The sequence below is a fragment of the Podarcis tiliguerta genome (assembly GCF_965153285.1).
Source record: "Podarcis tiliguerta genome assembly, chromosome: 1".
NCBI classification, from domain to species: Eukaryota; Metazoa; Chordata; class Lepidosauria; order Squamata; family Lacertidae; genus Podarcis; species Podarcis tiliguerta.
Genome location: NC_139534.1, coordinates 10,789,468 through 10,860,120, shown reverse-complemented (window position 1 = coordinate 10,860,120; position 70,653 = coordinate 10,789,468). Strand labels below are relative to the sequence as shown.

Sequence of the window (70,653 nt, the reverse complement as noted above, 5' to 3'; positions counted from 1 at the left end):
GTTGGGACTAACAAGAGTAAGATAAACCTGGATTGTGTAGAAATTCAATTGAGGGGATGTGGGGTTCAGGCCTAGCATTACCAGCCAGCTATACCTTTGGGGACCTGCTGGCTGCAGTTGTGACATTTGCCTTAGTTTCCCCAAAATGCAGTGCTCTGTAAGTGCCACTTGGACGTAAGAAAAGCCCTGCTGAGTCAGATCAAAGGCCCATGTAGTCCGGCATCCTGTTCGCACGTTGGCCAATTAGATGCACACGGGAAACTGCAAGCAGGACTTGAGAGGTACAGCTACCTTCCTGCTTGTGTTCCCCAGTATTTTGAGGCATATAGTCTTCAGTACTGAAGCTGGTACACAGCCATGACTGGTAATCATTTATTGCCATCCATGAATTTGTCTAAACCCCTTTTGAACCATCCACGATAGATGTGCCTGGCACTTGTCCTTTTATATATATGCGGGATTTGATAGCACTGTGATCACTGTTTTGAGAGAGATCAACAACTTAACAACAATAATAATAATACTTTATTATTGATACCCTACCCATCTGGCTGGGTTTCCCCAGCCACTCTGGGCTGCTCCCAACAGAATACAGTCGTACCTTGAAAGTTGAACAGAATCTGTTCCGGAAGTCAGTTCGACTTCCAAAACGTTTGAAAACCAAAGCGCGGCTTCTGATTGGCTGCAGGAAGCTCCTGCAGCCAATCAGAAGCCCTGCCAAATCTTCAGCTTCCAAAAGAATGTTTAAAAACCGGAACAGTCACTTCCAGGTTTACATCTTTCGGGAGCCAAAACGTTCGAGAACTAGGCTGTTCAACTTCCAAGGTACGACTGTATTAAAACACGATAAAACATCAAACATTGAAAACTTCCCTAAGCAGGGCTGTCTTCAGATGTCTTCTAAAAGTCAGATACTGTAGTTGTTTATTTCCTTGACATCTGATGGGAGGGCATTCCACAGGGCGGGCGCCACTACCAAGAAGGCCCTCTGCCTGGTTAGGTCCAGTCGTGACCAACTCTGGGTTTGCGGCGCTCATCTTGCTTTACTGGCCGAGGAAGCCAGCGTACAGCTTCCGGGTTGTATGGCCAGCATGACTAAGCTGCTTCTGGCGAAACCAGAGCAGCGCACGGAAACGCCGTTTACCTTCCCGCGGGAGCGGTACCTATTTATCTACTTGCACTTTGACGTGCTTTTGAACTGCTAGGTTGGCAGGAGCAGGGACCGAGCAACGAGCGCTCACCAGGTCATGGGGATTTAAACCGCCGACCTTCTGATCGGCAAGGCCTGGACTCTATGGTTTAACCCACAGCGCCACCCGCGTCCCTTTTATCCAGTATATATGATGGTAATTGAAATCACCCATTACTACAACAATTACTCCTATTGGATGCCTCATTGAGTTCCTTCTCCATCTCAAGATCAGCTTGGACATTTTTGTCAGCTGGGAGATGGTGGTTTCCTAGTAGTAAATTACTCTTGGGGCTCAGCATTGCCAACCACAGAGAATCTGTGGAGGGGTCTCTCAATTTTGGCATTTCTAGTTTGTTGTACAGTGTTACCTCGGGTTACAAACGCTTCAAGTTACATACGCTTCAGGTTACAGCCTCCGCTAACCCAGAAATAGTACCTCGGGTTAAGAACTTTGCTTCAGGGTGAGAACAGAAATTGTGCATCGGCAGCGCGGCGGCAGCAGGATGCCCCATTAGCTAAAGTGGTGCTTCAGGTTAAGAACTGTTTCAGGTTAACAACAGACCTCCAGAGCGAATTAAGTTCTTAACCTGAGGTCTGATAATAATAATAATAATAATAATAATAATAATAATAATAATAATAATAATAATTTGTTATTTATACCCTGCCCAACTGGGTGGGTTTCCTCAGCCACTCTGGGCGGCTTCCAACAAAAGATTAAAAATACATTAAAACATCAGTCATTATAAACTTCCCTAAACAGGGCTGCCTTCAGATGTCTTCTAAACATCAGATAGTTGTTTATCTCTTTGACATCTGGTGGGAGGGCGTTCCACAGGGCGGGCACCACTACCAAGAAGGCCCTCTGTTCTTAACTCGAGGTACCACTGTATATGTATAGACTTAACAGCGATAGTGAACAAGCTCGTTTCACTGAATGAAATATTTCAATAACCATATCCTCCCAATATTTATTTTTCCTGTCTAGACGCCTGTTACAACCCTCTCTGGTCATACAGAATCAGTCTCTTCTGTACTTTGGTCAGATACAGATGAAATATGCAGTGCTTCATGGGACCACACAATTAAGGTGTGGGATGTTGAAACGGGGGGCCTCAAATCCACTTTGGTGAGTTCTCTTGCAAACCAAATTCGCCATTTCTCAGATTGCTTAACTGCCTTCAACAAAGAGTTTTGTACAAAGTCTAAAGAGCAATTCATTAATTACTTCTTCTCAGGGTGGATAAAAATCAATGATTTTTTTTAAAAAAATCTGATTTTTAAAATTTAAATTAGATTTTTTTTTTTATTTAAATCAGATTTTTAAAATAAAATGCTTTTGGAGGAAAAATATTTCTAAAGATAGCTTTCTATTTAAGTTACGTTATAGTCCAAAGGCTATTCATCAGGAAATAAGGATTTGTTTTAAGTTTTTCATGTGTGCTAAAACTCAGTTTAAGTTTTTTTTTTTTAAAAAAAAAAAGGTTAACCACATCAGTTAACAAACATGGGTATATATGCTATAATGTTATTGTTTTAGTTAAATAAATTGTTTAAATTGTTATTAAGGAAATGATTGTTTTTCTCCTTCCGATAAAGTACAGCAGAAAAGTTGTCCAAATATAAAGTTAACTCATTAAACCTCACAATAATTTCATAAATATTGGTCTATGTATTTCTAATAGTATAAGCAAATCAGAAATTTTTGATATAGCTGTAAAATGTATTATTTCAAAAATGAAACTTTCATCTGGTTGTAAATATTCAGATTGTACCAGCAAGAATGAGTCTTTCTGTAATTTTTTTTTTATTTAAATCAAGTCTTACTGACTGGCGATTTAAATCCATCCTGCTTCTTTCTACTCTTATTTTTACATAGACGGGAAACAAAGTGTTCAACTCTATATCCTACTCGCCATTGTGTCGGCGTTTAGCCTCTGGAAGCACTGACAGACACATTAGGTTATGGGACCCTCGTACCAAAGGTGGGTGGAACAGAATTTGCAAATACAAATACAGTAGCTAATATCAATGTATTTTTCTGCTAATAATAACTTGTAATTGACATAATTGATGTACAGTGGTACCTCGGGTGACATACACTTCAGGTTACAGACTCCGCTAACCCAGAAATAGTGCTTCAGGTTAAGAACTTTGCTTCAGGATGAGAACAGAAATCGTGCTCCAGCGGCGCAGCAGCAGCAGGAGGCCCCATAAGCTAAAGTGGTGCTTCAGGTTAAGAACAGTTTCAGGTTAAGTACGGACCTCCGGAACGAATTAAGTACTTAACCCGAGGTACCACTGTATTCCTGAGAGAATTTTTGCAAATAGTGTGTGCACGTACACACACACACGAGTTACGTTTTTAAAATCATTATTATTTCATGCATTTATTGAGCTATACATACCTGCTTTCAAATAAACTTTCTGGTGAGGCTTCCCAACCCTGATTGACTGGTGGCATACCCAGAGTCAGGAAGACCTGCTATAATCTTCCACTTCTATGCAGTGGTTATGGCAGCATCTGTAAAGCTCTCTACATGCAGGGATTATAGCTCAGTGGTAGAGGACAAGTTTCACCATACACAGTGTCTCTGGTCTGGTCCTTGGCACCTCTAGTTAGGAAGGAACAGGTCGTAAGTTATATGAAAGGCATCAGGCTTGTTTACACATTTTTGTCTGCTTGAAGAAACCATGGTCCGATCTGAAAAATACAAATATTTAGGTTACAAAACTGTAGAAATAAAGAAAAATTAAGTTTGCAAGACAATAATTACCATGTGGTTAGGGTAGATCAACGTGTCAGTGTCCACTTGTCCCCAGTGTAAATAAGACATATCGGCAAAAGTCGGAAATTGAAAGATAACTATAGCATGTACACGAAAATTGATTTCAGATTTGAAATCAGCATTGAAAGAACATGTGAGAACAGTTGAAAAATCTCATGCAAAAGAAAATGGGGGGGGGGATTGTTCCCCAGTATACTGTGTATCCCAAGGGAATACATTTTTTTCATACCTCCAACTGTACATAGATATACATGTCATGTTCAATGCTATATAAGACGAAATTAATCCATTCCGCGAGTCTCTTCGTCTTGCGGTTTTTTCGTCTTGCGAAGCACGGCTATTAACGGCTTAGCGGCTATTAACGGCTTAGCGGCTTTAAGAAAAAGGAAACAAACTCGCAAGGCGTTTCGTCTTGCGAAGCAAGCCCATAGGGAAATTCGTCTTGCGGAACGACTCAAAAAACGGAAAACTCTTTCGTCTAGCGAGACCTTCGTCTTGCGGGGCACCACTGTACATTTATACTCATATTGTACTACTTTGGCTATGTGTTTAATCAAATATTGAATTCTTGCATTGTGAAAAACAGAGATTATGGTGAAAAGTGAAAAACATGAATTGCAAAAAAAAACTAGATTTTACAGAACAAAACCAACTTCAGATATGAAATCAGCACATCGAACTTAGGCTAGAACAACTGCAGGTGTCAATGTAACAAAAATTTTGTTCCCCAGTGTTAGTACAGTGGTGCCCCGCAAGACGAATGCCTCGCAAGACGGAAAACCCGCAAGACGAAAGGGTTTTCCGTTTGCAGAGGCGCTTCGCAAGACGAATTTCCCTATGGGCTTGCTTCGCAAGACGAAAAATGACGAAAAATTTTGATTTTTTTTTTTCCGCTCCAAAACCCCTTTTCCTGAAGCGCTAAGCTGCTAAAAGCATTTTAGCAGCAAAACCGCTAATCCCCCAAGCCTTAAAAAGCCGTTTTTAGCCCTTAAATTGTCAATAGCGCTAATAGCGCTTATCCGCCAATGGGCTTGCTTCGCAAGACGAAAAAACCGCAAGACGAAAAGACCCACGGAACGGATTCTTTTCGTCTTGCGAGGCACCACTGTATTCTCTTGCCTGAGACATTGGAGAGCAGCTGCCAGTCTGGTTACACAAATTTGGGCTAGACAGATAAAAAAATCTGACCTGGTATATGGCAACTTCCTAATTCCTTCATCTGGCTTTCAGATGTCCTGTTTTTACTGATTATATCACTAATGTGCTACTTTTAATAAACATTAGTTTTGGTCTTTGTAAAGAAACATTTCATCTCAGTAGTGGGCTAGGGAGTGGTCGTTGTCTCCTACTTTGTTTGATTTCAGCACATTTACTAAAAATGCTGGCTATTACTATTTTTGTATCCATTGCATACTCAGTTTCACCCTGCTGTATGCGTGTAAAAATTTTAAGTGTCTTGTGTGACTGATCAGTTGTGGCTAGTGAGACTTGTCTGCCTCTTTTCAGATGGTTCTTTAGTACTGCTTTCTCTTACCTCCCATACTGGCTGGGTGACATCTGTGAAGTGGTCACCGACACATGAGCAACAGCTCATCTCTGGTTCTTTAGACAACGTTGTCAAACTCTGGGACACAAGAAGGTAAACTTTAAACCCTGGGTTTTTGTTTGACTTTTGCCATATGGATTTGTGTTACTGGATGACACACAAACTGAAGAAATGTCACTATAGGTTCTTTGAATATTTAGGGCAATTGATCTTGATTTGAAGGGTTCCGACTAGATCTTAAGTCTGATTTTAGCAATATTCTCCTCGAGGTTAGTTCTGCACCTGCAAATGTCTCCCTAAGCATTGTGTTTGATGCAATTCTGTTTTTCTAAGGATTATGGCACAGCAGGACAGTGGGTTTTTTAATCTATTGCATTTACCAGTTGCTTTATACAACATGAAGTCTCAAAGTGACTTGGCAAGGTAGAATGCAATACATAAAAGCAGTTCAGAACAATAAAAAGAATTTAAAAAGTGAACAATGCAAAATACATTAAAATGCTCATCAAGAAACACATTATTAATAAGGACAAGTCTTACCCACCCCACTGAAAGATGAGGATCACTGTGAGGAACAAGATCAAGTAGCCAAAGGCCTGCGTAAACAAAAAGGTCTTCACCTGGCACCTAGAGACTGACAAGGATAGTGCCAGGCACATCTCCCTCTGAAAACATTCATTGGATGGGAGGCCACCAATGAAAAGGCTTGTTCATATGTGGTCACCCTCATCTTCCTTGAGTGGGGCACATAGAGAAGGGCCTTGGATGAAGACCATATCTGGTCTGGTTCATATTGGGAAGAGATGGTCCTTGAGGTATTGGAGTCCTAAGCAGTATAGAGCTTTATAGGTCAAAATCAGCACTTGCTTATGATTAAATACCTTGTGTAGGCAGTGTGCATAATTTCAAAAGTGAAATAGTAGTTTGGACCCAGACTTTGCTCCTGTTGACAGAAGCATCCCAGGAATGGAATTTTTTTCGCACTGATGGAAGTGAGGAGGATATTTTTGTTGATTCATCCTGCAGTGTTCATCACCACCTCCCATGTTCTTCCCCAAATTTTCTGGTCCCAATTTCTAGGGGGCTGCAGGAGGAATGGGAAATCTGCAAAAATCGCCACACCTCCCTCCACCCCCCAACCTTGTACCAGCAGAAGTTCTTGATTGAATGACAATAAGAGTCTTCTGCAATTGGATCTTACCGAAAGGTTGACAGAAGAATGAGAGTAGGAGGGGAAGTTTATGTAGAAGGAATTTGCTGGCTGATTTCAGCAATTAGCCATCAGAATGCTTTTATTTCCATGTAATATGACTAGTATGGCTGTCTTATTTTCTGTTTCCTATAGTTGCAAGGCACCTCTCTATGACTTGGCTGCTCATGAAGACAAGGTTTTGTGTGTGGAATGGACAGAAGCAGGGGTAAGAACTTCATCAGGAATGGGGTGGAAACCGATGTATCTTTGCAGCAGATGTTGTTTATGTAGTTGGATATGTGTAGTGATTTATAAATATTCATTACTTATGCAGTGCAGAACATCAAAGGTTCAACTTGTGAAAGTGATTTATCTTAAAATTACTTGAACGAATGTATGTGATTTTGCAGAAACTTTGGGTTACGCCCAACAAAGTCTTGTTACTACAAAGACCTGCCTGTGCAATGGGATGTCCCCTCCCCCTGTGTGCCCTGAAACCTGTTCTGGGTTTTCCCCCAAGCCTGCAGAATGGATAGGGACGCTGGTGTTAGATATCGTGCAACATGACCAGTTGTTTTTTGTTTATAGCATTTTGTGCTGCTTCTCTTTATAGGGTGGATTTAAGACATTGTGAAGTTTCTGTTCCTAACGTTAAGGCAGGCAAAAGTTCCAAGGCACGATTGGCTGTATTAATCATATGTCTGCTTAATAAGCCAGAATATGAATTAGCCTTTTCCTATATACTCCTTCCTTTGCATTAAGCATTTGGAAATCTGTGATACCATGCCTTGTGTTTCTTATGCAAGTCTTGATGAAAAATTGTTTTTCCTGGTACAGTGGTACTTTGGTTCTCGAACCTAATCCGTTCGACTCCTGAAACTGTTCGAAAACCAAGGCGCAGCTTCCGATTGGCTGCAGGAGCTTCCTACTCTTAATCGGAAGCCGCGTCGGACGTTTGGCTTCCAAAAAACATTCGCAAACCGGAACACTTATTTCCAGGTTTGCTGTGTTTGGGAGCCAATTTATTCGACAACTAAACCGTTCGGGAATCAAGGGACCACTGTTTTTACTTGGTCTGGATTGGGGTGGGGGGTGGGGAATGAATGTTTCTGAATATTGTCTCATTATAACTAGATTTTTCTTCCTTTCTCTATAGTTGCTGTTGAGTGGTGGTGCAGACAACAAGCTCTATTGCTACAGATACCGAGCAGCCACCTCTGATGATGGAGCATGAAAACAAATGAAAAGATCATGAGAATGAACTCTTCTGCTTGATGTGCTTTCAACCTATCATACACAGCTGTATAAAATGTGTGATTTATGGTATTATAAATCTTGCATATTATACCTTGGGGCAACATTAGTTTCCTGTTCTTTGTTTTGAAGCGAGGTGGCAGGTTAAGGCATTTTTATTTTTATTTTTATTTAAAACATTTCCCCACCCTACGCAAGCCATACGAACTCGAGTTGGTCAGTTTGAACAGTTTAAGCCTTATTAACATAATATGTGTTTATTAAAACCTTTTTATTTTGTGCAAGTATATTTAAGTTTTTTAGTTAATCATGATGCTGAGCTTTCCACCTTCTATTAGTTTCAGTGGGAACCTCAGGTGTCTCCCATGAAAAATCAATTGAAGCTGTTGCCAGATGGAGAATGCTGAAGATTTCAATGAAATAAAATTGCGGTGTTCCTTAACGTGGTTGTAATGCCATCTGCCATACTTTTTTAAAAATTCAGGATTTCTTTTTAGGACCTGAAAGACTGTACAACTAGTTCCTCAGATACAAGGGCTCATTAGATTGCCTCCATAGCTGGAGGCAATACGCTTGAATTGCAGGTATGGAAAGTGCTTCTGTCGTGCTTGTTATGTTTGGGTTCTGCTTGTGGACATTTGATGATTGATTGATTGATTGATTGATTTTTCCCTGCAAGTATAGAAATGTGGGCAATCTTCTAAGGAAACAAGGTAATGCAGAGCAATGCGCAATTAATGGCGGTATTCCTTCCCAACAGTGTCCAGCCAAATGCTCAGGGGAGAAGCCGGTAAGCGGCAGCGACAACCATTTTGGCGGGAAAGAGGGAGTGAGGGGAAGGAGGGAGAAGCGCCTCGTGTCGCCGTTAAATCCCCTCCCCCCTCAGGCCTTTGCTGCGGCGGTTGGCCACGCCCCCCCACCCCGACCGTTGGCTTCTTCGCTCTCCGAAGCAGTGAGCCCGCCTCCCTACTTGCCCCGCCCCCCCCATTTTTGAACTCCTGTCGTCAACGTTATTTTCCTGTCAGAGACCTTAACGTGTGGGGTGCAACGGGCCCACCTAGAAATAAAAATGCCTGTTGTCTGCGCCATCCCAACACCCGTAATTCCCACCGCCCCAGTTCGTCGGGATGGGGGAGGGCGGCCATGGGAGGGGCGGAGGGAGGGTTTTCCGCTGGCACAACTGCCTGTGGCACACCTGCAGCACACTGCCTGCGGCACACCTGCAGCACACCGCCTGTGGCACACCTGTAGCACACTGCCTGTGGCACACCACCTACGGCAAACTTGCAGCACACCGCCTGTAGCACACCTGTGACACACCTAACTGTGGCACACCTGCAGCACACCGCCTGCGGCACACTTGTGGCACACCGCCTGTGGCAAACTTGCAGCACACCACCTGTAGCACACCTGTGACACACCTAACTGTGGCACACCTGCAGCACACCGCCTGCGGCACACTTGTGGCACACCGCCTGTGGCACACCTGCAGCACACTGCCTGCGGCACACCTGCAGCACACCGCCTGCGGCACATCTGTAGCACACTGCCTGTGGCACACCACCTACGGCAAACTTGCAGCACACCGCCTGCAGCACACCTGTGACACACCTAACTGTGGCACACCTGCAGCACACCGCCTGTGGCACACTTGTGGCACACCGCCTGTGGCACACCTGCAACACACCGCTTGTGGCACACTGCCTGTAGCACACCTGTGGCACACCTGCAGCACACCGCCTGTGGCACACTGCCTGAAGCACACCTGTGGTACACCGCCTGCAGGACATCGCCTGTTGCACACCTGCAGCACACCGCCTGTGGTACACTGCCCATAGCACATCTGTGGCACACCTGCAGCACACTGCCTGTGGCACACCTGTGGTACACTGCCCGTAGAACATCTGTGGCACACCGCCTGCGGCAAACTTGCAGCACACCGCCTGTAGCACACCTGTGACACACCTAACTGTGTGGCACACCACCTGTGGCACACCGCCTGTGGCACACCTGCAGCACACTGCTTGCAGCACACCGCCTGTGGCACACCTGTAGCACACTGCCTGTAGCACACCTGTGGCACACCGCCTGCAGCACACCGCCTGTGGTACACTGCCCATAGCACATCTGTGGCACACCTGCAGCACACCGCCTGTGGCACACCTGCACCACATTGCCCGTAGCACATCTGTGGCACACTGCCTGTGGCAAACTTGCAGCACACCGCCTGTAGCACACCTGTGACACACCGCCTGTGGCACACCGCCTGCGGCACACTTGTGGCACACCGCCTGCGCACACTGCTTGCAGCACACGCCTGTGGCACACCTGTAGCACACTGCCTGTAGCACACCTGTGGCACACCGCCTGCAGGACACCGCCTGTGGCACACCTGCAGCACACCGCCTGTGGTACACTGCCCATAGCACATCTATGGCACACCTGCAGCACACCGCCTGTGGTACACTGCCCGTAGCACATCTGTGGCACACCTGCAGCACACTGCCTGTGGTACACTGCCCGTAGCACATCTGTGGCACACCTGCAGCACACTGCCTATGGCACACCTGTGGCCACTGGTGAAAGAAGAGTGCGGTGGGAGCGCACCACCCCTGGCAGCGGGATCCCCAGGATGCCATCGCGGCTGTCCCCCCACCCGTGCTGGTGCCCTGCCCCCGCAAGCGGTGTGCCCTGCCCCCAGGATGTGCGCCACGCCCCTGCAGACAGCGCACCAGCCCCACCCCCACCTGCTCTCCTTCCCCAGTGCTGGAGCATGAAGCTCCGCCACTGCCTGTGGCACTTTTGCGGCACACTGCCTGTGGCACACCGCCTGTGGCACCTGCTTATTGCTGCCCTTGACTCAAGTGCCTCCCTCAAACCAATCAAAGAAATGCGATGAGGCAGACCTGGAAAGATGCAAAGAAATGTGCTTGTGGTCACCAAAACAGCATTTCAGGTTATAAATGAAAATTGCAGCTCTTTCTCCCATGTGAGAAGTTGCCTCAGGCTCAACCAGGGGAGGACTTTGGTTATGTGGCGACCTGAGAGAGGACAAATTTTGGCACCCCTTCTCCCCTAAGTATTTCTTATTTTCACAATAATTCCTTTTGGTTCAGTGGATTTTATGGATCTTCTCAGACCCTACCCCTATCAATACTGTATAGGTTTTTTTAAAAAATTATTATTATTATTATTATTATTATTATTATTATTATTATTTTGCGTCTTCTCAGCTCAGTGCCCTGTGGCGGGGAACCGCCCACAGCACCCTAAATCTGGCGTTGCCTCAGCACAGGGATATAAAGAGCTTTCTAGCATGTGCATCACTATAAAATGGGTGCTTTTCAGAAGAGTAGCCACCCTGAATTGCTTTGGGAAGGAGGGGTGGGAAGGGAATTTTAATAAACAAATAAATAAATGGACGTGTCAGGCTTTGGTAGCAAGGGTCTCGTGTCAACTTCAGACCTAACACGTTTATTATGGTATACTCTTTTGTGGGTTAGTGATTCACCTGTGTGGCATTGGGCAAAGTGAGCTTTACAGAGTGGCAACAATAAAGAAGTTTAAAACCCCTTTTTGAGATCAGTTTTGGGAACTGAAGTGCCACCTTGGTTTCCTGCAACCACAGCCCTCGACGCCCCAACAGTACTTTGATTCCTTTCGTAGAGCTCCATGGAAAAACCCAAGTTTTTATTTATTTTCTGATTGGTTAGATCCTCAATAAATATCACTCTCTGGTGCACACTCTGTTCACGGTGCACACTGGTGTTTTTTGTTTCAGCTGTGATAAAAATTGCAGTTGAAACAAAAACATCAGTCCGCGCCATGAACAATTATAGAAAGAGCGAAAACCTAAAGCTGAGTTCCTAATAAAAGCATTTGGCACTTTTGCCATTTGGACTCCTCTGCCTCCTGAACTTTTGCCTTGTAAATAAGCCCACAGAAGTTACTAGCCTACAATTAAGAGAGAGAGAAAGTAGCTGGTGCTTCCATACTGGTCCCGGAGATTAGGATGCCCTTCTCTGCAGCCAGCATGGGGGAAAAACAGGCTACTAGTGGCTCTTTTAGCAGGTCGTTTAAAACGTTGCCTTTTATCATATGCACCCGTCCACCACAAGCCTCCTGCGTCACCTTGCTGGCCAAGGAGAAAGGGGCAAGTGATCCTTCGCTCCTCAGCCAGGCTCCCCACCTGCCTATATAGAACTCCTAGTTGCCTATAGCAACCAGGAGAGTTCTTAAATACAACGTTTTACCAGCCTCGCACAGCTGCTTGCATATAGACTTTTTAACCTTGTGTTGAAGGATGTAAGTATGTCTCCTTTCAAGCCCTGAAAGCTGACCAAGGGCAGTCTTCAGGTGACTTAAAGGTAAAGGGACCCCTGACCATTAGGTCCAGTCGTGACCGACTCTGGTGTTGCGGTGCTCATCTTGCTTTACTGGCCAAGGGAGCTGGCGTACAGCTTCCTGGTCATGCGAACCAGAGAAGCACGGAAACGCCGTTTACCTTCCCGCCGCAGCGGTACTTATTTATCTACTTGCACTTTGACGTGCTTTCGAACTGCTAGGTTGGCAGGAGCTGGGACCGAGCAACGGGAGCTCACCCCGTCGCAGGGATTCAAACCGCCAACCTTCTGATCGGCAAGTCCTAGGCTCTGTGGTTTAACCCACAGCGCCACCCGCGTCCCACTTGCTGAAGCTTAAAAGGAAATTTCAAGGGCCTGAAGGTATCCGTGAATGGCCTTAAGCTACTTGTGAAAACGGTCACTGTGGTGGTTGGGGCATGATCCTTTGGAGACCAGATCCGCCTCCTTTTTGGCAGCCTCTCCCTCACCCCACCCCGCCAATACCACTGCTTCAACAGCCTCTTGGCAAATAGGAACCGCTGCTGGTCTTCTCCCAATGGCAGAGGGTTGGACTACAGGGAGCGCGCCTGGGCTGGTTCACTCCAGCAGCGATCCCTTCATGGGCCGGATTGCGCGCACGTGTGAGCGCCCACGCTTTCCAACATCTGCGTCTGCACAGATGCGATTTCCGGTGCCACGGAAGCGAGTCCCCATGCTGTGCCGGTTCAGCGCAGCGCGCGGGGACTCGCCGAGCGGGCGGCTCAGTTTGGGGGTGGCTTATGGTCCGGTTAAATGACCCTGGTGGGCCGCTTGGGGCCCATGAGCCTTAGGTTGCCTACCCCTGACATAGGCTTTCAATTCTCTAAGACTAGGCATGCGTCATTTGAGATGACGGAACATAGGAAAAGGGACTGTTGCTATTTAAACCCCACCGGTCTACTACTCTTAGTATTGCAAGAATGTCCTGAAAGCACTTGGGCTAAAACTGTCAACCAAAAAGCTTTACTTTTCTGGTTTATCACTGTAACAGTTATTAACACTGGGCTTCAGTAAAGCAAATAATTTAATTAGACAGCGCCTATACGATATCGAGCGACAGAATATATTGGCCACGATAAGGAAATTTTGTCCATGGTATGATTATTTCCCACCTAGTCATTTTGACATGTTGGCACCCTGTTTGTAAAATTTGACAATTCCAAAATACAGGCACGCTTTTGCTTTCGCAAGATTGAATATACTGCCTTCAGCTGTAAATAATAATAATAATAATAATAATAATAATTTATTATTTGTACCCTGCCCATCTGGCTGGGTTTCCCCAGCCACTCTGGGCGGCTTCCAACAAAGATTAAAAATACATTAAAATGTCACACATTAAAAACTTCCCCGAACAGGGCTGCCTTCAGATGTCTTCTAAATGTCAGGTACAGTGGTGCCTCGCAAGACGAAATTAATCCGTTCCATGAGTCTCTTCGTCTTGCGGTTTTTTCGTCTTGCAAAGCATGGCTATTAGCGGCTTAGCGGCTATTAACGGCTTAGCGGCTTTAAGAAAAAGGAAACAAACTCGCAAGAACTCGCAAGACGTTTTGTCTTGCGAAGCAAGCCCATAGGGAAATTCGTCTTGCGGAACGACTCAAAAAACGGAAAACTCTTTCATCTAGCGACTTTTTCGTCTTGCGAGGCATTCGTCTTGCGGGGCACCACTGTAGTTGTTTATCTCTTTGACATCTGATGGGAGGGCGTTCCACAGGGCGGGCGCCACTACCGAGAAGGCCCTCTGCCTGGTTCCCTGTAGCTTTGCTTCTCGCAATGAGGGAACCGCCAGAAGGCCCTCAGTGCTTTGAGGGACCTTTGAGGGTTGATTTCAAAAAAAATGTGCTGGAAAAACAGTTGTGTCCCTGTGGAGATGGCAGTATTGAGTCAGTGGCTCATGTGCCTCTGGCTTGCACTCTTTATAAGGATTTGAGGAGTGAGGTTATTACCCCTCTATTATACTTCATGTTGGGTCGTTCAATAATTGCTACTGTGGCCTTCCTTTTAGCAGATCAAGATGAAAGACCTTTTCTTAGTTCCTTCCCTTCGGAGCATCAGAATTCGCTTCAAAAAGTCAACTTGACAGCAGTAAAATCATTTTTATTTTATCATGACAAAATAATGGTACAGACAAGGTAAAATTCATTGCCTGCCCACCCTCTCTGGGCTTGCCAGCCCTTTTTCTATCCCCTGTGATGGTCTATCATCTGATTTACAAGAAATCATGTGATTTACGGGAAATGGTATAGAATTTAGCTTTTGTTTCTCCATATTTGGACTTCCTTGTTTTACGTATGTCCAGTCCCTCCCTCTCGGGTTACAATAACATCCATTCAACCTATTCAACCTTGCTCTTTATCTTTTACTTGCCCAAGCCATTCCTGAGATACGCCTATTTTCACTGTCAAGAAAAAGCCTTGTTCTTCTGGCTGGTGAAAAACCTTCAAAACCTCCCCTCTTTGGGATAACACATGAGAGAGGAGAAAATGCCTTAAACAGTTTTTTTTTTGGGGGGGGGGTCATATAGAGAACAATATTCTAATGGCCCCTTCAAAGATGATCAGGTTACAGCAAAAACTGCAAGGTTTTTAGCGGGGGCAATTAGAATAAGATCTATTATTTGATTATTGATGTAAACCTCTAAAATGTATTTTGTATAGTTACGATTTTACCTCTATCTTCAATACATTATTATTTTATTTTATTGCTATGGCCAATGGCTGATGCAAATAAAGAATCTTCTAATTCCAAAAAGGACTGTTGCTGTCACTTTTCTGAAAAGAAAAAAAAAGAGTCTTAGAAATTTATAGGGATCTCAATCTGAAATAGCTCTTCAATAATTTAAATTTCAGGGAGTACTGTAGTAAACAATGGCATTTAATCTGATACGGAAAACTGATCTAGTTAAACCAAGCATAAATATCAAGTTGCTAAGCATCTCATCCCAGTGCAAACTTAGACTGTAGCTTGCAAACTGTGTACAGTATTTCCTTTCAACCGGTCCAAGAAACAAAGTTTACACTTCCTATATTTTAAGCTTGAGAAATGCACTGAAGTGGTACAGCGTATCCCCAATTTTATCTTCTTAGATACTTCTTTATTGGACTTGTGAACATCTATTTACTTTTGGGTTTAGTCACTCCATGGACACCTTCAAGCAAGGCAACCTGGAAGACCAGTCAGTAGTCAGCAGGATGCAGAAAAAATACTGGAAAACGAAACAAGTTTTAATAAAGGTTACAGGAAAGAAAGAAGATGAACATGTGGTAGCATCTGACGCGGAATTAGATGCCAAAATAGAGGTAATTATATACATATATATATTGGAGAGAGATTCATTTATAAGTACACTTCTTTAATAATACCATGGGTGGCATACAACTTTTACTCAGAGTAGAACCATACAATTAAATCAGGGCTATTACTTCCAATAGGTTTACGCTGAGTAAAACTTAGCCGAATTTATCAAATGGTTATTGATTCAGCTTGTATTTGGGAGGTTTGCTAGTTAAATCAACAGTTATTTCAATGTTCACACTTGTTTTTCTGGCCAAATTAATTTGCTGACGCACCTTTTATTTTTAAGGTTTTTCACAGCATTCAGGTGACCTGTACAGATCTTCTGAAGACAATTGAAAAATACCTGCAGAGACTTAATGGTAAAAGGGACAAAAAACTACCTGTTTGTTGCTTTATAATAATGCTTTGCTTGATGTCAGATTCCTTAATCTATGTTACAGTGAAATAAGATATATATTCTGTACTGAGTGAAATGAATGTTTTCAGGCTTTCAGTTTTTGCCATATATTATTCATAGCACTTTACAACAAGAGGTGTACCATAAGTTAGTTAATAATTCCTGCACTTTCAGGTTGTGAGATTGATATTAAACAGCTGTGTAGATGGTGGCAGGCAGCAGAGTGAATCAGGCCCTTTGAATGTACTTTTGAATGCTTGAAACATCCCCTCATGGAATGGAATGTCAAAGGACCCAGTTCCTTTTCAATGTGACCACAGGGCTGCTCGCCCATCTCTACTTTAAGTAGTTAATTTATTATATCCTTGTTGTCAGAACAGCGCAGCTATGAAAAACTACAGTAAGCCTATGCCTAAAGCCAAAAATTCATAGTCAAAACACATTGGGTTCAGTGGTGGGTGGGATGAGCATGCATTTCGTGCAATAGAGAGAACCTCACATCGTTTATGATCTAACAACGTCACGAAGAAGAATGCTTTTCCTTTCCTGACCTTGCTTTTAATTTGTGTGAATATGTGTGAACTGATTTATGATGTATCTCCCTTTTGTAGATCTATCTGAGCAGGAAAACGAACTAGGGCTTTTTTTAAAGTTGCAAGCAGATCGGGGTGAAGCTCAAATTGACAAGATGACTGATGCCACTGGCCAAGCCCTCTGTTCTTCTTCCCAACAAAGGTTTGTGTGTTGTATAAAAATAATATGTCGACTAAGGGACGCGGGTGGTGCTGTGGTCTAAACCACCGAGCCTCTTGGGCTTGCTGATCAGAAGGTTGGCGATTTGAATCTCTGCGATGGGGTGAGCTCCTGTTGCTCCATCCCAGCTCCTGCCAACCTAGCAGTTCGAAAGCACGTCAGTGCAAGTAGATAAATAGGTACTGCTGCGGCGGGAAGGTAAACGGCATTTCCATGCGCTCTGATTTCCGTCACAGTGTTCTGTTGCGCCAGAAGCAGTTTAGTCATGCTGGCCGGCCACCTGATCTGGAAAGCTGTCTGTGGACAAACGCCGGCTCCCTCGGCCTGAAAGTGAGATGAGTGTCTCACCCCATAGTCGCCTTTGGCTGGACTTAACTGTCCAGGGGTCCTTTACCTTTACCCTTTACTGAATACGCTGAATGAGTGTCAGATCCTTTTTTGATGTTCCAGAGTGCAAATAACTTGAATTGAGACAAGAGTAAGAACACTTCTTCAAAAACCAATGAATCCACAGGTGTTAATTTCTCTCTGCTAGCTCCTTTTAGGTGTTCTTCACTCCCGTGTTGAACTACATGAGAACAAGGAGCACATTGCACTGAGTAGCCTCATGCCTGATGTGGCACATTCTTCCCTTGATATCTGCAAATATAGCACAAATGTGTAGTGAGAGGGCCTTTGCGTGTATCACTGTATGTGTGAAGCCTTCTCTGGAATCTGCAGGCAAGATAGAAATTCACTAGGGGAAGGGAGGGTATGATCTTGGCTGTATCTGACTGGGCACGATAGGTAAGACCAGTTTTTGAAAATGTCTGCATAAGAAACTTCTGCAAAGACCATTTTGACTAAAAGCATCCATGCAGAATTCAAATTGCATTCATATATGCTCAGGTTATTATTTGCAAAAATAAACTTTGCTGCAAAATTACATGACTTGACTGACTATGAAAATATCCACGAAATAGTGTTTAGGATTAATGGATAAAATTCAAATTTTTTAGTGATATTTTTGTAGTAAATATGATGTACATCTCAGTTGGATAGCGTTTAAGATATTAATAGTCTGGTGCTCTTTATTGCTATGCAAGCTCAACTTCACATGAACCTCCCATTGAAATCAGGCTGCAGTTTTAAAAAACCTTTTTTCAGTATAAAAACACATTTCTTTGCTATAAGGTAAGGGCAGGCACAACTATTTACAACATGACTAGTATTATTTTACTTAGAAGTAGGATTTTAGTATCACTCATGGTTGTTGTACATACATCATTGAATGCAACACCCTCAACTTTATTTGCTTTTTAACAAGGATGTTAAAATAGTAACATGAATTAAGCCTTTCTCCCATACAAATATTGATGATTGGAACTGCTCATTGTCCTCTATATCCTCTGCCATGTACCACTGTGATAACTAATCCAGTTCACTTTTCCCCTCACTTCAGGCTAGCTCTTTGCACGGCTTTGTCTCGCCTCGGACAAGAACTTGCAACCTTTAGTCGGAGGGCCGTGTCAGATACTTTGCTTACAATCAATCGAATGGAGCAGGCGCGCACAGAGTATAGAGGGGCCTTGCTGTGGATGAAGGATGCTTCGCAAGAACTGGACCCAGACACTTGCAAACAAATGGAAACATTCCGAAAAGTAGATATTCCCAAAGCTAAGATGTCCTAGGCCAGCTTTCACCAGCCTCTTGCCCTTCAGATGTTTTGGACTACAACTCCCATTACCCCTGACCATTGGCCATGCATCCTGATGTCATGTGTGCAACATTGCTGTTAAGTTGTGGGTGAACATATCAGACGACACAGCGATTCTTCAAACAGCTCTTGTTTATTCACAGGCCAGAACAGAACTGAACTGAAGGGTTCAGTCAGCCTGCTTATATAGAGCTCCAGTACAACGTTACTGTAACAATTTTCTAAAACTATCCAATCATTGAACGTCACTTTCGATCCCTTATTTGCATAACTATCTACAGTATCCCCCTGCTGGCCCAGGGTGAGAACTTCAGTACATAACAATGCCATCATCCTTGCAAGCCGGCGCCTCTGCTAATGGGAATTGTGATCCAAAAGGTTGGGGTAGATTGTTGTAGGCCCTGTTTCTTCCAGGGATCGTATCTGGGGAAGGATTGGTGACGAGTTTCAAGCACATGCACTCTCTTCTGAATCTTTCCACACTCCATCACACCAAGAAGTGGGAATCCCATATTTATTTGTACGTTATATCCCCCTGGTTCTGCAGGATGAAATGCACTTTTGGAGATTTCAAGAAAGGAGTTAAAGAGAAAGAAACAAAGGCTTACTTGTCTTTAATTAAGAGTAATAACTCCTGGGGTGTGAGTTTGTATAAATATTGGAGGAATAGGAAGACACATCCTCCTAAATAATCACTGCAGAAGTAATTTATTCTTTTGCTTATGTTTGTTTGAATTGGCAAGTAGATGTCCAGTCAGTGCTTCAGCGTGAGAGGAATATGTAAAGTACACACAGATCAGTATACAACATGCAAAGAAGCTAATGGGAGTTGTCAGGCCATAGCACTAATACAAGGTTAACTGTTCCCCCTACAGTATGTGCCAAGCCTGATCTTATAGGCTGCTGTGCTTGTGCAGAAGCTCATATGATTAGGCTGCTAAGTATAAATAGTGAATTTTAGAGCATGCACCTAAACGAGTGTTGTGCTTATTTGTTTGCTTTCAAACCTCATTTCAGTTTCCTCTTTTATTATTCTAGGTGCAGATGCAGGTAAGAAATACCAAAGCACAGTTTGATAAGCTGAAGATGGATGTTTGTCAGAAGGTGGATCTTCTTGGAGCCAGCCGCTGTAATATGCTGTCACACTGTCTTGCTGTCTACCAGGTATCAGCTCCTGTTTTAGACGGCCTGAGAATTTCTTTGCCATTGATGAATGACCTTTGAAGCTGAACATGTTTAGCTTAATGTAGGCCCTTCCTGTGTTCATAATGATCTAGTAGGCATAGGATGCTTAAGCACAGCTGACTGATGGAAGTGTAAACGATATATTAGGGTACTTCCACATGACCTATGTCCCATCTGGGATATGGGTGGTGCTGTGGTCTAGACCACCTAGCCTCCTGGGCTTGCCGCTCAGAAGGTCGGTGGTTCGAATCCCTGCAACGGGGTGAGCTCCTGTTGCTCTGTCCCAGCTCCTGACAACCTTCAAAATTCAAAAGCATGCCAATGCAAGTAGATAAATAGGTACCACTGTGGTAGGAAGGTAAACAGCGTTTCTGTGTGCTCTGGTTTCTGTCACTGTGTACAGTTGCGCCAGAAGCGGTTTAGTCATGCTGGCCACATGATCTGGAAAGCTGTCTGTGGACAAACGCTGGCTCCCTCGGCCTGAAAGCAAGATGAGCGCTGCAACCTCATAGTCGCCTTTGACTGGACTCACAGTAACTGTCCAGGGGTCCTTTACCTTTACCTTACACATTTCATAGAATCATAGAATCATAGAGTTGGAAGAGACCACAAGGGCCATCGAGTCCAACCCCCTGCCAAGCAGGAAACACCATCAGAGCACTCCTGACATATGGTTGTCAAGCCTCTGCTTAAAGACCTCCAAAGAAGGAGACTCCACCACACTCCTTGGCAGCAAATTTCACTGTTGAAGAGCTCTTACTGTCAGGAAGTTCTTCCTAATGTTTAGGTGGAATCTTCTTTCTTGTAGTTTGGCTCCATTGCTCCGTGTCCGCTTCTCTGAAGCAGCAGAAAACAACCTTTCTCCCTCCTCTATTTAAAAGCAGCATCATGCCACTTAAATCAGTCACAGCTTCCCCCAAAGAATACTGGGAGCTGTGGTGATGTTCAGGGTGCTGAGATTGGTTTAACAGTTAATCCCTCTTTCAAAGCAAGTCAGAGGATAGCAGCTGTATGAGGGGAATAGGAATCTCCTCACCACTTTTCGCAGCCTTAACATAGCTACAGTTCCCAGGGTTCTTTGAGGAAAGCCACAAATGTTTAAAGTGGTAGGATAGTGTCCTACATGTTACAGTGCAGATGGGGCCCTTGAGTAGTTAACGGCAAGCTTTCCCTGTTCAACTTAGAATTAGATCAGTTTTTTTTTTTAAACTCCTGTAGGACACTCAGAAAAAAATGCCTGTTTGTTTTTTCCTCCAGAAAAAGACAACTCCACCCTTGCTCTCTGTGCTATTTCACCTTTTTTCCAACCTAGCCGCGGAACCATAATTGATTAAAATGTGTCCCTAAATAACAGCTCTGGAGGGCAAGTGTTTCCTGATGATATTTTTAAGTGTAGCCTGTCCATTTCAATGCAATCATATAGAAAAAGAATGACATCTATTCATTATTTACTGTATATCCTTTGCTATTTCAATTTTGTGCGCAAAATGATTTTTTTAAAAGATAATATCACACACACACACACACATATACTGTAAATGTATTTTACTTTGCTTTCTTTAGATGACCTTTTTGCATTTCTGTGAAAAGACTGTTCAAAAGATGAATGAAATTAATGAAGGCTTTGCACATCTCCACTCGTATCATCAGAATGCATGTGAGGTAAAGATACTTTTTACTTAGTTGGTCAATTAAAAAAAACACGCCAGGTCTAGAAACTGCATTTTGCTAGCTAGTTTGGGGTTGTGTTTCCTTGCTTGTATTTGTTTTATAGCAGAACCTCGGTTGTCGAACATAATCTGTTTCGGTAGACCATTCAACTTCCGAAATGTTCAACAACATATGCACAAAGGGCTGTCAGCAATTTCCACTGAGAAAATTGAAAAACACTCCACGGAAGCCGTTCGACTTCCGAGGCACGTTCGAAAACGGAAGCAATTACTTCTGGGTTTTCGCCGTTTGGCTTCCAAAACGTTTGGCTTCCGAGACGCTCGAAAACCGAGGTTCCACTGTATTTCAAAATATACTGTTTAGTATTTAGGTCAGTCAGCACAGCATATTCTGTGCTCCAAGTGTATTTTCAAGTGTATACTTAAAACATCTTAGGCCCAAATTACTCATTTTGGAAAGGTAGAAGGGCGCTGCCAAGCTGTGTCTTCCTAGCAAAGTGTAGTTCGAAAAACGTGTGATGTGATAGCATCATATTAATATCTCCCTGTCTTATGCTGCTTGTGGGGCAGAGGTGTGAAAAAACTTAAGACATGTAATGGCATGTCATTAATTTCCCCATCCACAAGTTATGACTTTTCTTTATCTGAAATACGTGGTTTGAGCCTTAGGTGTAATTCCAAAAAAACTTACATATGAAATAGGATTGCGCTTACAATCACTTGGGAGAAGTAGTGGTTTGCATGGGGACATCATGACTGCCATGATATTCTCCTCTATTATTTTAATGTCCTTTTAGTTGTTAGATTTAGGAAGGGCTATTCCAGTATGGAGAGAGATATTTGTACTGATTAAGTCCCTGCTAGTACAACAGCACCTCCATGGCAAGAAGTGTCCCGAAAAGCCTTTTAAGATACATGACTGTCTTGAAAGGAAAGGGGAAAATGAAGCCTTAACTGTGACCATAGTAATAATGTGAAAAAGAAACAAGGCTTGGTAATTCTATCAATATGTGGCTCGTAGAGTCTGCTTGCCTTTCCACGATTGTTAATGCATGCTTAAGGGTACAGCCCTTTATTTTACACCAGCTGTGGGGCCTTAGCACCTGGTATACCTTAGCACTCGGTCCAGTATACCTGAAGGAGCGTCTCCACCGTTCTGCCCGGACACTGAGGTCCAGCCCTGAGGGCCTTCTGGTGATTCCCTCGCTGCGAGAAGCCAAGTTACAGGGAACCAGGCAGAGGGCCTTCTCGGTAGTGGCACCTGCCCCGTGGAATGCCCTCCCAACAGATGTGAAAGAGAAAAATAACTACCAAACTTTTAGAAGACATTGAAAGGCAGCCCTGTTTAGGGAAGCTTTTAATGTTTAATAGGTTATCGTATTTTAGTGTTTTGTCGGAAGCCGCCCAGAGTGGCTGAGGGGACCCAGCCAGATGGGCAGGGTATAAATAATAAATAATAATAATAATAGGAGCCAGTGGGGTACATAAAAGCCACTGTTAAGACAGGTGCACAAGGGTGGTGGTGTTAAGTTGTGGGTGAACATATCAGACGACACAGCAATTCTTCAAGCAGCTCTTTATTATTCACAGGCCAGGACAGAACTGAACTGAAGGGTTCAGTCAGCTTGCTTATATAGAGCTGCAGTACAATGTAACTGTAACAATTTTCTAAAAGTATCCAATCACTGAACGTCACTTTCGATCCCTTATTTGCATAACTATCTACAGTATCCCCCTGCTGGCCCAGGGTGAGAACTTCAGTACATAACAGGTGGGAATATGAACAGGGTGGTGCGATGGGGTAGGCCTGGTAAGATGCTGCTTAGCAGCACCAGCTTAGCAGATGGATGGTCCCATGTCTTCTCAGGAGGATTCCAATTAGGTCCTGGGGCTGGGGTGCTAGCCTGCAGGGGTGCCTGGGGCATCTAGAGATCTGTATCCTTGACTCGTGTGACGGTGGGTGTTGTGGTATTGCGTGCTTGTGTGTTGTTCACATTGAGGTGGCATCGCATCGCCCTGCCATACCCTCAGATTAGTCATTGTGGATTTACTGCTCCATTTGTGGCCAGCATAAGAGCAGTGCCTCTCTCATGTCATGCGACTGGGGGGCAGTGATGCTGTTGTCAAGGACGTTGGAGGCACGGTTGGTTTTTGCTGTGGTTTATATGCTTCTCCCTCTTCATCCTGTGCAGAGCACATATTGATACAGTGACGTTTCACTGGCATACTGGTGGCATCGTCCAGTCCCAGTGTAATTGTGATAAGGAAGGGGTCCAATATAAGTCAATAGGTTGTTGTTGTTTAGTCGTTTAGTCGCGTCCGACTCTTTGTGACTCCATGGACCAGAGCACGCCAGGCACTCCTGTCTTCCACTGCCTCCCGCAGTTTGGTCAGACTCATGCTGGTAGATTCGAGAACACTGCTTAACCATCTCATCCTCTGTCGTCCCCTTCTCCTTGTGCCCTCCAACTTTCCCAACATCAGGGTCTTTTCCAGGGAGTCTTCTCTTCTCATGAGGTGGCACAAGTATTGGAGCCTCAGCTTCAGGATCTGTCCTTCCAGTGAGCACTCAGGGCTGATTTCCTTCAGAATGGATAGGTTTGATCTTCTTGCAGTCCATGGGACTCTCAAGAGTCTCCTCCAGCACCATAATTCAAAATAAATCTAATTACGAAGCATAGTATTTATTCTTTCTCCCTAGAAGAAAACCCATCAGATGGGTTACTAGCTTAGCAATGTTCTAATATCAACAGCAAGCTTTCAGCACGCGCAGTACTTGTTTAAAACAAATCACATTAAGGTTTTCTGTTTTTAACTATGGTAGCCTGACAATTATATGTATAGGAAAGCTAATACTCTTACACAACCAGTCTTAGGCTAATACAAGTCTTGTTGGAGGGGGTCAAACTATAGACAATTTTATTTTAAATAACCATTTTATGAGCAATTGCAGAAGCTTGTTAACCAATCTACTGAGGAAGAGAAGGAGAATGCGGAAGAAGAGAGTACCCCTGAAATGCTTGATAAGTAAGTTTTAATGGTTTAACATTTCAGAGAACTAAATAGCCAAAACTGAGCACATGGTCCAGCTTTTTGCATGCCAGGTAAGGCTAGGGAGGGAGCAAGGCTTACTTCATTTGCTGGAGGCCACATGGTGGTGGGGAGAAAGAGGCAGACCAGGTCAAAGGGGTCAGAGCAACTTCTTGACATCATGATTGTTACCATCCTGGTTGCTGAGGGTCTCTGGAGGAGGCTGGCATACCCATTCCCTTCCTTCATTCTCCAGACTCTTGCAAGTGAATAAAGATTTCCTTAGCTGGTTCTCAGTGTCATTCATCTCAGATGGGGACCTGCCAGTGTCTCTCCTTTATTCCATTTAGGGTACACTTTAACAACTGATTCCAGGACATTGGTCTGGGGACCGTTTTGCAGAAGCTAAGCAGCTCTGAGCGTGGTCAGTGCCTGGATATGAAAGATGGCGTATAAAGATGCTAAATAAAGTGGTGCCCCGCAAGACGAATGCCTCGCAAGACGGAAAACCCGCTAGACGAAAGGGTTTTCCGTTTTTCAATGCGCTTCGCAGGACGAATTTCCCTATGGGCTTGCTTCGCAAGACGAAAATGTCTTGCGATTCTTGAGATTTTTTTCGCTCCCCAACCCCTTTTTCTAAGCCGCTAAACTGCTAATAGCCTTTTAGCAGCTAATCCGCTAATCCCTTAAGCCTTTAATAGCCGCTAATAGCCGCTAAACCGCTAATAGCGCTAATCCGCTAAGCCGCTAATAGGGCTGCTTCGCAAGACGAAAAAACCGCTAGACGAAGAGACTCGCGGAACGAATTAATTTCGTCTTGCAAGGCACCACTGTAAACTGAAATTAACAGAAGAGTCTGCTCATAAGCACCTGGACTGCTTGATGCTCTGTGTAGGATGGGAATTCATGTGCTGCCAGGCCAGTTGGAGACACTAGTGTATTGGGGGGAGGGGGTGGAGAGAGATCCTCTCTATGTGCTGGATCAAGCCAGGTACACACAGCTGCTGTTACTCTCTAAATCAGGGGTCAGCAAGGTTTATCTTGCTTGGGGCGGATTGCGCACCCACCCACAAATTTTGGCATGTGCAGGTGCGATTTCCGGGGTCTGCGTCTGCGCAGATGCAATTCCCAGCGCCACGGAAGCAAGTCCCCGTGCCATGCCGCGCTAAACTGTCAAGCGGGGACCTTGGTTCAGGAGCCGGTCAAAAGACCTCAGCGGGCCCGTTTCCGGCCCATGGGCCTTAGGTTGCTGACCCCTGCTCTAAATATTTGGTGCACATGTTGAGCGTCTGCGCTGTATCTTTTACAAGGCCTGTCAGATGTGATCAACTAGGTGAATCCAGAGAGCATGAACACCTTGTTGTGGCAATGGGAAGCTACCTGTTAAGTTGTGGGTGAACATATCAGACGACACAGCGATTCTTCAAACATCTCTTGTTTATTCAGAGGCCAGAACAGAACTGAACTGAAGGGTTCAGTCAGCCTGCTTATATAGAGCTCCAGTACAACGTTACTGTAACAATTTTCTAAAACTATCCAATCACTGAACGTCACTTTCGATCCCTTATTTGCATAACTATCTACAGTATCCCCCTGCTGGCCCAGGGTGAGAACTTCAGTACATAACACTACCAACCTACACCCTCCTCACCCCCCATATCCCATTTAGAAACAAACAACACCCACTGGTTTTACAACCCGGGCTGTGGGTTTTCAGCTTTTAAAATAAATTCTTTCTAAAACTAACATAATACTTAAGGGCAGGACATTTTTCAGCCGGAACTCTTAGGCACCACTGCCATTATAAGAGAACAAGGGTGGCATTCGTGGTGAGTTCCGGCGCTTCTTTTTCCAGGGGAGGGGGGGAACACTCCTTAAGGGAAATAGAGTAACTATTCTGTGCAGATATTATTCCTTGGATCTTGACCATATGAATTCAGAAATAAAAGTTGGAATCCTAAGAAACCTTACCTGGTAATAGCTCTTTTGAACTCATTGGGATTTACTTTAAAGAAGGTATATGTATATGGGCTTGCACTGTTAAGAGGCATTCCTTGTTTTACTAATATTACCACAAACAAATGCTTCCAGTGCCATAAAGCTTGATATGACTGACTTTTATTTATTTTTACTCAAGGCTGATTTTACTGGATGAAGATGCCTCTGAAATTCTGTCAGACTCAGGTAAGACGCCAAATATTTGGTTAGATTATCTCTGGAACCAGTAACAAAGGCTTTGTGGTGTTTCAGGGGCCCCAGATGATGATGAACATTAGGGGGGGGGGAGCATTTTGGATTCACCACTCCATTATTCTCCCCCTTGCATGCAAAAGGTTCCAGATTTAATTCCGGGCATCTCCAGGAAGGGCTGAGAAAGAGTCCTGGCTTAAACCTGGAGTCTCACTGCTAGTCAGTGCAGACATTAAGTAAGCTTGATGGACCAATGATCTAAATCAGAATAAGTCAACCTACTGTAATATTCATTTATTTCCAAATTCATTTATAGAATATTCAAGAGGTGTCCAAAAGTAGAGCATAATACAGTGGTACCTCGGGTTAAGTACTTAATTCGTTCCGGAGGTCCGTTCTTAACCTGAAACTGTTCTTAACCTGAAGCACCACTTTAGCCGCCGGAGCACGATTTCTGTTCTCATCCTGAAGCAAAGTTCTTAACCTGAAGCACTATTTCTGGGTTAGCGGAGTCTGTAACCTGAAGCGTATGTAACCCGAGTTACCACTGTACTAATAATAAAGCAAAATTAAAAATATGAAGCCAACAATAATAAAAAAGCTCCAGAAATGTTATGTATTCAATTGAATAGGATCCAAAATGCAGCAGTCTGATTGGTCCTAGAACAATGCAGCAGTCTGATTAGTCCTAGAACAATGCAGCAGTCTGATTGGTCCGCAGGAGCCACCCAATCCAGCTCCAGGTGGAAGTGAATCCACAACCTGATTGGCCTACAGGAGAATCCCAGAATTAGCCAATCACGTGCAGCCCATTGTGTAAATAATGTATATAAAGCAGATATTTTGGGGGGACTTCCATTTCCTCCTCACCACTATGAGCTGAATAAAGAGCATGAAATCCACTCTCAAGAAATAAGCTAGTCTAAGAAGTCAAAAGAACTAGGCTATCATAGATAAAAGCATGTACTTGAGTCACAGTACGGTTAACTGCAGGATCATGCAGCACCATCACCAAATTATCCACAAATCTAAGTGATAAGGATGTGCGTAGGGGGAGAGGCAGCTTCTCAGATACCCTGGTCCAGGGTTACATTTAGCAGTGGTAGGGAGCCTTTTCTGACCAGTGGGCCAGATCTTAATGGCCCTTATGGGCAAAAGTTTGCAGGTGAGTGAAATTGCACACCTGTCAGTCACCTGACACAATAGCCCTTTGTAAGTTCCCTGTGTTGCTGCTTAAACCTCCAAAAACCAGAGGTTTGAAGAGGAGAGCAGGGATGTTTAACAAAGGGCTTTGAAACAGCCTCACCCTGCTGTTTGAGCCTTTGGTTTTCGGAGGTTCAAAGAGCAGTGCTGGGAGGGAGAAGCAATTTCCATTGAATAGAGCATTGAGCAAGGCACACTTACACCACCCGTCAGCTAAAAGAGGTTTAAAGACTGTCTCAAGGCAAATCTAAAAATATGTAATATAAACACCAACAATTGGGAAACACTTGCCTGCGAGCGCTCTAACTGGAGAACAGCCTTTACCAAAGGTGTCATGGGCTTTGAAAACACTCGAAATCAGGATACAAGGGAGAAATGTGCTAAGAGGAAGGCACGCTTCTCAAATCCACACCATGATCAACTCCCGCCCGGAAACCAATGTCCCCAATGTGGAAGGACGTGTGGATCCAGAATTGGCCTCCACAGTCACTTACAAACTCATGGTTAAAACAGTGTTTATGGAAGGCAATCTTACTCGGCACACAAGCCAAAGCTGGCAAAATGCACTCCTATTATATTATTATTAATTTTACATTTATATCCCACCTTTTCCCCAGTCCAGTACTCTAGGCAGTTTACAGATTAAAATACAAAAACATATATGAAATAGAAAACGCTAAAAACGGAAAAGCTTATTGCTACATTGAATACAAACCCATGCCTTTAGACAAAATAGAATGTTCTTTTTGGCTTATCTAAGGCTGCAATCCTATACCAACTTTGTTGTTGTTGTTTAGTTGTTTAGTCGTGTCCGACTCTTCGTGACCCCATGGACCAGAGCACGCCAGGCACTCCTGTCTTCCACTGCCTCTTGCAGTTTAGTCAAACTCATGCTGGTAGCTTCGAGAACACTGCCCACCCATCTCGTCCTCTGTCGTCCCCTTCTCCTTGTGCCCTCCATCTTTCCCAACATCAGGGTCTTTTCCAGGGAGTCTTCTCTTCTCATGAGGGGGCCAAAGTATTGGAGTCTCAGCTTCACGATCTGTCCTTCCTTAAGAATGGATACGTTTGATCTTCTTGCAGTCCATGGGACTCTCAAGAGTCTCCTCCAGCACCATAATTCAAAAGCATCAATTCTTTGGCGATCAGCCTTCTTTATGGTCCAGCTCTCACTTCCATACATCACTACTGGGAAAACCATAGCTTTAACTGTACGGACCTTTGTTGGCAAGGTGATGTCTCTGCTTTTTAAGATGCTGTCTAGGTTTGTCATTGCTTTTCTCCCAAGAAACAGGCGTCTTTTAATTTCCTGGCTTCTGTCACCATCTGCAGTGATCATGGAGCCCAAGAAAGTAAAATCTCTCACTGCCTCCATTTCTTCCCCTTCTATTTGCCAGCAGGTGATGGGCCCAGTGGCCATGATCTTCATACCACCTTACCTGGACATAAGTACTATAAAACTCAAAAGATTTACTTCTAGACAGACATGCATTGGAGTGCAGTATAAGTTACATGTGATAAAATTGAAAAACGGGATAGGGATAAGGTGGGTATAATATGTAGATATAAGGATGGAGCGTGGCATGTTCTAAGCGACAAAGTGAATGTAAAGATTTGTTTCCCAAGGTTGCAAGGACAAAACTATTAAATACTAAGAGCTATATCCAATTAAGTCATGCTCATTAGACATATTAAAATCAGGGACTTGACTAACTTAGGCTACTTCGAGTATGACTTAGTTAATTACATCCCACAATATGAAGCTTTTAATGGTATTTTTGTGTCCGCTATAGTAGTATATTCACTGAGATGATGTAACACCATAAGCAGTATTATAATGGACAGTGTTGAACCAGCTAGATTATTTAGAAATTTCTGCTTGGGATTTATACTTTTATATTTGATACAAGTATTTCCAACGGTGTTTTCTTCTGGTATTCTAGGGTCAGATGAAACAAAAGAGAACCTCTGTCAGATGAGCAAATCTGGTGATCCATGCATCCCTGAAAAAGGTAATAATTCTCAATCTGCAAAAAAATTAATGCTTCATTTTATTCATTTATTTATTTAACAAAATAATATATGCTGCTTGATTGCAATAAAACGTCAATATGGTTTGTATGAAACATTATAATAGCTATATAAAATAATAGAAAATTAATATATTAACACTTTCCTTTCACAATGGCATTCACTGCGTACAGAAAATAGCTGTACTGTGATGCATTAAGGACAGTGTGATTGCATTTTTCCTTTGATATTGGGTGCCTGGGCTATACAGCTTGCTTCATATAGAAAATATGATGATGGGTGGGTGTGTATACAAAAAATCAAAGGGGGAATACAGAGGTAGACACCATGTTCTCTAATGCCCCATTGTTTTAGCAACAATTTGGTGAATTCATTAATACTTTTTGTGATCTTTTTAGTTGCATTCTCTACAATTCTGCCTCAATTCCTTTTTCTTTTCTTTTTTTGCATATTCTTTAAAAGGACTGAATTAGTGAACTATCTTCTCTTCTGTGGTTTTAAGCCTCTCTTTCTTTTTACTATCTCTTAATGAATTAGTGCGGCCTTTTGGTCTCCGCTATCAACGCCACATTTATAACAACCACCACCTCTCTTTCTCCTCTTGACCTGAGGAATCCCATCACACCAGCAGCTGTCTTGCAACTTACCAGCTGGCTTCAGGCTCGCTGAGTTTAAGTTGGAAAAGGGACTAGGAAATACGGGTAATTTTCATGCGGTTGCTAGACAACCAAGCAGTCATTCCCTGTCGGTTCTCAGTTAACAGGAAGTATTAAGTAGATGCCTCTATGGTTGCTGAGTAACCACTTGCAGTCCTTTCCATTTCCCCCTCCCCTGTCGCTTAAGGTTTAGTGGCCCAGCTGCCCTGAACTTAGCAGAAAAGTACTACAGCTGCTGCTATTACCCCATAATTTATAGCGGCAGTAAGAATGCTGCCTAGAACACTACTGAGCTGTTTTTTATTTGCCCCAGCCATAGCTACCTTAATTATTATTTTTTCAAAAAAAATTATTGGTTTTCACAATATTATAAACAAACAAACACACAAGACAAACAAACATAAATCACAGCCTTATTGAAAATTACACTTATTAACTTTGTTAAGTGACTTCCTCGCTTCCCCTTGGTTGAATTTCATTGCATGTCCTTTTAACGGTTTTCCAAATCCCAATTCTTACGAAATTTAACTTAAACATTGACATCCTTAAATCTTCACCTTATGGAATTAAACATATTAATTCATCACTTAACATAAATAAAATCCTAAGCTAATTAAGTATCTGCAAGCTTGCAGCCATAGCTGCCTTTAAGCACAATATTTTACAAAAGTAGTAGAAGCTATCAGCTGTGTTGATGTGGGACAGCATCCGGTTCTGGAGGATTGAAAATAAAGCAGTCATGAATAGGAGAGTACCTGAACAGGGGCCGAGGAGTGATAGATCATTCTTGATCAGGGGGAAAAACACCTCTAACATTCATTTACACGGGACAGCAGCTGGCTCACAAAACATCCTCCCTCTGTCTCACCACACCCAGTCTTCTTTGCCGAGAACTCAGGCACAATCATTGTACCTTACTTGGGTTTTGCACCCTCTCCTTTTCATGAATGTAGGATTGTCCAGGCATTATCCAACTCATTTCCCTTTCCTTACTATCAGTTCGTTTTCGTCTTCCTCAAGCACAGGAGGCAAAGTGGCTTTGCCAAAAGCCATTCCATAGCGTTTGCTGCATCCTCAGCTGTTGAGGCCGCAAGCCAAATAGCACACACAAAGACAGGCTTATACCCTAAAAGCAGATCTCTTCCAGCCATGGCATCTGCCAGTGACTGAGGCTGGCAAGCACAGCGCTGAACCTGAGAAGCTTGTAAGCCACAAGCTCGCTCCATGCAGACTAGACCCAAGTTGCCTACAGGCTGAGGCACGTTTGCAGGCTGTGCTTTTCTTCATAGGTGTGCTAAATAGCTTTCATCTTTTAAGCAACTGATCTAGAGGAACATTGTTTGTAATCTCTTGCTGTTGAAAGCTCTCTCAGGGTTTGAAATAAGGGAGTCACTTTAGTAAAGGTAAAGGGACCCCTGACCGTTAGGTCCAGTCGTGACAGACTCTGGGGTTGCGGCGCTCATCTCACTTTATTTGCCGATGGAGCCGGCGTACAGCTTCCGGGTCATGTGGCCAGCATGACTAAGCCGCTTCTGGCGAAGCAGAGCCGCGCACGGAAACGCCGTTTACCTTCCCGCCAGAATGGTACCTATTTATCTACTTGCACTTTGAGGTGCTTTCGAACTGCTACGTTGGCAGGAGCAGGGACCGAGCAATGGGAGCTCACCCCGTTGCGGGGATTCGAACCGCCAACCTTCTGATCGGCAAGTCCTAGGCTTTGTGGTTTAACCCACAGCGCCACCCGGAGTCACTTTACAACCTATTCAATTAGCCTGCTGGTTTGTTTTCATGGCACTAATACAGTGGTAGTGGCGCCCGCCCTGTGGAATGCCCTCCCATCAGATGTCAAAGCGATAAACAACTACCTGACATTCAGAAGACATCTGAAGGCAGCCCTGTTCAGGGAAGTTTTTAATATGTGACATTTTAGTGTATTTTTCATCTTTGTTGGAAGCCGCCCAGAGTGGCTGGGGAAACCCAGCCAGATGGGTGGCATACAAATAATAAATTATTATTATTATTATTATTATTATTATTAGTGGTACCTCGGGTTACAGACGCTTCAGGTTACAGACTCTGCTAACCCAGAAATAGTGCTTCAGGTTAAGAACTTTGTTTCAGGATAATAACAGAAATTGCACAGCGGCAGCAGGAGGCCCCATTAGTTAAAGTGGTGCCTCAGGTTAAGAACAGTTTCAGGTTAAGAACGGACCTCTGGAACGAATTAAGTACTTAACCCGAGATACCACTGTATTTGGGAAATGTGTAGATGATAACCAAGCCATCAAGTATTTCGAATTCTTACGTACCAGGACTTTTCCATCCCTTTGTCACTCTGCAAGACTACATTAACTACAATGCCTTGGCAATAACAACCTTTGGTGGTAAGTTGTGTAAGAAGTAGAAAGAAAGTTCAATTTATCTCAGCCACCACACTTCTCACTCCAGTCAACATGTAGCAACTGACTCTGTGCCAGTGGCGTAGCGTGGGTTGTCAGCACCCGGGGCAAGGCAAGTAATTTGCGCCCCCTAACCTGTGGATTTGCGCCCCCTAACCCGTGGATTTGCGCCCCCTAACCCTAACCCCCAGATGTTGCGCCCGGTGCGGCCGGCCGCCCCTGCACCCCCCAGGCTACGCCACTGCTCTGTGCCCAGATTCTTTTACAAAACTAACGAAACACTCTGTCAACTAGTTGTACAAGCAGGTGTGTGTATCTATCTCCCACTTCTTTCTGAAACAGCCAAGTGTCAGGATTTTCATTTTTAAAACGACCTTGTGCAGTCTTTGCTACTGGCTAGGAAGGAAGGCTTTACTTATGGGGCAAGTTTCTCAGGTCCAGCTCTAGGATCACATTGTGCAATCATTGGAGAGCTATGCAAATTAGAGATCATTTGTGATATGTTATTGTATATTGATATACTTGAGAACAAAGAATGACTGTATTGCTAAAAAACTTTCTGAGGCATAAGTAGCCCCAAGGGGAAGAAATAGGCTGCTATTCCTTTCCCACCATCTTTTCATTTTACATTTATTTCGGAATTTCCAACAGATTCTTTGGAAGAAGATTTTGAGAGAGATTTTTCTTTCCTGGAGAATTTATCAAGCCCCAGTTCTTCAAGCAGAGGAAATATTATACCGGAATTGCAAACTGCAGATGATAGTCCCTTCATGGCTCGCCCTGTTCAGGAACCTGCAACAGCGGCAAAATCCCTAGCTCACTCATCTAGATTTCTGCCTTCACAGCTCCTCGATTTTGGCCTTCATACTGCTGGGGGATTCAACAGTAAGTATTAGGAAAGGCAGTTTTTTTAGTAACATAAATGGAGGAGAAACATGATTTAGCAATGGATTGAATGAGGGGAATGAACAAGACAGGGAAGCTAATGATAAATACTAAGGCCATGTGACTGTCAACAGGCTGGTGATGTCAAGGGATAAAGAGTGTCAATGAACAGAGGGCTTGGGAGAAAAGATTAAAAGTATGATCTTGGACCAGTGGCGTAGCGTGGGTTGTCAGCACCCGGGGCAAGAGAAGTAATTTGCGCCCCCTAACCCGAGGCAAGGCAAGTAATTTGCGCCCCCCCCCGCTGCACTGTCCCTCCCCCAGATAGTCCCTCACTCTCTCTCTGCACCGCACGCCTGGCACCCTCCCCTCCACAGTGGGCGGCGACCCGGCGGCTCGGATCGGATTCACACAGCCAGCACTGCAGTGAGAGACAGTGAGCCAGGTAGGGGCAGAGAGCTGCGAGTGCGAGCGCGCCCCCCCAGATGTTGCGCCCGGTGCGACCGGCCCCCCCTGCACCCCCTACGCCACGCCACTGTCTTGGACATATTGAGCACCCGAACAGAAACATCAGGGAGGCACTTAGATGTGGGATTAGATGGAGAAAGTTATGGGGAAGAGCGGTGGCGATAGATATGTACATATATATATATTTTAAAAGTTTGCTGACTCAGATTGCCTACCTAATTGACACCTGCATACCATCCAACTTTTTCAGGTAAAAAAACCAGGACATGCATCACCTAGGATGTGCTCCCGGGAGAGTCACATGACCCACCAAACCCCTGTCGGGGTGAGAGTGCATCACCCAAAATGGCCGCTGTGATCTCATGCGAAATATTAGCATGTCCCGCTTCCCGCCCCTACCGTGACACTTGGCAGGCATGCACCTGCTGTTCCTTGAATATTTGCTAGGCCCCAAAATCTAAACTTTTGCAATAGTTATTATTGATGGTGTAGAGGTGGGCTTACCTGAACAGCAGTAAGCATTAAGAAATTAATCATTATCTGGGTTTAGTGATGAATGGAGCAGCATGTGTTAAATTGTACTGTGTCGAATTAAGACGATCTTCCTGTTTTTCCCTCCCGGAGGTTGGATCACACAGTCAGAATTTCTAGACCCTTTCTCCAAACCAGAGCCTGAGAAGCAGCAAGGGCCTTCACAAACCTCACCAAAGATGCCACAAAAGTGTAAGTGATATATTTCACACAAATTCTTTTGTGGGGTGTGCATGTTCATTTTGTGCAATGTAGAGGGACGCGGGTGGCACTGTGGGTTAAACCACTGAGCCTTGGGCTTGCCGATCAGAAGGTTGGCGGTTCGAATCCCCGCAACGGGGTGAGCTCCCTTTGCTCGGTCCCTGCTCCTGCCAACCTAGCAGTTCGAAAGCATACCAGTGCAAGTAGATAAATAGGTAACCGCTACGGCAGGAAGGTAAACGGCGTTTCTGTGTGCTGCTCTGGTTCGCCAGAAGTGGCTTAGTCATGCTGGCCACATGACCTGGAAGCTGTACGCCGGCTCCCTAGGCCAATAAAGCGAGATGAGCGCCACAACCCCAGTGTCAGTCACGACTGGACCTAATGGTCAGGGGTCCCTTTACCTTTACCTTAGCTTCTGAAAAGGAAGGTAATCCTGACAACCAGAAACTGTAAAGGCAAGTTTGAGGGAGAGATACAAATGTGGATTCCCCCCACCACACACACACACACACATTGAGCATGAGGTGAAACCATCGTTGGAACAGGGCAGTTTCCAGTAGAAAAATAAAGCCCCTCTAACCCCATTCTGGTCTTCCACTTTAAATGGCAGTCACAGTAGCTTCATTATGTAAATAAAATTCCCAACGAAAAGTAACTGAATTATATGTAATGCTTGCAGTACTAAACAGACAGCTTGTTTTACTATCCATTGACCTTGATTGTTAGGAATACAGTGGTACCTCTGGTTACGTACTTAATTCGTTCCAGAGGTCCGTTCTTAACCTGAAACTGTTCTTAACCTGAAGCATCACTTTAGCTAATGGGGCCTCCGGCTGCTACTGCACCGCCGGAGTACGATTTCTGTTCTCAACCTGAAGCAAAGTTCTTAACCTGAGGTGCTATTTCTGGGTTAGCGGAGTCTGTAACCTGAAGCGTATGTAAACCAAGGTACCACTCTACTTGTCCGTTTATTAAATAGTTTTTAAAATTAACAACTATTATTTCTAAGTGGCTTAAAAGGATACAGTACAAAAAAGTAAAAATCACCAATCCACTCATTAATTAAGATGAAGGAAGAGAATGTCTGAGCAGTAAAAAATATTTCTTAAAAGCTCTGTCTAGGTCAGGGGTGCCCAAACTTTCTTCAAAGAGGGCCGGATTTGATGAAGTGAACAAGCGTGAGGGCCGATCTTTTTCTACGATGATTTTTACCCCTAAGTTGTTGAGCATTTTTTTAGGATTTGACCCCAATAGATAAACTGCCACAAGGGCCGGATGGAACCCTCAAAACAGACTTTGGACATGCCTGGTCTAGGTCAAACAATGAAATCGGTTTCTTTTACCTGTATTTCAGCTGTGGAGAAGACTAGCAGCCAAGACATGTCAGCCTGGTTTAGTGCCTTTGCAGACCTGGATCCTCTTTCAAATCCAGATGCTGTTGGACGCTCAGATGATGATCTCCTTACTGCATGATTAAGTGTAACCCAGAACATAAAACTACTTCGGTATGAAACTACTGTGTCCTTCCAAGAGAGACCTTAAGACACGGTTGCAGACATCATTGCAGATAAAGAACATCCATGTTGTCACATAAAGAATATCAGGAGTGTAAAGGCCACCTATCTTTCTTGATTTCATGATCATTTCCAATGCTATAAAACTTTAAGTACTACTGCAGAAATGTCTTACAACACAATTAATTAGGATTTTACCCATAAATTCAATAAATGAAAGTTATAGAAAGCTGGGCAAACTATATTATCTTTACCATTACAGCTAGATAACTAGTGTTCCTTATGTTAAGTCCTCGGCGCATATTTTTGCTTAATCACTTCTTGGACTTTTGCCCTCTTATATTTCATCTGTTCTTAAAGGACAAGCAGTGTAGACGATACAGTTATACGCATATATCACCATAGTTTTCCAAAACTTTTTAAAAATGCCCAGTACATTGTAAAAATCCCTATATTGCATATATAAGCTATTTTTAAAGTAGCTCTGAAGCAGGATAGATAAATAAGTCAAGTATCTTGCAGCTACTGAAGATCCGTTATGCTAAGAGGTCCAGCTAGAGCCCCGCAAGCCCTTTATAACCTGGAAAAGGTGCACCTGGAGGGTAATTAGGACCAGAAAAGTGAAGTTAAATGCTTCCCGGCCAATTAGGACCAGAAAAGTGAAGTTAAATGCTTCCCGGCCAATGTTTCCTTGTTGCTTTTCCTTGTTCTTTGTTGTTCCAAATTTATGTTGCCCCCATCTAAAAACACCACAGAGAGAAAACTTGCTGGTTACTTCTTGGGTCTCCTGAACACGCTCTTAATGTTTAAAAAGGGCTGTCTGCTGAAGTATTGCCTATCTTGGAAAAAGAATTTTAAGGCACCAGAACCCTACATTGGTTGCCTGTATTGGCAATCTGTTTTCCACAGTACTGATCAATTATTTGCATCACTTAAGAAAGCAAACATACCTAGTATTGGGTCTGCTTTCATCTTTCATCTGTTATACAAGTTCATTATTTGGAAACTGATTTCTATTGGGTCTGCTTTCATCTTTCATCTGTTATACAAGTTCATTATTTGGAAACTGATTTCTAAATAATCAATGAACGGTATAGCTCCCCTCTATATATAGGAAAATGTTAACAGATACATAATGCTTCATATTTAAAGATATATTCTATTTAGAGACATGCGCCTTTTGAATTTAAATTGGTAGCTCATTCTTCTACTTGTGATTGCATGCAGTTTAATAAAAAATGTTACAGAACCATCTCATATAAATTGTCATAATTTGGTGAGTACTTTTAGAAAGCATGAAGTGTCCTTTAATTAGAAGAAAATATATTTCGCTAGTTATTCTGGTAATCAATTAGTGTAATAAATATTGTTTGAAAGTAGAAACAACATCATAGTATTATTCTGCAACAGACTTGTTGATTATTGTTGTCAAATATGGTTACATTTCCATTCACGTTTTGCATTTAGACCTAGTTTAGTGTCACATCTTATCTATGTAAACTTCCTGGCTGCTTTTGTGGAATTCTGGTCCCGTTCTTCTTCATTATATAGTATGCTATATTAAAGGATTTTTGGGAAGATAAGAGACTAATGCAGTTTGCAAAGCTAGATGTGATGGTATGGAAAATGATACTTCTATGAATAAAAACTTTTCCCCAGCTACGTTTTAACATCCCTTAGATGAGTGAGTAGAAAGACTCCTCCACTTGGAGTGTGCCTGTAAGGGAACCGTTTTATATACTTTCTTTGGGCTTCCGAAGTACAGCACATCCTTTTCTGGGGCTCTTTGCAGTCTTTTTGCGAGATTTAGACCTCATCCTGGGAATTTCAGCTTGTTAAGGTGCTGAGAGTTGTTCAGAGACTCACTATTCCCTGAGTTTCCTGGGAAGAGGGAGTGACTATGAAATGGCTCTGTGACTCTGTTAGGACTTCATCCTTAGAGATCTAGTTCAGCGCTACTCAAACTGGTGGCCTTATCAGCCCAGGTCGATAAGGGGCTTTGGGGACCAAATATTATACCAGTCCTTGGCACATGGGGTGGTGAGGGGCGCAGGGAGAGTCTCAGTCTGCCACATCAGATCAGTTGAGAAGAATGCATATACAATAGACAGACACATATACAATCCATAGCTCTGGGAGCTTTTAAAGCATGAATGCTGAGTATTGTAGTATATGGAGGTTCGAAAAAAGTTTTGCTGTCTGTGTATATGAGGGAAAGAGAGAATGTTCATGGGATTAATTGAACATACATTACATCAATTTCCCTTGCTTTCACAACTCACATAAGCAGTGCAGCTGCTCACCCTAAGCCCATGTGAAGTACAATCCCATGCAAATTTACTGAGAAATACCACTGATTTCAGTGCTGCTTACTCCAGGTACGTATGCAAAGGATTGCATTGTTATTTGTATATTACTTTCAGTACAATTCACTCTTGCCTGTCGTTTTGCATTTAGGAAGAAGGCAAAATACTAAAACTCAAGAGGCTTTTAAGAATAACAAAAACAAACTGTTTCCAATTACAGTGGTACCTTGGGTTACATACGCTTCAGGTTACAGACTCCGCTAACCCAGAAATAGTACCTCGGGTAAAGAACTTTACCTCAGGATGAGAACAGAAATCGTGCTCCGGCGGCGTGGCGGCAGCGGGAGGCCCCATTAGCTAAAGTGGTGCTTCAGGTTAAGAACAGTTTCAGGTTAAGAACGGACCTCCGGAACAAATTAAGTACTTAACCCGGGGTACCACTGTAAATGCAAACATTCTTTTTTAAAGCACAGGGCACAGCACTTTAAAAAATATATGGGAGCTGGGCTTGAATGTAGATTCTTATTACTCTCCATTTTGGGCCATCACTTCCATCGTTTCCAAATCAACGTTAAGGACAAAGATAGATTAAGTGGCTGGCAGAATTCAGAGATGTCTTCCGAAATGCAGATGCCAGTTTCTCATACAGAACAAGCCACTTTATATCTAAATGGGGTGCAATCATTTGTTCGTTGGATTTCTTCCACAGATAGGCAAAAAAAGGATTAGAGGGGATTTGCAGAATTATGGAATAGGCATGCTGTTAAGAGTTGACTACTCAGAGTGTTGGGTTAAGCCTTTGCTCCTCTTAATCTATGCCAGCATTATAGCAAATCTCTTACATGCAGACAGTAAACAAGGTAGCAATATGGCATGTCTCATTTCTGTTGTTTTGATGTCTGGTTTCTTTTATTTGGTTACTCTAATTACCCAGGGTGGTGGGTGGGGAGGGACAGAAAAGCCACTGCATTCTATATGCCGTCAGCTGCGAAGACCAGGGAAACTCGCCAGAAAGCAAAGGAAACGAGGTGAAAATGTCAGACACGCCTCCACTGGCCCTGGAAACACCACCAGTGGCAACAACCAATCAGGGACTGCATCAGCGGTGACACGCCTACATGGAAGGAGCGAATGAATTCACAATGACAAGGGCATGTCCTCAGCACACACCCAACTGCATAATAATAATAATAATAATAATAATTTATTTATACCCTGCCCATCTGGCTGAGTTTCCCCAGCCACTCTGGGCGGCTTCCAATCAAGTGTTAAAAACAATACAGCATTAAATATTAAAAAGTTCCCTAAACAGGGCTGCCTTCAGATGTCTTTTAAAAAGAAGATAGCTGCTTATTTCCTTCACATCTGAAGGGAGGGCGTTCCACAGGGCGGGCACCACTACCAAGAAGGCTCTCTGTCTGGTTCCCTGTAATCTCACTTCTCGCAATGAGGGAACCGCCACAAGGCCCTCGGTGCTGGATCTCAGTGTCTGGGCTGAACGATGGGGGTGGAGACGCCCCTTCAGGTATACAGGACTGAGGCCGTTTAGGGCTTTAAAGGTCAGCACCAACACTTTGAATTGTGCTCGGAAATGTACCGAGAGCCAGTGTAGGTCTTTCAAAACCGATGTTATACGGTCTCGGCGGCCACTCCCAATCACCAGTCTAGCTGCCGCATTCTGGATTAATTGCAGTTTCCGGATCACCTTCAAAGGTAGCCCCACGTAGAGCGCATTGCAGTAGTCCAAGCGGGAGATAACTAGAGCATGCACCACTCTGGCAAGACAGTCCGCAGGCAGGTAGGGTCTTAGCCTGCGTACCAGGTGGAGCTGGTAGACAGCTGCCCTGGACACAGAATTAACCTGCGCCTCCATGGACAGCTGTGAGTCCAAAATGACTCCAAGGCTGCACACCTGGTCCTTCAGGGACACAGTTACCCCATTCAGGACCAGGGAGTCCTCCACACCCGCCCGCCCCTGTCCCCCCAAAACAGTACTTCTGTCTTGTCAGGGTTCAACCTCAATCTTTAAGCCGCCATCCATCCTCCAACCGCCTCCAGGCACTCACACAGGACCTTCACCGCCTTCACTGGTTCTGATTTAAGAGAGGTGAGAGGTAGAGCTGGGTATCATCTGCATACTGATGAACACCCAGCCCAAACCCCCTGATGATCTCTCCCAGCGGCTTCATATAGATATTAAAAAGCATGGGGGAGAGGACGGAACCCTGAGGCACCCCACAAGTGAGAGCCCAGGGGTCTGAACACTCATCACCCCAACAACCAACAACATCAGCACCCCACCCACCCTGATGCCATAACACACCCACGCCAGGAGCTCCAGCACCAGAGCCAACACCACTCCTGCCGATCCCTAGACAGTCAGTCCTCCAGGGATTTGAAGCCCCTCATCCCCTTCGCAACCACTGTTTCGAAACATAACACGAAATGAGAACAGAGCACACACATCACACAGCATCCACCCAACTCACTGGGCGGCAGGGATGCCAACTTGAGTAAAATATTGGGGGCGGGGGGAGGTAAGCTACTTCCCACATAATTGATCACATGATGCAGCGCATGTGTACACCATCTGAATGGCAATGCCCATCACCTTTTGGAAGGCAGCCCCCTCCCAATTTTTTACTGGGGGGCTGAAGGGACCCCTGCCCCTAGGGGTTGGCTCCTGTGCTGGGCAGGAACATGCAGAAAGTGCACACAGCCATCCAGGAGCCACCCACAGAGGTCCTGTGCGCAAGGAGCCAAAGGAAGGGATCTTTGTACACCCCAAATAGTAGACATCACCCCGCTATACCTCAGGGGAATAACATGGCAAATTATCTGGATGGATCTCAAAACTGTGATCTGGGATCTTCCAGTGTCTCCCAAGGAGTATCCACTTCTATTTTGGCCTTGGAATTTTCTCCTATTTTTGTTCTAGAAATATGTTTTACTTAATAGTTAATATGCAACTCAAATGACATATCACCTTCAGAATATGCCCTTTATTGGACACAGTAACATTAGCATTTATGCACCATAAATATCCCCACAACTCTATATAGCAGCTTGGTCTATTTTGTAGGAAAGAAAAAAAAATTGGCGCAAAGTAATCTAGAGTTTCTGCGAGAGCTAGGATTTGACTCAAGAACTCTTGGGACACTATTATCCACTGAAAACCCTGGCTCTAGAGAACAAACAGAGATGGGTGTGTGTGCAAAGGCAGTAATCTTTAATAGAGGCAGTGTCAATTAGCTGGAGATGTTTGCTGTAAAACAACCTTTGGCAATTTCAGATAAATGGAATGAAGATTTCCAGTGGGTGTGGTAAGAACTTCCAAAATAAATGTCTCTGTTGATCATCATTTGCAAGTCTGGCTTCACATGTTAGTGCTCATGTTTCATTATGAAACTTTCAGGGGGTGGGGGGGAAATCAAACAACACAAGTCTTCACTTGAAATATTTATTGAAAGTGTGCGAGTCCCATAAAGGTGAGTAAAACGTTTTTGTAAAAAAATTCAATAGAATTTTTTGCAGACGTAGATCTTACATAATGAAAATAAAAAATAGAAAAACAGGAAATGCCCAAACACACTGGTGTGCACTGAGAGGGAAAAGATTCTTATAAAGTCTTACATAAAGAAACATCGTTGGCTTTGCAAATATAGCATATAGCCATACAACCTACCAAATTAGGCGTGGATTTCTCCATAACGTCTTTATCCCTAGTACTGGCATAAAACAGGACAGCCAGTCTCTAGCAAGGGGGGAACCCGGAAGAGAAATATATCACGTGCCACTGGCAGTGAACTGCTGTGATAAAGTCACGTTACACAATATCCAGACAGAATTAGAATGGTAGGAAAGATACATGTTGGGGAACATTTCATTTCCATTTGCAGATCTAAATAGGACACTGATAGCCAAACAAGATGAAATCAAAGAAAACATTCATGCTTCGTTACCAACACAAGTAATCTGCCTTTTCATTACCTAGTACTGGAGATATACTTGTATATCATTTTAAGGAAATATGACTTTCATGACTGATGAGGCCTTTAGATGCTCCAATCTTAATTCTCTGCAACTTTGTTTTTGGTGATAAATGCATATTATGGTCAACAACTTTTAGTGATAAATGCATATTATGGTCAACAATACCTTGAAACTTGCCCAATACAGTGTTATTTAGCCACACCAACAACTAGCTAAAACCACACATACATTTCTTCCCCCAAAGGATCCGTTTCATGTCACTAACAGTTTACACCTGAATACAAACATAGCCATTTAAAGACAATTTTACTGGTGTTCCTTTTTTTCAGATGGAGAACTTACAGCAAGCAGCAGCAACACCTCAGATTGAATTAAGTAAAATAAACAAAACCAGAAGGCCTATTTTCATAGGTACAAGGAAATGTCACATTAGGTTAGCTTTCCCCCATATTTCCCATCATACCGCCCCCCAACCGCCTCTTGTTGCAGCCTCTCCCCACAACGGAAAGAAAAGCCATGGAAGCACGACATGGCAAGACGACACAATATGAGTAGCGAGACCTCAGATTCTCCTCCCCCCCGACAGTTTTAGGAGTGTTGTGGGGAGCTAGTGGCAGTAACCTCTTGCTCTCACCAGGGTTGCAGACATTTCTGTTTTGCTTCTACATTTCTGGACTTCTCTCATCTCCAACCAGGAGCTGGAATTCTAATTGGGAAGGAAGTAGCCTCTGTTGATCTTCCCCAAGTCAACTCCTGGTTGGGAGGCAAGGAAAATGCTGAAAACAACTGTCTCCCTATCCCCGTAGCTTCATCTGGAAGAGAGAGGAAGGCAACAAAACTTTGGAGTGCATCGTTCCCCGCCCGTCTCCTCTAAGCAGCTTTGAAGGGGAGATTTGTTTCCCCACACATACAAGCTGGTTTGGGGGAGTGGGAAATGGAGGGTGAATCCCCTCCAAGCCAACCCCCACACTGCAGGTGAGACTGAGAAAGAGGCAGTGAATCTTTGATGCACTGCTGATCGTTGCCCATTTTCCAAGTTTCCTGGGGTCCTTTTCTTGTGTAAGAACAACATGAAGCAAACAGAATGCTAACAAGTGGCATGAATGTACATATTGTGTGTATATATTTATAACACCCACCCACCATGTATGTGGAAAAAAATGGCTTAGCTATTACAGTTTAATAGACACTCGGCAATCCTGACAACTGGCAATAATGAATTTGATCTCATTATTTCTAACTAGCGAAAGCTGGATTTTCATTATTCTGTTAGACCTTTTCCTTGTCCTAACTTCTTTGCTTTTGATTTCTTCCATGAACACTATCCTCTCTGGCTATTCCGCCTTTCTTAAAGTCATGGGCTGAATTGCTCTAATGTCACAGAGGGGTAAAAACAACCCAGAAGTAGGCAGTGGAGTGCAAAATCAAGGCTTGGAGAGAACTTGTAAGTGGAATGTTAAAGAATAGTAAGCAATTTTTATTTAAATCATTACTTGGCCTGGACTAATATATGTTGGTACAGATCAGTTGAACATCTCATTGCATTTAAGTAGCCAAAAAAGAACTGCTTATGGTTTTCATTTCCTCAGAATTTTCAATAATTTCAAATTATTAACAAGGGCTAAACACTGTTTTCTTAATGGAAGCTGAAATATCAGCTTTCTCATATTCACCTGCAGGCCAGCCTGAAGTGCGTTTCTCACTTTTTGCTCTGAAGATATGGGAAACTTCAGTTTTGAAGGCTTATGTTTTATATACCGTTCCAAGTTGTAATTTGGCCCTTAGGTACTCAATGGGAAAATTGAGCGAGGAGCTTCATGTAGTCTCTTATAAGCTGCTGTTTAACTTAAGAACTGGAACTGGGTTTAAACTAAATGCAAAGATTCCTCTAACGCAGAGGAAGCCTACCTTCCCATGTTTCACAAAGCCACAACATTCAATTTAAAATAAGGCTGCGTGTTCACAGAAGTTACGTTGATGAAACACATTGCTTGACAATTGACCTAGTTTTAAAATACTACGTTGTTTTCCCATTTCATCCTTACCTGTTTCAAAAAGGAGTGAAAAACCTGATTTTAACACTCGAACTCAGCTGCCTCAATGGTAATGTTTTTGCTGCAAAATAAGCAGTCCGAAGACTTGATATGTCAGGAAAGTTAGGTTCAAGGAATGGGGGTGGGGGTGGGGGAAGGAACAGACCATCTTGCTGTGCTAATACAAAATATGTAAGCAGAACACGGCAGAAACAAAGATATGCAAGTACAATACAGGACCAAGGTACAAAAATGATGAAGTAACACTTTAAAAATAGTTCCAGAAGCATAGCTTTGTTAGTCTGTTGCAGCAAAAACAACAAAGTCTTATAGCACCTTAAAGACTAACAAGTATATTGTAGCCCAGAACCTACTTTGCTGGGTAGGTATGTATACACCAAACTGGGTAGGTATGTATACCCTGAGTATGGAGAGGTGTTTTTGTTTTTGAAACAAAAAAAAAGCCATAGAGTGAAACCAAAAGACCAAGCAATGTAGGAGCTGGTATATCTGGTATTACTAAGCAAGCAAAAATGAATGCAAGAAGAAACGGATGTTGGTGTGACCCACTCCAAACAAGTAGTTACTGGGGATGAATAGACATAGTAAGATGGACAGCAGTAACAGTATTGCTATGCCTTTCAATCACACTAACTGAATGGTCGCACTAATGCTACAATATTTTCGTTAGTCTAAAGATACCAGGAAAGCCTCCCTTAAAAATAATAACTTTCCTATAACTGCATAGCTTGGCACCAATTAATTTTGAATCATTCCGTACTAATAGCTCCTTTGAAAGTACTAGTCTACCTTCCAGGATACTTTGCCATTTTGGAGGCGTTTTGGAATCTGAAAGTGTGGCCTTTAAACAGCTGCTCTAGCTCTAGTTGTTTAATGAGTCTCGGTAAAATCTCCTTTCGTTACCAGATTAGTTCATTGCCCTTCATAAACAGATTTAGTAACGGAAACTCCATCCCATTTTTGATTGTTACACCATTACAATTATTTTGTAGAAAGATCACAAAAGAAATGAAATGGGCCACAACTGCAGACCAATATTAAAGAATCAAATGATCCTTAGGTTAACACCCTAACAATATTGCTAGTCAAAAAAGGAGACTATATCCACTGAAATAAATTGCTTTAACAAACATCATGCCTGACAAACTTTACCCTCAAGAGACCCACAAGACAGTACTTTGACAAGCAGGAAGAACCATGCATGGCCATTTCAAGATCATATGACTACACATTTTATATAGTAGTGGCAAGACATGATAGGATTGGGGTATAGGCCAAAAGGCAATTCTAGATTCTGAAAGCGACACAACAAACCAAGATGTCCCAGGAGGCACTGATGTGACGGTTAGTTGGCATTTTGGGGGGAGAGGGAGAAGGGAATATTGTTCTGAAACACAACACTAGGAACAAGTCATTACACTATTGGCAGAAGTGCTCTAAAACACTATTTCCAGACAGGTACCTCTATGTGAGTGCTTGACCTCCCACCCCAATCCAAGTAATGCACCAATATTGCTTCTCTTCTTGGTCTGAAGGAGATTAAGCTTATGTGGGAGGAGGATGTGGTCACATCACAGAATGCTGGTCACATCGTAGAATGCTGAGAAGATTCAGTCCTTTGGTCCCAAGAGTGGAAATGACGTAGCAAGAAAAGTGGGATCATCTTGCTATGCATCAAAAAGCTCAAGATTCGTATGAACTAATACTTCTTACAGTGCCATTTGCTTGTTTCTCCCTTGCAGATCTTTTGCAAGGAACAGCTGGTATGTCTTGAATGTTTCCTTCTTCAAAATTGAAGATTGGTAATGCATCAGAAAAATTGGTCTTCCCAAATTGTAAAGCATTATGACCTGTCTCCCTTTATTGTACCAAAGCTTTTTTTAAAAAAGTGCAGGCCAGAGATTTAATTTGAGCCTTTCCAAGACAAGTATAGCAGTTTCTCTGCCACTCCTTTTCCTAGATCTCACGCCAGCCTAACAGTCATGGTCATGGAGATCAAGATACTAGTATGACCTGTTTATGGAATTGCCAGCAATCATGATGCAAACAGATGTGATTTGGAAGGCATAATCACAACTAGCTTCAATAAAGTTCTCTTAAAAGTTAGGAAAACCAAGTTTATCCTTCAGTTTCTTCGCCATGTCTAGACTGCTGCAGCATCGACATCTGTGGTATAATTTTGTTTGTTCCGCCAGGGAGCCGCTCTTGGACCGCACTTGCAGAGATGGAGGCCATGGCAATAGGCTGCAGCAATGCAGGTGTCATACCAGGCGTGACGGTCAGATTATGAGTAGCACCCTTGAGTGTAAGATCTTGTGTGGGAAGAAGTGGCTTCAGGATACTGACCAGGCAGAAAGCAGAGCCACTTTTAGGAATGAAGTTTACTTTATTTTTGTCAGGACAGTAAAAGGCCGGAATTTCATGCAAGGGCTTTGGCCTACAAAAGAAAGAATAACAATTCAACAAGGTTTAGTACAGAAAGCTAAATATTGCCAGCATTCTGAATATGTTAACTGCAAATCTCAGATGCAATGAAAATTAAATATGTGGATGTTAGCACACATGTGTGAAAGGAAGAAGGCATTTTAAAGCTCATAATGGTAAAAAATTATCCTTTCTTTTTTCTAATCATTTTTTAAATGACTTACAGTGTTTGTTGTGATCCCAGAGATCAACAAATATGTCTCCATTACTGGATCAATGTAAAAGCATAGAAGATTTTAAAATCACAGTTATCCCATGTGTATCGGAAAACCTCTTTCGTATCGGTCTCAACTGCCTGATGAAGCATTACAAATGGCTTGATACACAATTCAACAACTTTAGAAATCCTTTTTTCAAGACTATCGGGTTGGGTTCCAAGAAATGCAAGTAGAAACAAGTTATTGGAAAGGGACTTTCCTATTGTTTCCTCCACACTGAAGTCTGGTGACACCCCCCCCCCCCCCGCAAAAAACAAAAACCTGCTCCTGTGAGCTGGGTGACTATTGAATGGCATGGGATAGAACACAGTGGGGTGGAGGGTCCTTCAACTCTGATGAACAGGGAGAACAGATGGCTGCAGTGGTGAGGTTGCGTGGATGAAAAAGTTCCCTTTTGCTAGCCTCCTTCCACTCCTCTGTAATGTGATGTGGTATCTATCACTTTAACATAGGTTCACATTTACCAAGCTGCAGTTTGCTGCAGGGATGATTAGCAGTTTTGACCAGAGGGCTGTACTGAGGGTTGGCAGATCTTCTGAGGGCTGCATGCCAGCACAGAACATGCCCAGGGCCAAGACATACCCACCACATTGTACAGGGGGCACACACACACACTACACTCTTCTCTTGATCAGCAGAAGAGTAGGGGTTGTTTCCTCCCCATTACAGCACTCATCCCAGTCCAACACTGCAGTGAAAGGAACCCCCTCAATATACTTACATAGGCACATCTTTTCCCTTTGGCATTGCACCACTGCTAGAAGTGAAAAACAACCCTATTTAGCTGTGGCACTGTGTCAGAAGGAGTAGAAGTACCTTTGTAAGCACAGCAGGAGCAAGAGGAAAAGGCAGATGATTTTGAGAGAGGTCTGAGTCGCCACAGGAAATGGCCCAAGGACTAAGATCTGTCCAATGTGGAGGCTTGTCTGAAAGTACCCATGATTTACTGAATCACAATGGTCATTGTCATCTTAATCCTACATAAGGCAGTCCACAACTGAACCCAAAGCTGGCAAAAGCCACCACCTTTCCCAAAGCTTAAAAGATTTGAGGAGTCTCCCTTGTCTTGCACTTCCTGACACACTCAGAAAGTAGAGTGACACTTCATGGTTTTCCAAGTGTTTCCAAATCAAAACAAGCTCATGAGATTCTGCTCTTCTACAGGCTCAGAAGAAGATGGTGTTCTCCCTGATATGAAGTTGGGTCTGACAGTTTCACTGCTTTCAAAGCATCTCCAAGTTGGTGCAACAATGACACACTCCAGCTCAGAGCTTGAGAGAAGTCCTCAGCCCTGCCTTAGACTGAGGGTGTTCTAAGTTCCCCAAAAGCTAGCATGGCAGGGACCAAGCCTTCACCTCTCTATCCAATTTGTAACTGAGAAGGGATGGGGCCAGGTCCCATAGTTGTGCTAAGCTCTGAAGGAGCTCTGAGTGTCTCCAAAGTTCAAGGCTGGGTAATTTTGAAAATTAACCCTTGTAGGTTTTCCTTATGGGACGTGAGTGGCGCTGTGGGTTAAACCACAGAGCCAAGGGATTGCCAATCAGAAGGTCGGTGGTTCGAATCCCTGCGAAGGGGTGAGCTCCCATTGCTCGGCCCCTGCTCCTACCAACCTAGCAGTTCGAAAGCACATCAAAGTGCAAGTAGATAAATAGGTACCACTCCGGCGGGAAGGTAAACGGCCTTTCCGTGCGCTGCTCTGGTTCGCCAGAAGCGGCTTAGTCATGCTGGCCACATGACCCAGAAGCTATACGTCGGCTCCCTCGGCCAATAAAGTGAGATGAGCGCCGCAACCCCAGAGTCGGCCATGACTGGACCTAATGATCAGGGGTCCCTTTACCTTTTAAGTTTTCCTTAAAGCAAAACTGCAGGCAAAAAAAGTGTTTTTCATGTTTTAAGAAAACTAGATATTCCACACTTGTAAGAGTTTCTCTTTTGGGGCTTTGTGCCAAAGCTATGTGGAAATTCTCCAGATCTATTAGATCCCTTGCTGCTAGGCAGCATAAACCCCTTTATCACCAAGTCTGATCACTAGTAAAAAGCTCAATTTGTGTGGCATGGTACGTTTCCAGTCCCTAATCACTGACCAAAGAATAGCATTTGCCTTCTGCCTGTCCCCACAGGTTGCCATGGTAGGTTAGCAGTATATCACAGTTCTCATTGATGAAGCAGCCTTGGGTCTGATCTCTGTTACCTAAGCATTCCCTAAAAAGTGGAAGGGGGACAACGACAACTGCAAACAGTTTTAAATGGCTACTGAATTATGAACTGACAAAATGATCTGAAGGAAAACCTTAGGAAGAGTCTATACAGAGATTAGCCACTAAAGCTGCACTGCAAAACAAAAGTTTAGATATTTCTGAAAGGTTAAGACTTTGTAACTATGAGGTACAGTACTACTTACAAGCTTTCCTCAAAGACTTTCACCTTCTCACAGCCCTCTGGAGGTTCACGCTTGAACATATAGCTGTTGTTGGGTTTGGGCGAGGTGGCGTATTTGGGCAGAGGAGAATTGTTTCCATTCTCTGTAATGAACAGAGGTTTAGTTCCTTAAAACATACCAGTACACTTGCTCTTGTTTCTCCCACACTCCAACTGGTATTTCTTAAAACCAGGGCCTCAAACGTGGCTCCCGGACATACCAGTGTACCCATCAATATCCCCCAACGGTGGCATGAGAAATATCAGTAAATATTCCCTCAGAAGTCCACAATGCACAAGAGACTATTTGCTCTTTCTGCTAAGTAAGTAAGTAAATAAATAAATAAAATTTTATTTATATCCCGTCCTCCCCAGCCGAAGCAGGGCTCAGGGAGGCTAACAACAATAAAAATAGTACAACATTCTAAAATCATTTCATTATAAAATTAATTCAAATCAAATTGATGGCAACCATTAGGCTAAAGTTCTGTGAAGATTGCCAAAGGAGGGAGTCAGGCTGTGCCCTGACCAAAGGCCTGGTGGAACAGCTCTGTCTCGCAGGCCCTGCGGAAAGACGTCAAGTTCCCGTTTTCCCATCACACTTCAGCAGATGCCTAGGCCTGGAATTTGTAATATGCTTTTATGAGCACTTCTCAGTGGGTACCTTTATCTCTGGGGTCTGCAAGTAGGTCATCAGCAGAGCATGGGCTCTCCTCACTGCCCTCATTGGAAATGGCCAGGAATGAGCTTGGGGACACAGACTGGGATCTGCTGCTGTTGTTGCTGCCCTTCTCTGCCCCGCCAGGAGTCTGCGTGTCAATGCTGCGGGTACTGCTACTGCGCTGCACCAAAGGTGGAGGGGCTCGGTGCCCATCTGGAATATCTTGCGGCTGTGAAGAAAAAAAACGTATGTATAAACTTCTTGCCATGCAGCAGACCACTAATCTTGTCTGGATAAGAAATTACTTTACATGTTAATAGACTACTTTAGTCTTTTGTATCAATAAAGCTCTTTAGTAGAAGATTAGTTATTCTTCAGACTCCAACAGAAAGAAAGAAAGAGAAAGAGAGAGAGAGAGAGAGAGAGAGAGAAGGAAGTCAAACTTAAGGAGATTTGAGGTCTAGTAAAGGATTCTGAGCAAGGGGAAAATATATATCTACTTAAGAGGATTTAAAGGGATGATCTTGTACAAAAAGCAACCAAATTGACTGAAGCAGGGTACTTCATGAATGACCCCCTTCTTAATGTCTGGTTTCCTTTTCCTTTCCCAATGACATTCATTGACTCCAGAAACTCTCACACATGTGTGTTTCATCTTGGAAGTGTTGAATGCACAATTACTTGGATATTCAGAAACAGCAGGAAGGCCTGGAAGTAACACTCCTGGCTTAATAGTCTAAAGCAAGAGTGGGGAACGTGTCTCAGCCTGAGGTCAGCGTTCCCTTCTGAGGAACTTTCTGAGGATCAGAGGCAAAAGCGGGCAGAGAAACGAATGCAAATTTCACCTCTGTAAAGTATTTAATTTATATACCGCCTCTCACCTGAAGATATCCTATATATAAAGGTATACGATAAAAGCACAAAATAAATAGTTAAAATAAAAGCAAAATAAAGCAATAACCCCCCCCCCCACACACACACAAAGTAGGCTGCTTTTGACACCCACCCCTTTCAATCCTGCATCTAGGCAAGCAAAAGTCATCATCAGAGTTCAAGGACACATTCCAGCCAGGCAAAGAATCTCAGGCTGTGAAGCAGGGCCAGTGACGGGGTGTCTGGAGAGAGCTCTAAGGGCCAGAGACAGAGAGGCCTAAAGCGCCATATTCAGTCCTCAGGAAATCAGGTTCCCCACCCTTCAACCAGAGTCTATTAAGCCAGGAACAAGTGTCCAACTTGCATACTCCCTCCTCGCCTTTTCCCCTGCATGCCATTTTTGGTGCCTAAATTGCAGTCTCTACAGTGCCCCATTACATCCAAAACGGGAAATGGTGGTTTAATGCCAATTTATTAACCAAGGTTGGTATTCAACTAAACTTTGTGAAAGTGGAAATATTTATGCTCCGCCCCTTCCCAATTGCTGGCCCGCAATCTGCTCTGGAGGGTTGGAGGAACCCACCAAACAAATCTGGGAGAGTCGGGGGGGGGGGGGGGAGGCGGAGTGCCAATGTGGAAATGGGAGTTTACATAGCACTACATTGAATATAACCCCAGGTTCTGAAACCATGGTCTGATCCTGATTGAAGATTATAGTTAATAAACTGACATTAAACCAGGGTGTCCTGTTTCAGACATGAGGAACATGTGAATTAATTCAGCCAAAATCAGTGCAAAAAAGCTGGTGTGAAAAAGAGGGAGGAGGAGAAACGGATGAAGGCATGAGCCTGATGTTGATTTCTGATTTTCTAAAGCATGGAACTAGGAAAATTATGTCTAAAAAGAATTTCATATCTTTCATATTCTGAACATTAACTCAGTCCATTTCACATACTAGCATAAAACCGCAATTAAAGCCTATTTGATTGCAACATTATACTCACAATAAGTTGTTCCTCTTTCTCTCCTGTCTCCTTTATAATTATTTCGATCTCCTGGTTCAGCCCCTCTATGCTGTTACGGAAGCGTGATCCTGTCGACTTGGCAATTGGTATCACAGGAACTAGCACACTCTTTGGGACAGGTGGCTAGAGAAACCCCAAAAACAGTAATTGAAAAATGCTACATTTCTGTAGATTAATATAGGACAACGAATGAAACTTTAGCTCTCAGCTCACATTCTATTAATACGACAAAGTTAAGCCCTGAAATGGTTTGGTACGAGGTTATCGGATAAATGGCCTTCATACATAGAATCTTCCCCATACATCAGGATCTGCTTCATATGTCCTCCTTGTGTGCTTTCTAATAAGATTGGTTAGGCTGGTATGCACATTGGAAAAAGACTTCACAGGGGTGACTCCACAATTACGGAACTCCCTTCTAATTGACTTATGCCTCATCTTTTTGGTAAGGTGTTGAAACGGACCATGACAGCCCAGCAATGAATGATATCCCTCTATCCCATCACCTCAAAAAATTCACTTCATTCCTTCCTCTCCCAGAATAGCTTAGCACTTGTGATTTGAATCTTCTATTGATGACGAATACAAGATATGTTATAATAAACTGCAGTGAGTGCATTTGTTTTTCTAGACTATGAGCATACCTTAGATTTTAACATGTACAGGTAACAAGCATTTTGCCCCCAATCTTCCCTCTTCCAGGTCCAAAAAGACCCAGATGACGGAAATCGCACATCATTTGTACATGCTACCTGCAATGTGCCTGGGGCATAGTGTTTGGCTTGAGAATTTCAACTTATGTTTCTTTCATTTGAGTGTGTAACTCTATCCACACTGTGCCTGCTGGAGGCTCAGAACCCAAAACAAATTTTGGTGTTAGGGCTCATAATTTGCATAGCAACCACTCCCCCAAACCTAGTCTTTTTCTTCTACCCATTACCTCTGATATAGTATACATGCTGATCTTCTGCAAGGCACTCAAATCTAAAGCAAACTGTAATGGTTCTAGGGGTTGCTCATGCGTAAGCTTGTCCCAACGTCTGGCGGGGTTGCCTGAGTGAACCTTTCCTGTCCGGGCAGCCACTCGCCCGTGACCGTCTCAATCGCTGGCAGAATCCGTCAGTGGGCGTTTCTTAAACTTCTTCCAGCAAAGAAGTTATTTGACGCCCAGTCTCCGCCTACTCTCCCTGCGCGGAAGCCTTCTGCGCAAGGAGGGCGTAGGCAGCGGAGGACCCCTTCTCTCCCCGCTGGTCCCCGGCAAGGAGTCATGGGATCGCCTCGCCGATTCCCCCATCTCCCCCCCTTCTCCACTGGAGCTACGCTGATTCTCTCCCCCATAAGATGGGCTGCCCCTCCCACTCCCGGGACGCTCTCTGGGATCCCTTTGGAGCTTGCTCTCTCCCTCGGACACTGATGGCAGTTCCCTGACACAAACATTTGCTCAGCAATAAAGCTGCATGTCACTTATTTTGTCATTCTTATTTTTCTGCCGCCTCAAGTGCTGACAGCTTCCAGACTTTTGGTGGGAGTTTCTGTGTGTGACACAGCACCTAAAATACAGCAAACATCCATGGGGCGAACGCGTTCCAAATTTTACATTAACAATTGTGATCGTACCTGGCATTGGTTAATGGCTGCATGATTACCATGGAATGGAGATTGTCTTTCTTTGTCTCGATGATGCCTGCTGCTGTGTTTACTTCTTTGAAGCTGCTGGCGTAGCTTGGCTATCTGAAAGGACAAACATTTTAAGTTTCCCTGTAAGATTTATAATGAAAAGTCTGAACAATTATGTCAAAATGTACAGTAAGTACTGTTACTACCGCAGAACCACTTAGGAACAGTGCACAAAACTACTAACATTAACATGTGCATTTTTCCTCCCCTCAGAGACATGTTGACCACAGCAAGAACAGGGATGCCTATGTACCAACACGATCATTTACAGATTTTTTTTCTTGCCTCCTACATGGCTTGGAGTGGAAGCAGAATGAAGTTGTCTCCAATCTGCCTTTGTAGCTCATTAAAAAAGCAGGATGGAAAGATGTGCGCCTCACCAAGTGGGAACTCCATCACACTGTGAAAACTGAATGCACGTTGATGGAAACCTTGGCGTTTCCATTCCACATGGGGGAGAAGGCTCGTTGGACACCTGCTATTCAGCCTTTGTTTTCACTGATATCGTGGCAGGTGGGCATCGCCACCACCTGACCTCAACTATGAGCAAGAGGCATGAGAAAGAGCTATGCCAAGACAAGCTGTAGTGGCTGTGGCAGAGGGAAGGGCAGAGACAAAATCCCTCTGCCTATAACTGAGCTGCATCTGTACCACTTGGTTGCACAGATTTGTTGGTTGGCAGGAAGTAGACCCAAGGGGTATTTCTCCCTGTGAGGGCAGGCACTCAAATATTCATATCGTATTTCAAACACCAGCAGTTTTTTTAAAAAAAGAGAGAAGTAAAAGTTGACATAAAAAAATAATTTGGCTGTATGTTCTCCATGGTTATCAATCTGATGAAAGTGACACTTAGCCATCTTCTTACCATGCCTGTCTCTAACTATGATGTCTTCTCCTCTATTACATGTTTCTACAGCAATTCCACGTGCTAGAACTTGACCTTCTGAGCAGTCAGATGGGTGGCTTTGTTAACATTTAGAAGAGCCCCATGTTTTATTTCTCCTCTTGCTAGTACAGTGGTACCTCTGTACCAGTTCCAGAGGTCCGTTCTTAACCTGAAACTGTTTTTAATCTGAGGTACCACTTTAGCTAATGCGGCCCTCCTGCTGCCGCCGCACGATTTCTGTTCTCATCCTGAAGTAAAGTTCTTAACCCGAGGTACTACTTCCAGGTTAGCGGAGTCTGTAACCTGAAGCATATGTAACCTGAGGTATCAACTGTACAGCATAGGAATGGGGAATCTTTGTCAGCCTGCAGGCTGCATTTTCTTGAGGGCAACCTTCCAGGGACTACAGGCCAGTGGTGGCCAGAGGCAAAAGAAGGCAGGGGGGTATGATCTGGAGAAAGTTCTAAGGGTCACATAGAGAGGCTCAAAGGGCAGCATTTGGCCTCCAGGAACCTGAGGTTCCCCACCCACAATGTTGAGAGATCACATATTTCTCATGTTGTGTAAGGAATGTACTGTACAATCATTTGCAGCTATTGTGTGTATTGACTTGAATACAGCTAAACATGTTTCTCAACCTCTTTAAGTTGATCTGTGCTGCCCCAAGATGCCGATCGCTTATGAGAGCCTTTCTTCTTTTCCAAGTATTCTTCAGCCCAAGCACTTTCAGTCTATGACAAGGACAAAGGAAAAAAAATGATTCTAAAAATTTAAAATCAGAGGCTGACTAGAAACAGATTGGATCAAAATAATTTTCAGAAATACAACATGCCAAACCTTAAAAGTTTAGTTCCCTAAATCATTCTGAAACGAACAGAAGAATCTATTCCTAAATGAGCTATATAAAGGGAAATACAGAATACAGTGTATAATGCCTTTGATTTGGTCTGATCCACATATACAAATACAGTCATTTACTGGCCTAGTAAAAAATTTGCCTGTCAGATATCTGGTGGGCAAAGTCTGAAATCTAAGCTGAGTAAATGCATGTGTAGCTAACAAAAAAATTAATTCCCACAGATAAGCAGACCTTTTATGGTCAGATTTAATTTTAATGTACCAAATTGAGGACACAGAAGTAATACACTGAACATCCATTTTTGCATATTCAGCAAAAATTGCATTATGGTTTTTACAGTCAGAAATGTTATGAGCTGATGCTTCAGAGGAAATTGAACAATTCAATATCCAACTGTTACACCACTGCAGGAGAAGCTTGCCTGGTGGAATAGAGCCACAACACGAGCTTCCTGTCAGCAGAGTCAATGTCACTTAGCAGGAGGAGGGCAAAGTAGTGGGAAGATTAGGCTATGTGAATGCACGGCAGCACCCACACAGCCCAAACTTCCCTGCCACCTCGCAACCTCCTTGCTCCTCTTGGTAAGTGAACCCAGGTTCTTAAATGACTGGCACTGTTGTGACCATCCAGGGACCTAGCGATGATGAAATAAAAACCATCTCATCTGCATAAAGAAAGCAGTACTGGAATTTTTTGATTGCCATTTAAGGGAGGGAGTGGATGGCAGGGAGCACTCCTGAACTACAGCTGAGTTGCACCCTACTCACATTTAACCATCCCAGGCTTTGCGAAGGAAATTAGCAATAGACAGCTTGGGAAGAAAACAGTACATTTTGGTGCCAACATCACACAGCAGGAGTCCTAGGCCTAAAGAAGTAGGAATAACAAAGCAATCTACTCCTCCAAACCTCTCCCAAGGCCAACCCTTTGAGAATTAAAGATATTTGTACACGTACCAGCACAGAGAAGAATGAAAGAAACAGCGAGTCTAACTTTCAAACACTGATTCAACAAGGAAATGAATTCTCTCCTATTGGAAGCACGGCAGGGCAACCACCATTTTAAGGCTTCAGCAACCAAGAGAGAAAAACCGAAACACCTTTGGAAATTTACAATCGAAGTTCTACGAACTCACATGGCATCACTATCTAAACACGAACTCAGCTCTATGTAAACTATCCATCCATTTATCTGAAGCCAAAAAAGAAATGGGTGATTGTGTGAGTAATTTAGCTTAATTAATATTAAAAAGGTAGAGCTTCTATAGACCCCCCCCCAAAAAAAAACCATCCCAAGGCTTTTCCTTCTGCCTATGTCTATCTCTGCTCCTCCCTTCACAATGGTCTCTCTCTGCCTTCCCTCTCCTTCCTTCAGTTGTGGAGCCTTGCTGCAGGGCTTCCTCCACCAAGAAAAACATCAATTCTGGCTGTATACAATTTTTGCATATATGTGTGGCCCTTAGAACCAAGCAATGCAACTGTACATTCTTTATGCAAAGATTAAATAGCAGGGCCAAAATATTCAATCTGAAGGAGAATCCCCAAGGCCAGATTGTAAAATATATACAGTGGTACCTCACAAGACGAATGCCTCGCAAGACGAAAAATTCGCAAGACGAAAGAGTTTTTTGTGTTTTTTGAGTTGCTTCGCAAGACGAATTTCCCTATGGGCTTGCTTCGCAAGACGAGAACGTCTTGCGCCTTTTTCTTAAAACCGTCAGGGCATTCCTATGGGAAACCGTCAATGCATTTCCTATGGGAAACCGTGCTTCGCAAGATGAAAAATTCACAAGACGAAAAAACTCGCAGAATGAATTAATTTCGTCTTGCGAGGCACCACTGTATTGTGTTTTACATCACTATTACAGTATAGTTGTGGTATAAGAAACAGCAGTCATTTGTCCCGTGAATTAACTTATAGTCTTTCCCAAAGGAGGCAAATCTGAATAGGTTGAAAGAAGCATTGAGAATAATTAAAAATAGCTGTTAAAAGGATCTCCCAAACACCAGTTGCTATATGGCACTCAACATCATCTAGGCTAAAGATCCCGAAACTAGTTGTCAAACGAGTGTAGGGCTCCGGGAACAGGAGGAAGCTATCATTTGCTGTTGTGAATTTCTTGCAGCTTTGAGCTCTCTAATGTCTTATTTTTATACCTTTTACAGTTTGTAGTAAGAGGAACTGTAAATTATCACATAAATAATGAACGGTGTTTATTATTTATATAATTTAGATATAGGCAATGTTGTTTGCTCCTTTTGCACTCCCCCTGTGAAATGGCCCAGTAGCTGTTTCTGAGGACATGCTTTGGGTTGGTTTTTAATAATAATAATTAATAATAATAATAATAATAATAATAATAATAATAAATAATTCCCTAGGCTCTTGTCACTCATATTCAACGCAGATGAGAGATCAACAAGTCCAACTTCCAACTTTTCTGTTGGATTGCTGAAATACTTTTGAATAAAATAATTCAAAACAAAACGTTAATCAATGGTGCAATGTCCCTTGCAAAATCCAGTCTGGATTGGGGACACTACCTGGCTCTCCTTGGTCCATTGTTTGAAATTATTTAAAAGAAGATGCATGTACATTTTTGCAGGAACATAAAGAAAACACACATTGGGCTATTATTTAGGGGCCATCTATCACCTTTCTTAAATATTAAACTAAAATAAAGCCTGCTGACAATTATGTCTTGAAGTGTCAAGAGCCTCTGTTACCCATGTCAACAACTGCCACAATATAATTTGTTAAATACTAGCCATGAAATGACACACCAAATAAGGTAAGGATAGTTAGAGAAGATATTGCTTACTCATGTTCAGTGCTCTATAAACAAAGAAGAATGCTTTCAAATCTTTAAGCATATAAATTCAGTAGAAAATGTCCCCTGCTGAACTTCTGTGAACCCACCGCAGCAGACAGGAGTGGTGCTGACATTCCTTACCCCTGCCTGGCAAGTGTTTTTTCCTAGTATATATGAACTCTTACCTGTGTGGCTTTGTCCCTCATGCACGGTGCAGCTTGACCGTGATTATCACGAGGCCATTGTCCAGCAAGATATGGAGCAGCAAGTAGGTCTAGTGAAGGGGTACGTCGAGCAATACTGGAAGGGCTTGATGAAGGTGGCCGTGGTTTATCAACTAAAACAAGAAGAAGAAAAAGAAAAAAATATGACTGAGAGGAAATAAAGCCTACTGTTACACAGATTTTCATTCTGTGTATCATGCATTTGGACTGTACACAACTGGTAATCGTTTTATTTATGAAGCTGTTATGTATAGGTTACACACACACACACACACACACACACACACACACACACATACACTCCTGGCTAACATAGCACTCAGCTGCCAAAAATGAATATTTAAAGTTTAGGCCTTGAAGACTTTTTAAATGCACAGCTGTATTAAACTGTGACAGAATAGGCTGACAAACTTTCCCTTTGTGCTATTATATACTACAGTTTGACTCATTGGCAGTCCTAGGTTAAATACACTATCTGCCTTCTAGCTGGTCACCCCATTTACATTTTTTGAGATAAATTACACTCCATTAACTTATTGTTTAATACTAGGAATTGTGCTTCTAATTCCCTGTTGCATAATAAAACCAAAAAAGCCTCAAACCCAGAGTAGTAGTACCCACACGTAATAATTTATCAGAAGACTCCATTTCCCCCCAATATATTGCTTTTTTGCTTTCCTCAACATTAATAAAACTTCTGAAAAGTGGATTTTACAATTTAAAAATCACAAACACATACTGAATCAGTTATCTGGGAAAGCAATCACTAGAATTGCAACAATAGCAGAGCTACCGTTTCCTGAATAAAAAAATATAGTCAACTACAGTATAGCCATCAACTACACTCCAATCCATACACACAATTAAAAGTCATTATTATTCAGAGAACTCACTCAGGCACACAACGTGACTTTTTCTTTTCATCCAATTTCTTCTAAAACTTCCCAGAAATTCATGAATAGTTTATTATGCGCAGGGAGCAGATGTTGAAAAACAAAAAATACACAAACCATAGTGCGCATGCCCACACAACAACTCTGGCAAGGGCACAAAGTTTACCATTATTTTATTAGCCTAGAAGCTAGTTTGCTTAATGCATTACACACCGAGCTGTTTTGCTTAAAATGCATTATACATCGTCATGTAGTATATATAGTACACTATACTGCGCAAAGTAATTGAGCATCATACGACCAATGCTCCCATTTGCAGATAAATGCATGTATATATTTTAGCATCAGCCCAATAAAAACATATACTATGGTTAACTGCACAAGGTTTGCATATATACCGGTAGTTCATCCCCATTAACAGGAGAGTAAAATTTAAATATATATTCTCACTATATTATTTTTTTCTGAATCTATCCAATGTATTTTTCTCATCTAGCTCCCTAGGCTATTTCAGAATATTTCATTAAAATACTGTCTGCACTTCAGAAAACCGTGTAGTATTTTCATTGTCATTTCTTCCCTTGTGTTGCTACTCGGCCCCCCTTCTTTTCCCACAACTGCTCAGCTGCTAGCTTCACATGATGTGACCTACATAACAAGAGATGCACTTGCTTCAAGATAGCAGTTACAACAGCTGGGCTGATGAACAATAGAGGTATTTCAGAAATGTCTTAATTTTATTAGGCTTAATTATACTATAGTCAATGGTTCCAAAACTATTCAGTGTTCCCTCTGCCTGAAGTTCTCTTGTTATAGGATACTCGTTATTGGTCTTATATTTAGTCAATCAGATGTTTATTATGATCAACCAACCAGTAAGACAAAATCTAAAAATACAAAAACACAGCCTCAATGAAGCCAATTGTTTTAAAAAATGACAAGCTAAGAACGAACGATCATAGCAGAACTAAGAGGCATGATATAACAACATTCAGATATTTTTGCCACTTGCTTAGTAATCATGGAATATAGTCAGAACAATTGAGCAGGAAATCACCTCATAATTATGAGTTATCTAGTAAAAACAACAGTAAAACATGACTAGACACTCTTTCAACCTCTGAGTGGTTATACAGGCAGGATCTATCTTTAAGGGAACTCTAGGAAATCTGCTATCTAAAATCTTGAAAATGGGCCAATAAAATATCTCTTCTGCACTTGGGCATTGTCACAAAAATTAAAATATGCCATTCAATTATTAGAACAAGATCAGCTAAGACTCAACAACTGTAGAGTACATGGTCCATTAGTCAATGCAACCAGCTTTTGCACATCTATATTTTCATTATTTCGTCAGATTTGGCTCATACTAATTACAATGACATCAAATAAGAGAGAGAAAAAACATCTCATACCACCCCCTGCCCCCAATGGAACCTTAATATTGTTCAATATTTCAAGAGAAAATTCAAGTTCTGGAAACAATATTGAGGCTCCAAACAAAATCTGGGTCACAATTTTTACAGAGCGCACTCATATAGCAGCTGGAACAAATTTAGAAAATTGAAGAATGTTTTTACTGCAGATTCTGCTTTGATCTTTGCTAATTTACCCTGTACATTACAGATAAGAGACATGAAGCCAGATCCTGAGATACGTCTAAGAATCGACTTGTCCTATCCTTTGCCCATCCACAGTCCAATAATATTTGGCCTTCCTTTTTGAAAATACCATAAACTTTAACTTATCATTGTTAACAGTTAGAGATTCATTTCCACAATGATTTATATATCCAGCAAGTTGTCATCAATTAGTTTAGGTTAGGAAAGTGAGACGGTATTGAACCCAGAAGTTAGGCCAAACATAAATTATGTAAGATAAGAGAATGGACATATTCTTCCACAACTTCATGGCTGGAAAACAACGAATCCAAACGATTACTAGGTTGCTATGCTCATATATTCTGAAAATATATGTGCAGATACATCAATTATGTCAATTACAAGTTATTATCAGCATTAGCAGAAAAATACATTGATATTTGCTACTGTATTTGCAGCAAATATCATGGCAATTGATGCTCCATCAGTCTGCTGCCCAATGTATTCACATAAAATAGTACAAATACAGTTAAAACAAGGTTTCAAGATGAGAAGTATCTCTATCCCAGTTAAAAACCTACAATCTATAAAACACGATAAAAAAATTAAGTACCGAATTTACTAGAGTCTAATGTGCCATTGAATCTGATGAGCACCTCAATTTTCAGAACCTTGAAACCAAAAAAGGTACGGTATTTATTAGCAAATGTAAACGTGCTATCGAATCTAATGCACACCTTAATTTTCACAATGTAATTTGGCCAAAAGGGTGTAAATAGGTAAATCACCATGTAACTGCAATATATATTTGTTGGCATTATCTATGTTTCTGCCAGAGTACACAAATAGGGATAGGGCTTTTTGCTAGGCACCTAAGCTTCATGCTTGCCATCTGGAAAGCAGCAGAACAGTACCTCAACTGCTACACAATTAGAGTTCTGCTAACTCTAAGCTGGTAACAGATGCTAGCTTCCCCAGTGCATATCATATCACCACCACATAGGAGGAAGTAATTCAGAATGGGCTTCAACTAGCCAAAGACATGTCCGACTGTTTAATATGGGAAGTTCTGACACCAATGGTATGGTAGATTCTGCATAGTTTGAATGTAATCTGATTTTAAAAATGATGCTAACCATTCCTCTCGCGTACTTCTGTTGTATGCTGATAAAGTATTGACTAGGAGCAGCTAGCCAAAATGTACCATTTACGCTTAAAATCCCCACAAATTATTCAACTGTATGCTACAGTGCGAGTGAAAATGTGGATACCTGGTTGATGATTTCAAAAGCTGCTGGAGATGACGAGCAGCAAGGTGAAGGGGGGGCATTCTGACGACAGCGGAAGAGGAGGGTTGGGGCGTGAGTAGGGAGTGAAACAGAATGGGCCATCCGTGTCCAAGTGGGGAAGAGAGGAAGGAGACCCCCCCACTCAATTTTGTACACAAGCTGCAGTCTTTGTCTAAAATTGTTAAAATGTGAAATCAAATGAGGGCTTCTGAACCAGTGGTCTCATCACTGCTCCTTCAAAACTATGGAGATTTCTCCTTCACTTGTAAGGATCTTTTCCACTTCCTCAGATGTCACAAACTTAAAGTTCTTCATCAAAACAGGACAACGCAGAAATTGGCGTTCAAATCAGAAAGGATAAGAGCAATTGCATCCATAAACTATATTTTTATAAATAGATAAAACTAGTTTAAGTCTTGTAACTTTGTTTTCCAGACAAACCAAGTGGGAATGTGTTCCACCACTAAATGGAACAATTCCATTTTGGGGTTCAATATTTTTTGCAGAACGTTTAAGTTTACCATTGCACAAGCCAGTTGGACCTGTTAATTTAATTTCAGCTGTAAAACTCCCACTGACTTAGAACTAGGTTTTTGTTAACCTTTAGTCAGCCCAAGCTACTTTCCCCTGTATTAAAGGAAGAGGGATTCCTCCATAAAGTTGGGGTGATTCCATGCAGTTATTTTTAAACATCATTTTAAAGCATACATATTCAAAAAATTGTTTAGAATTTAGGCCCTAGGATCTTATTCACTGGGATGATTCTTTGGTTCAACCAGCAGCCACTGATCAATCCAGAGATACGACTGAGGTTAATGTGTGCAAAGCATTTTATGCATTGACAAGAGAGCATCTAAGAGGCAGAAGGTAGCCTCTGGAAAATCTAGGGATTGCTCATCCAGTATATAGCTCCAAGGCTCAATGGCAGCAGGGAGAAAGTCAAGAGATTCACTGAAAAACAGATAGACCCCGAAAGTAGGAATAGTGCTATTAGTAAAATGCAACAGTTCAGAGAGATCCTAGTGCCATATTTAGAGATGACTTTAATGACACTGAGGAAGAGGGCCCTATTTCAGACATATGGAAGAATTCTAGGAACATAGTGATTCTATAGAATCTTATATTTACTTGATCAGGATCAAAAACTGTTTACTGCTATTCTTGCCTCTACAGTGGTACCTCAGGTTACATACACTTCAGGTTACAGACTCTGCTAACCCAGAAATATTATCTTGGGTTAAGAACTTTGCTTCAGGATAAGAACAGAAATCGTGCTCTGGCAGCACGGCGGCGGCAGGAAGCCCCATTAGCTAAAGTGGTGCTTCAGGTTAAGAACAGTTTCAGGTTAAGAACGGCCCTCCAGAACAAATTAAGTACTTAACCCGAGGTACCACTGTATACTGAATACTACAACCATTGGTATAATCAACCTGGATTAGGTAGGATTCATACCAGGGTGTCAAATGTAAGATTCAGTTTGCAGATATTCCCACTGAAAGAGGCCTTGCATTTACATTTACTATGAAGTATAGGCCAAATACTATGAATGTTCTACTTTATGTTTAGATCCAGCTGAAAAGTCCCTTGTAGTCACAGGGGTTGTTATTTATGAAAATTTGGGAACCTCCCTTCCATTCACACAGGGAATGGAAGAAACTGCAGTCATCTGACCTGTGGTGAAAATTTATATCCTGAAAATGGAAGAGATGTAGCCTCAACAATACAATCTGCAAACTGTTGCAAGCTTTCAGCCTATGTTGTAAGCTTTCTGGCCTATGTATGGGACTCTGATGCATACAACTTATCCATTTCTCCTCCAGTGCCTTGTATAATCTGGTTTATCTTGTTTCTATTCCTTCCAGGCAATCTCCTTGTGTACAAATTACAAACTTGATCACAGGAGGACCAAAAGAACCTTTCCAAACTGAGTGGATGGGTGATAAAATGGCTAATGCAATTAAATGTAAGCAAACACAAAGTGATGCTCATTGGGGTAAAAATCTTTCACATTTACATGCTCATGGGGACAGAAGTTTTGGTCACAATAGATAGATTAGTGAAGATGTTGATTTAGTGTGAGGCAGCTATGAAAAAGGCAAGTTCTATGCTTAGCACCATGAAGAAAGGAACTGAAAATAAAAGTGCCAATATCATGATGGCATTAAACAAATCTATGGTGCGATCGCATTTGGAATACTGTGTACAGTTCTTGTCACTTCATTTGAAAAAGGATACTGGAGACCTGGAAAAAGTTCAGAAAAGAGCAATAAAAAAAGATCAAGGGGATGGAGTGACACCCCCCCCCATGAAGAAAGGTTGCAGGACTTTTTATTTAAAGAAAAGGTAAGCAACAGGTGACGTGATAGAAATCTATAAAATTATGCATTGCATGGAGAAAGTGGATAAAAGAAGTTTTTCTCCCTGTCTAATAAAACTAGAACTTGTGGATATCAAATGAATCTGAAAGCTGGAAGATTCATGACACTTATAAGGAAGTGCTTCTTCCCACAGCAAGCAGTGATGCTCATGGCTCTCAAAGAGAATTAAACAAAATTTTGGAAATTAGGGCTATCAGTGGCTACTAGCCATGACAGCTGTTGCCCTGCCTTCACACAACTGGAGGCAGTAATTCTTCTGAATATGTTTCTGGAAAATACAGGAGGGGAGAGTGCTCTTGTGCTCAAATCCTACCTGCTGGAGTATTCATAAAAAATAAACTTGGCACTCATGTATATGTGTTAACATTTTTGCCTTGTGGTATAAACTAATATCAGAAAAAATTAATCCACCTTCTAATATAGGCAAACACATTCTTTTAAACGATACACAAAGTGAAGCATTACCCCAAATAAAAGCCCTGAAATAATGCATTAATCTTTTGAAAGTATGCTTGGGGGATGTGTAGATAAATACCATACAACACATATATTATTATTTGCAGCATTCGTTAATCTTAAGTGTATTAACTTTACTGCAAATACTAAATTTAAGTAGGGTCCATCTTTCCAAATCAATGGAGATTTATGTTATTTACCTATTTTCATTCAATTTAATGATTTGAGAAGTATCTGTTGGAAACAAAATTGCTAGATATGTTATAACCCTTCAAACTTCTATTTTCACCTTCCTATTTCCTGTCAAGTAAAGGCATTCCAATAGCCACATGGAAAATCAGCATGCCACAAAGCTATTAACTGTGAATTTCTTGAGTGTTTGAAAATTTAGTTAAAAGGTAGGTGGGGCAACATCATACTAGTCATTCCCGTAACAAATTCTGACTCAGTGCTATTATCAATTATACATATCAATGAATAGGAGCCTTCAGGACATAAAAGTTTTCTGAACAATGGCCTCAAGAATAATTACTCTTTCATAGCTCTCTTCAAGGCTGAAAGAAAGCTTAAAAAGCAGTCACACTTTCCAAAGTCCATAGCAATTGATAATGACAAGTCAATACTGTCTTGAAGACTAAGGCTGCAATGCTAAACAATGTTACAGTTGAGAGTGGGTCTTATTGTTCATTAAAGATACTTGAAACAACCAATAAAAGGCTCAGCTTTGACTAGATAGAGGCTCTGGTCAAAGATGAAACGTATAATCCATGCAAGTAGTTTCAAGACAGATCCTTTCTAGATCACATTTCTAGTTTTTCCAAGGTGAAAGGAAATGAAACCTTTTGTTCATACCTGCTTGATTCTACTACGCATTCTTACTGGGAAGTCACACCAAGTTCAATGAGGCTTGCCATCAAATAAGCCTGCAGAAAATATGTATGCTGGCTAATCCTAACCACATTTTCTCATAAGGACATCTTGGGATGATGTTTTCAAATTCTTCTGTCCTTAAAAGTTAGTATTCTTTAAAAAAAAATAAAGGAAGTACCTTAGTTGTTAGGATATGCTTCTTTAGTACAATCTAGCTACTTTCGCAATAAGTTTTGCTAGTCTATCTGCCCACACATCTGTTTGGTATTTCATGGCACAGTGAAGGAAATGGGGGTGTGCATGTGTGCAAGAAAGGAGAATTCTCCATTTTATAGAAGCTTCCCTGTGTGGTTGCAAAATAGCACTGGTAACATCCCAAAGATAACCAGGCAAGTGGATATGCTTGTTCAAACAATAGTAGTGTACAAATTTCCAAATAACCTCTCAATCCCACTACAGGCGGCGACAATTTCGTGCAGGGGTTCTGTTCCCAGCCCCCATGCACGACAGCAGAGCATGCAAAAGTGTGCTCCGCCCTCTTCCCAGTCCAAAAGGTCCCGCATGTCAATGGGACTTGTCTACAATGGTTGCTGCCTATCTATAAAAAATCTTACCTATTCTTTGCATTCACAACTGTCTAGTAAACAGTTTCAAATACAACACAATCACAACATATCTGCGGGTTCGATTCCAAGGGTTCTACATACATGCAAAAACATGTATACTCAAGCTGCCCACTTATAAGCATCCCTAGCCTTCTGGACCAATGAACTGAGGAGGCCTTGCTGGCGCTGCCCAAGGAAGGCAGAGTGCTTAAAAGCACCAGGCAGCCCAAGCAGACCCAGTGCAAAAAGTGCTTTTAAGCTCTTTGCCTTGCTTTCATTTAACTTGTGCAATTTCAACTAGCCTGCCTTTTACCATGTATGGTTGAAAGTGCATGAATTACATGTGCGTACAACAGAGGCTTTCAACCTTTTTGAGTCCACAGCTCCCTTCTTTGTGCGGCTCCCCTGTGGAAAGTTCCCAGCAGGACCCTATACAGTCATACCTTGAGTTGAATGTGCTTCGGGTTGAGCGCGTTCGAGTTCAAAATGACGTCATGTGCATGCGCAGAAGCGGCAAAACGCGACCCGCACTCCGTCGCATCTTGCATTCCATTCGGGATGTGAATGGGGCTCCGGAACGGATCCCATTCGCACCCCGAGGTACCAGTGTACCTATTTACTCAGACATGTTCAACTAAGTTGCATTGGGCTCACTCTTACCATACAGTGGATTGCAGCCTTAAAAAAAATCAATTGTAGGGAAGCAATAAATAAATGGCACTGCACCTGACCATCATTCACGGCGCCCCAACACCAGTAGAAAACCACTGGCGTTAAATGCAATTCTACTGTATACAACAGACCTACCTAGGGAGGTGCTGAGTATCCCAGGGCACTATGATTGTCACTGACATGCCATTTTGTATCTTCATTGGATAAAGTGTTCTGCTCCTACTTCTTACCTTGACTGCATGGAGAATGCTACCAAGATAGTCAAATTTCTGTGGTCTTTTTCCTTCCCTAAGGTTGGTATTAAACCCTGCACCAGTCCTGTAGTGTATAGACTACAGCATGAACCTAAAAAAGATAGAGACTGTGTACGCACCATATGTTTAAAGGCATGACTTCCCCCAAATAATCCTGGGAACTGTAGTTTACACACACACCCCACAGAGCTACAATTCACAGTACCATTAAACTAGTTTCCAGGATTCTTTGAGGAATCAGTCATGTGTTTTAAATGTATGGTGTGTACTCAGCCATGGAACTGTGAACAGAGAGGCTCAAGGCCACTGTTTTCTCAACAGAGGGAGGGTCACTAAAGCAAATACTTTCACCCTGGTGTCAATTCTACAGATCCTATACAAGTATCTCACCTACTCATTTTAGAGAAACTTGTGAATACTAGAGCTCAGGTATTCCGAAACCCAATTTGCACAAGAAGACACATTAGTTGAAACTTACCAGTGTAAAGGAGGACACATGTAACTACCCAAACTGTCCGCTGCAATAAACGTAAGTCCTCCCCACTCAGCTGAACAATTGCTTTCAAAGATCAGAAAATATTATTTAATAACATACTAGCTCCCCTTCAACCCTCAATTACCATCAACTTATATTATATTTTGTACTGTTTTACCACCACAAATCAATGTAAAGCTGCACTGTAAAACCAGGCCGAAACAAGAGCATCTGTCTTGCATGCAGAAGGTCCCAGTTTCAATCCCAGCATCTTCAAATAGGGATGGGAGAAACTCCCTGCCTGAAACCCTAGGGAGCCACCATCAGTCAGGGTAGACAGAATGGAACTAGATGGGCTCCACACCATGCAGCTTGCCACGCTCCTATTAAAGCAAAACATGTCTAGACACATCCTTTCGCTGCCCGGATCTCTTTTCAGGCACCACACCATGCTTGGCAGTGCTTTCCTTTCCACAGGTCCCTGTACACTGTGCCATCGAAACACAGCTCCCTAGGAAGGGAGGCAAGTCAGCCTCCAAAAATTATGGGAGTAATGAAGTTATTCAGTGCACCACAGCCAAGTCACAGGATCTGCAAATAACAGGTGAGAAATGACAACACCCCCCCCCCCCACAACAAGTGGGTCCAGAGCCAAGGGGTCCACAAGGGAAGTGCAGAGATGCCCAAAGCCCTGGCGGCCTCGTGGTCCAGCTCTGCAGGAAAGCCCTCGCCATCTGCTCGACACGAAAAGCAGGCAACCGGTATGGTTAGGGCCAGTTGGCAGCAGCTCGGGGGGGGGGCTCCGGTTTCCTCCACCCTAAGCGCCCCTTCCCCCCCCCGCACCTCTTAAGATACACCCCACCCCCCCAAAAAACACCCCCACCCCTCACCTTTGCAAACAGGCGAACTGGGGCTCTTCCTCTCCGGAGAGGCCCTGCTTTGCTCGGGCGACCGCCTCCTCTGCCGGTGCCGGATCCTTCCCCCGGAGGACGAGGAAGAAACCACGGCGGCGGCGGCGGCGGCGGAGCAGGCGCTGCTCTCGGGCACAGGCGGCGAGACCGGGGAGGAGCAAGGCGAAGGGCTGGAGCCCGGCAATGGCGGCGCGGGGGGCGGCGGCGGCAGCTGGTGCAGCCGAGGGGGGCTCCCGCGAGGCCCGGCCCCGCGCGTGGGGCTGCCGCGCGTGGAAGGCGGCGGCGGCGGAGGAGGAGGAGGGAGGGCGGTGGCGGCGGCGGCGGGGGTCTGCGTGGCTACGGCAGGGCTGCCGTTACCGCCGCTGCGCGCGCCGCTGCCGTTACCGCGCGTCGGGCTGGCGGTGCGCGAGGAAGGAGGCGGCGGCGGCGAAGAAGAAGGAGGCGGCGGCGGCTGAGGCGATGTCGTCGCCGCCGCCGCCGCGCGTGAAATGCCGCCGCCCCTCGTGGGGCTGCCGTGCTGCTTGAGCTGGAAAGGCACCGTCGCCCGCATGGGCTGCAGGCGGCTGCTGTTGGCGCTGGCGGCCCCGCCTGCTCCCGCCGACACAGCCGAGGCTCCCCCCGCCGCCGCCGCCAGGGAGGTGGCCGGGGTCGGCGAGCCGCTTCGCCTCACGCGCGGCGGGTGAGAAGCCATCCTTCGGCCGGCTCTGAGGTAAACGGCGCTGAGGAGAACGGCCGTTGGGAGGGGGGAGGGGAGGGGGAAGAGGAGACGCCAGTCAGTCAGTCAGTCGGTCGGTCGGTCAGCCAGGCCCCCCTCAGCAATATAGCTCTCCTCACACACGAGCGGAACGCCGCTCCGGCCGATGCGACCGCTCCGGCCGCCTCATCAACAATAGTGGCCGCACCGGCCTCTCCTATTGGAAGCTCGTCGGCGCCGTTGCTGCCGCTACAGCGCGCTGATTGGGCGAGGGGCGTGGCCTTGGGGGGGGTCGGTCTCTCTCTCTCTCTCTCTCTCTCTCTCTCTCTCTGTGTATGCGCGTGTGTGTGTATGCGCGCGCGCCCGCGTCGCGGGGTGAGGTGAGGCTTAAAGGGGTAGTGTCGCGAGAGGCAAGACGGGAGCTGAGTGACAGCTTGCGGAGGCGTTCCACGCAACCGCACGCGTGTTTTCATCGCGGGCGTGGGAAGCCAGTTGACAGGGCTGGGTCTTGTTTTAAGATGCAGCGCCCCATCATGGAAACTAGATGATGATGATTAACTATATATATATATATATATATATAAATTTATTTTTATTAAATTTT

The 70,653-nt window shown here is 43.3% G+C and overlaps 4 protein-coding genes across 21 annotated transcripts in view; 2 read left to right on the top strand and 2 right to left on the bottom strand.

The window, feature by feature from the left end:
* The window catches only part of WDR12 (WD repeat domain 12), a 20,319-nt gene extending 11,904 nt beyond the window's left edge, over window positions 1-8,415 (top strand). Inside the window, exons 8-13 of the mRNA XM_083411701.1 lie at window positions 1-16; window positions 2,181-2,321; window positions 3,072-3,177; window positions 5,488-5,620; window positions 6,873-6,945; window positions 7,876-8,415. The exon at window positions 1-16 is cut by the window's left edge and continues 76 nt beyond it. Coding sequence (XP_083267827.1) covers window positions 1-16; window positions 2,181-2,321; window positions 3,072-3,177; window positions 5,488-5,620; window positions 6,873-6,945; window positions 7,876-7,953 — 547 coding nt within the window. The 3' untranslated portion in view covers window positions 7,954-8,415. The remainder of the gene's footprint in view (window positions 17-2,180; window positions 2,322-3,071; window positions 3,178-5,487; window positions 5,621-6,872; window positions 6,946-7,875) is intronic.
* Window positions 8,416-8,929: 514 nt separating this feature from the next.
* Window positions 8,930-10,911, bottom strand: LOC310659818 (uncharacterized protein). Of its 17 annotated transcripts, XM_083403625.1 has the most exons (7): window positions 10,516-10,661; window positions 10,287-10,326; window positions 9,959-10,171; window positions 9,828-9,852; window positions 9,435-9,649; window positions 9,283-9,394; window positions 8,930-9,218 (listed from the first exon to the last, which is right to left on the bottom strand). In XM_083403625.1, exons 1-7 carry the CDS (start codon window positions 10,610-10,612, stop codon window positions 8,940-8,942), a joined length of 981 nt encoding a protein of 326 aa, XP_083259751.1. In that variant the 5' UTR covers window positions 10,613-10,661; the 3' UTR covers window positions 8,930-8,939. The 17 variants fall into 17 exon arrangements, 1 of the variants encoding a protein (XP_083259751.1); XR_014503027.1 differs by lacking the exons at window positions 9,283-9,394; window positions 10,287-10,326; window positions 10,516-10,661 and adding an exon at window positions 10,453-10,485 and having other exon boundaries at window positions 9,410-9,649; window positions 9,959-10,276; XR_014503031.1 differs by lacking the exons at window positions 8,930-9,218; window positions 10,287-10,326; window positions 10,516-10,661 and adding an exon at window positions 10,453-10,485 and having other exon boundaries at window positions 9,238-9,649; window positions 9,959-10,047; window positions 10,112-10,276.
* A 633-nt stretch (window positions 10,912-11,544) lies between these two features.
* ICA1L (islet cell autoantigen 1 like) lies at window positions 11,545-36,561 on the top strand. Of its 2 annotated transcripts, none has more exons than XM_083403593.1 (13): window positions 11,545-12,340; window positions 15,442-15,654; window positions 15,939-16,011; window positions 16,661-16,784; window positions 18,244-18,442; window positions 19,537-19,662; window positions 21,247-21,345; window positions 24,298-24,380; window positions 26,521-26,567; window positions 29,720-29,788; window positions 33,502-33,747; window positions 34,840-34,938; window positions 36,302-36,561. In XM_083403593.1, exons 2-13 carry the CDS (start codon window positions 15,496-15,498, stop codon window positions 36,418-36,420), a joined length of 1,443 nt encoding a protein of 480 aa, XP_083259719.1. In that variant the 5' UTR covers window positions 11,545-12,340; window positions 15,442-15,495; the 3' UTR covers window positions 36,421-36,561. The 2 variants fall into 2 exon arrangements, with proteins under 2 accessions (XP_083259719.1, XP_083259718.1); XM_083403592.1 differs by lacking the exon at window positions 11,545-12,340 and adding an exon at window positions 12,971-13,450 and having other exon boundaries at window positions 33,514-33,747.
* Window positions 36,562-42,213: 5,652 nt separating this feature from the next.
* On the bottom strand, window positions 42,214-70,261 carry FAM117B (family with sequence similarity 117 member B). The gene is made up of 8 exons (XM_083403547.1): window positions 69,335-70,261; window positions 58,913-59,064; window positions 55,695-55,787; window positions 54,111-54,224; window positions 52,473-52,616; window positions 50,599-50,824; window positions 49,918-50,038; window positions 42,214-47,251 (listed from the first exon to the last, which is right to left on the bottom strand). The coding sequence occupies exons 1-8, from the start codon at window positions 70,044-70,046 to the stop codon at window positions 46,933-46,935; spliced, it is 1,881 nt and encodes a 626-aa protein (XP_083259673.1). The 5' UTR covers window positions 70,047-70,261; the 3' UTR covers window positions 42,214-46,932.
* Between the last annotated feature and the right edge of the window lie 392 nt (window positions 70,262-70,653).

Bases quoted from the DNA above. Each gene is read 5' to 3' on its own strand.
- LOC310659818 (XM_083403625.1), bottom strand. From the start codon at position 10,612: ATGGCATCCTGGGGATCCCGCTGCCAGGGGTGGTGCGCTCCCACCGCA. The intron at 9,853-9,958 runs GTGGTGTGCCAC...AGTGTACCACAG, and splicing joins CCACAGGCGGTGTGCCACAG to GTGTGCCACAGGCAGTGTGC. The intron at 9,650-9,827 runs GTGTGCCACAGA...GGTGTGTTGCAG, and splicing joins CCACAGGCAGTGTGCTGCAG to GTGTGCCACAGGCGGTGTGC.
- ICA1L (XM_083403592.1), top strand. The intron at 26,568-29,719 runs GTAAGACGCCAA...CTGGTATTCTAG, and splicing joins TGAAATTCTGTCAGACTCAG to GGTCAGATGAAACAAAAGAG. The intron at 34,939-36,301 runs GTAAGTGATATA...CCTGTATTTCAG, and splicing joins ACCAAAGATGCCACAAAAGT to CTGTGGAGAAGACTAGCAGC.
- FAM117B (XM_083403547.1), bottom strand. From the start codon at position 70,046: ATGGCTTCTCACCCGCCGCGCGTGAGGCGAAGCGGCTCGCCGACCCCG. The intron at 54,225-55,694 runs GTTGAGAAACAT...TTGTCCTTTCAG, and splicing joins GCACAGATCAACTTAAAGAG to ATAGCCAAGCTACGCCAGCA. The intron at 47,252-49,917 runs GTAAGTAGTACT...TTTCTTTTGTAG, and splicing joins AAAGTCTTTGAGGAAAGCTT to GCCAAAGCCCTTGCATGAAA.